At 41.3% G+C, this 72,089-nt stretch overlaps 2 protein-coding genes across 4 annotated transcripts in view; both read left to right on the top strand.

The window, feature by feature from the left end:
* Positions 1 to 3,064, top strand: part of LOC131251227 (uncharacterized) — a 13,792-nt gene extending 10,728 nt beyond the window's left edge. For all 3 annotated transcript variants that reach the window (XM_058251832.1, XM_058251831.1, XM_058251833.1), the window contains one exon: positions 1,783 to 3,064. In XM_058251832.1, the coding sequence (XP_058107815.1) occupies positions 1,783 to 2,143 (361 nt within the window). In that variant the 3' untranslated portion in view covers positions 2,144 to 3,064. The remainder of the gene's footprint in view (positions 1 to 1,782) is intronic.
* Positions 3,065 to 19,341: 16,277 nt separating this feature from the next.
* On the top strand, positions 19,342 to 45,218 carry LOC131251229 (protein STRICTOSIDINE SYNTHASE-LIKE 10-like). The gene is made up of 3 exons (XM_058251834.1): positions 19,342 to 19,645; positions 43,770 to 44,045; positions 44,563 to 45,218. The coding sequence occupies exons 1-3, from the start codon at positions 19,362 to 19,364 to the stop codon at positions 45,134 to 45,136; spliced, it is 1,134 nt and encodes a 377-aa protein (XP_058107817.1). The 5' UTR covers positions 19,342 to 19,361; the 3' UTR covers positions 45,137 to 45,218.
* The last annotated feature ends 26,871 nt before the right edge of the window (positions 45,219 to 72,089 follow it).

Here is a 72,089-nt window from a genome sequence, read left to right on the forward strand (position 1 = left end):
AAAAAGCAGTGGTGAGATTGATGCCTACCATTGAAACCTTCCTAAGGCTCACCGTGATTTTTATTTGAAATCCAGCCGATTCATATGTTAACACAGACATGAAAGAAGGGAATCAACAAATATCAGCTTGATCAAAAACTTTTGTGGCATATTTTAGTTTTTAATGGTGGGCGTCACTCTCCCCACTGTTTTCTGTGGTGAGGTCCCCTGTAGCTTTGGATTTGACTCATTCTTTGGATCTTTAACTAAAATTATATTTCCAAATGGATGGACGGCGTGGATACAAAACATACATCATGATGGGGCCCACATAACTTGGTGACGTAACTTCAGTAGCGAGTCTCGCTACTCAACCTGTCAGTATCCAATCCGCGTCCGCGGAAACAGATTGGCTACTCCCCTGCCACCAGCCAATGGCTGATGGTCGGTGCTATGTGGGCCCCACCATGATGTATGTGTTTCATCCATGCCGTCCATCTATGTTTCTAGATCATTTTATGGTATGAGACCAAAAATGGGGTATATCCCAATCTCAAGTGGACCACATTACAGGAAAACAGTGTTGAATGAACGTCAACCATTAAAAACCTTTTGGGGGCCATAAAAGTTTTGGATCAAGCTGATCTTTGTTTTTTTCCATTCATTTAGGTCTATATGACCTAATCAACAGATTGGATGTCAAATAAACAGTATATTGGGCCTTAGGAGAATTTTAATGGTGTATATCCAATCACTATTGTTTTCCTGTGGTATGGTCCACATGAGATTTATATTCCTCTTTGGTATCAAGCAATAAAATGATCTTTAAAAATGGATGAATGGAATGGATGAAACACATACATCATGGTGGGGCACATCAAGCAATAAAAGAAGTTTCACAGGTTAAAAGTTGATTTTATATAACTTGAGAAGGGGTAATTTTGGAAGCAAAAATTTTTGTCGAATGAAAAATTCACTGAGCACATTCTGCATTCACCATTAAGCCATACTCCTATCACAGAAAGAATTCAATGAAAAACCACTTAGTGCTTTCCTTCTTCGGTGTTAACGAAGCATTAACAAACACCACTAAACACGGAACATTTTTCCAATTCTGTGTTAAGTGCAAAAATTCAGGGTTAACAAACAGGCCCTTAGAAAAACTCGTCCCCCGCCCCCTACAAAAAAAATATAAAAATAAAAATAAACTGTAGATAAATCTTTAATGAGAATCCCCCCAACTAAAAGATTTTAGTTCAAATCAATCTAGTCTATGTTAGATGGCAACAAGCCTAATAATAGTAAAAGCAAAGGTAGGAAATAATCCTCACATTCTTCAATCACATCTTTAAATCAGCCACCATATCTTTCACAAATAGTAAATCACAGTTCTTGATATTTAGGCCGCAAATCTATAAATAAACAGTCTAAAATCAGCATGCTGGGTCCTATAGTGGGCAATGGGCCTGCATCACCTAACAGCTTGTGAGCTGAGGAGTCGGGCTCAGGCTCATGCTGGCTCACCTGCTCAAAATTCATCCCACCAATGTTAAATTGGGCCGGTCCTACTTGTTATCAGGCTTGAGGTAGAGATCCTGATCCACTCCAACTAGTTACTATTTCAAAAACACAAGGCCCAGGGTCTAACCCATGGGCTTCAAGGCCCGAACCCGAACCAGAACCAGCACAAAACAAAATTATTGCAACTCTAGTTACCCGGCTCCCACCACCAGTGTTTCTTAGCTTGTGATGGTTTTTCCTTGATCCTGTATTCAAATTGTATTAAGGCCATGGAAATTGCAGGTTTGGCAAGACTGTTATATGCTCTCAAGATTACCCTGGTTTTATCGTAAACCGGATCCTGATGCCCATGATCAATGAAGCATTTTACACACTCTATACAGGCGTGGCATCAAAGGAGGACATTGATACAGGGATGAAGCTGGGTACAAACCATCCAATGGGTCCTTTAGAGCTAGCAGATTTCATTGGACTGGATGTCTGTCTCTCGATAATGAAGGTTCTACACAATGGACTTGGTGACAGCAAGTACCGTCCCTGCCCACTCCTTGTGCAGTATGTCGATGCTGGACGCCTAGGTCGGAAACGAGGCATTGGCGTATACTCCTACTCCCACCCCAAATCACCTGGTGCTCGGCTTTGATCTCTTCCTGGCTGTGAGAACCATGACCTGTTAATTTGAAGATTCTTAAAAGCTGACATTTCAGTTTGAATAAGATCTAGAAACTTGAAAACCAGTGCAGAGAATCTCTTCAGCATGACATCCGGCCTAGTCAGGCCTCTCTGTGTGAGAGAGAGGTCTCTCAAGTCCAACTGTTGGACCACAGTTTATAGTTCAATCAGGGGATTACTTCCAACTTGTGAAGTGCTTGTGACATCCAATCCTCCTAACAGGTTGGCCCTACCATGAGGATCACCTAGCACAAAAATCAGCCCTATCCAATTTCTCAAGTGAATCACACTAGGGAAATCAGTGTATAGCCATTGATAAATAGAAAAATACAACTGTGGTCCAATCGATCAGTGGATGGGGCTGATTTTTGCACCAAATGTTCCTCATGGTGGGGCCAATCTGTTGAATGGGTTGGATGTCCCATGCACTCAGCAAGTTAGAAGTTATCCCCTGGGTAGACCATAACCTGTGGTTAAACTGGTTGGGCTAGAGACCACCCCACGTGCGCACACACTCTCACACTCACACAGGGTTACTCTGGACGGGGGAGAAATCACACAGACAGAGGATCACCCTGGAGTCTGGACGCTGTAGAAATCACAGTTTAATTGTGATTTTTAGGAAAAAGAAAAAGAAAAAGGACATACCCTCAGACCCTGTTTGGTAAATGCCTAAAAATAAGGTAATTTCATTTTAGTTAATCATAATCATGTAATGGAGATGATATTTCTCTCTCTCTCTCTTTTTCTGGCAAGGATTAAAAATAATCTTGATAACAAACAATCATCATCTCTTGAACTCATTTTTATTTTTAGTTTCTCAAATGAGGGTTGTTTATACATCAATGATGTGGCTTCTTTTCTTTGGAAATTCAATCAATTGTCACCACTACTTGGATCCATATATGCTCTTGATCAAAAGAAATAGGATACTTGACTTGAAGCTTGCTTTTATTTTAGGGATTTTTCCCTATGGCCCCCAACCTTTACTGCTATGGACTAAAAAGCTCCTGCGTTTAAACTATTTATCAAAACCCGCCTATAGTTATCACTGTTAGACTTTAAAACGCCTACTGGTGGGTACATGTACGAATAGGTTTTTGTATTTTGGTATTGACCTGACTATCCTCACTTTAATGCACTTGGCAATCTCCCCTGTTACCTAACCTTCGATAGTACATGGAGCCAACCTTTTTGTTTGTGAGAAATCCACCCTATCCATTTGTTTTTCCCGCTCATCTTAGGGCATGTGCCCAAAATGAGGCAGATCCAAAGTTCAGCGTGGGCCCATGATGGTCCCAAGAAGTTTCTACGGTAGGGGTTCAATCCCGACTGTTTCTAGTCGTTTTGCCCATCGGCGCTTGGCATCGGCCTCCGCTATAAAATGATCCGGAGAAACAGATGGATGGCCTGGATTGTCACAAACATCTTGTAGCCCTACGAACAGCGAGCTTCTATTCCTCACTGTTTCACGATGGTTTGGGCCACTTGAGCTTTTGGTTCATGACTTAAAATGATGTGGTAAAACAGATGGATTGAGTGGATTCGTCACAAACGCTCCACCTAAGTCGGGCAACGCTCAAACGTCTGGACTTAAATGTTCATCAAACCTCTGGGGGCATTAATTGATATTAATTGTCATGTTAGCCTAACCTAGACCACAGGTTGGGCCACTTTGATGATTTTCAGAAATCTACAACGTTCATATGTTTTTTCAGATCGTTTTATTGTATAGGCATAAAAATGAGGCAGATCCATGATCATAGTGGGCCCAGATGGCCCTAGGAGTTTTCAACGGTGGGAGTCCATCCCATTCTTTCCCGTCGTTTGGCCCACAGGAGCGTAGTATCAGCCTCATTACATGGCCCTTGCCAAAAAATGATATGGCAAAATAGATGGACAGTGGATTTATCACACATCCTGTGGTCACACGAATGTGTCAATGGCCGGCATTCAATTCCCACTGTTTCATGCTCGTTACGCCCACTTGAGCTTTAGATTGGCCTCATTTTTAGGCCATGCCCTAAATTAAGGTTGGCAGAATGAATGGACCGAGTGGATTTGTCACAAACGTCGTGGTGGGTCTCACCTACGGTCGAGCAACCCTTGCTCTCTGTACTAAAATATCCACTGAACCTCACGTTGGTTGCCATTGCTAACCTAACTCCAACAGTACATGGAGCCCACCTTGATTTTTGTGAGAAATCCATCCGGTCCATTTGTTTTTCCAACTCATTTTATTGAATGGACCCAAAAAACGAGGAAGCTCTGAAGCTCAAAATGGACACCACAATACCTTAATATGTTTCAACGGTGGGTGCTCAATCCCACTATTTCCTGTCATGTAGCCTACCTGAGCTTTGAATTTGCTTGATTTTCTTCTACCCATCGGTTAATGAAAAGGCACTTGTCTACTTTTGGAAGTAAACTAGGAGCTTCACGTGCTTACCATGCCTGTGGAGATGTTCGGTACTTTAAATCTGAATGTGTAATTTTTTTTAAAAAAAGGCCCAGTCTACCTCAGTCCCACACCAAAATATTAAATATTTCCTTACTGAAAAATTAACAGACTAATGGTGAAGCATCCTTAAAGAATATATACATTTGAATGAGAATTTGATTGGTATATCTTTTGAATGACCTAAGTTCTTTTTTGGAGGGCGGCAAACGTATTGAAGATTTTCAGGTTCGATAATGTCAGGGGGGTCCCTTTTTTTTTAAAGAAATCTTTGATGGAACATGCTTGCCCCTTACCGTGGAATGTAGAATTATTGGAATTGAAATAAGACCAGTATAGTGTATACTGGAATGTAGAACGTAACCAAATGCATAGACCAGTAAGCATTGGAATTGTGGGAAAGTAAATAGGACCCGTACATACTGGAGTTGTTAATAGGTTAGCAGGTTGGTGAGTCGGCAAGGACCAATATACACTGGAATACAAGATAGTAGCAGGAAAGAAAATGGACCAATTTATTGGAGCAAACAAATGGTATAAAATCTCCTAAAAATGAAAAACCTTGTGTTTTACGTCAGGCCTTGACTAGTGGATAGCAACTACCCAGTGGAGTCATCGAATTTGTGAATGGTGCCTGCGCACGAGATTCAGTGCGCTCTTGCTTCCTCGCCTTTTTTTTTTTTTGGTTGGTATAGTTTGGGGTGTGGTGTTGACTCAAATATGGTAATGCATTTGACTTGGACTCGCCACTAGGTAAATGAAGCTTTAGAATCTATAGTCGGCTAGAAAACGTAAAATCGCTTAAGGGTCGAGGAATTATAAGATTCTCCGATTCTCCGATTTAAGTGACTCCTGCGGTTAGGGGTGCACACGAACCGAGCTAGCTCGGTTAGCTCGCTCGACTCGACTTGAAAAAGCTCGATTCGACTCGGTTCAAAGTTGAGTTCGAGCCGAGTCGAGCTGATTTTTTGAGCTCAAAAATGAGTTTGAGCCGAGTTCGAGCAGGCCCCAGCTCGACTCGACTCGGATCGAATCCAGCTCGAATCGAACTCGGATCGAACCAGTTCAGTGACTCGGTTACTTTGCCATTGATGTTGCTCACCAAGTGTTTGATAAAATGACTCGATGAAGTGTTCGAGTCGAGTACCTGGGTTAGGCTGCTTCTGATGGAATGTTGTGTTCAAGTCGAGTACCTGGGTTGGGATGTACATCATCTGAGAATGGTTTCTACAATGGTGGCCCACCTGTGATGATGGTGGGTGTGGATCAATTAAGCTATTCAGATTCTTCAAACTCTGAAATCTGTATATATACCTGTTGCAATCTCTCTCTTTTTTCTTTTTTTTTCCCTTTTTTTTATATTTTTTTCTTCACATCAAAAATCTCATGTGGAAGTGTGCTCACTGCATTCAAGGATGCTACATTAGCACATGACATTCATCATTCTGACCTGTTGTAATCTCATATATACCTGAAATCTCTATATATACATGCTGTAATCTCATTTTTTTGTAGTGAAATGATAGTGAAGAAGTTGAGTATTGTTGTTTTTTATTGTGTTTAAGAGCTCTGCTTTAGCAACTCCGTTTTTTGCATTGTTTAGAAGGTGTAGTCCAGGGATTTTGAAGGTGCAGTGTAGGTGTTTGAGGAAATGCCTCAATGGCGAATTCGACTCAATCTTGGCTCGAACTCGGCCTGAGCTGGCCTAAGCTGCTGACCGAACCAAGCCAAGCTGGCCAGTCAGGCTCGAGGACCAAGCCGAACCGAGTTCAAGTTGAGGTCAGCCAGTGGTCGAGCCGAGTCGAGCTGAGGCCAGTTTGACTTGGTTCAACTCGATATACACCCCTACCTGCGGTTGGTTTACGATCGTAAATTCAAAGGAAGGACCTCAATGACAGAAAATGAAGATGTTAGACACCCTTTACTGCCCACACTTATGTGCGATATCTACTTTGAGGGATTTAATGATTTTTAGGGGATTTTAGTAGAACTTCATTAGTATTTACATCTAGCCTTACTTCACAGGATTTATTATCTAAGGAGGCAAATAGAAATTAAAAAGAGTATATAGATAGGAGAGAATAATTGTAGAAATAAATAAAAAAGTGAGTGTGTGTTGCTAGTGTTGTTGGAATGTGTGAAGTTGCATGCAGATTGATTTGAGATATGAGGAGCAAGGGGAGACCCAGTACCCTTTTCTACAAAAAAGGTTAGTATGATATCCCTGATTCCAACTCTACTTTTGTCTTTTGGTAGCTTCAATGTCTCTTGAGTTGGGCAGAGCTTTACTGCCATCAGAATCTCAGCTAGGCGCTTCATGTGCACCCTGCAGTCCTAAAACTCCAAAAACCCTTCCTGTCATTTTTCTTTCGGTAATATCTCCTCCTCTCGCTCTTGGTTAACTATCTCCACAGAATGGTCTCCATGATGGACTATATATAGGCGAAAACCAATGGCCTTTTATGGACCGTTGGTAAATAATAGGCTACCCTTATACTTGTCGGTGAGATAAAATGTCAAAGTGTGGGGCCTATGGGAGCAGTTTTTTCAGAAACCCAATAGTCATTAGATGACCATCGGTTAATTTTTTCTAATTTTGAGCCCCAGTTGTTGTGGAAGTAATTTTAAAACACCGACAGTCATTATATGATCTCATGTTGGATTTGTCAAGGTTTTTTAGAGTCAGGATGTGCAGCCTTGATTTTATCTTCATTGATTTTAGCATGGGTCAATCGGATCTAGTAATTGTCTTTGGGAGACGCCGAGATCCTTTCAAGTTGATTGGTTCGAATTTTTCCATTATTTGATTTTAGGGAATGTGGCTTGATCAAAGCCGTGCACGACTGAGATTTTCGGGTATTTAGGATGATAGATCGATATTTGATTTCATAGAGTTGTCAGCCCACCAATTCGGCCCGTTATCTATTTTTACATATGGCCAAAAGTTTATCCTATTCGGTTAGCATGGTTTTTCAATGGGTTCTGAGTCTCCCAAAGCCATCTTATCGAAGCCTAGTAAAAAGCCAAAAGAGCACTTTAATCTTGTTTTGGGTGGGGTGTTTATAGAGCCCAAAAATTACATAGATTGAAAACTCAAATGGACAATGTTATTGCTCAAATCTAGTCAATCCTGCACCACCTCCTATAAACCGCTAGGTACCTACACTTTAATGGAGAACAAGGTGACATTGGGGGGCGCCGGTTGTGGCCAGGGATCCTCTAATGCCTAAGTTAGGTAGATAAACCCTAGAGTAGGTGTGGTTAGAGTCGGGCTTGTTATGCATACCTTCCCTTTAGACGACTTACGTATCTAAGTGGATCAGTAAGATACACTAGAGGGGCCCATATTAGAGTTGAAATTTGTTCCCAAGTAATTTTTCGATTGGCATGATCTTTAGGATATTGTTAGGCAGTCCTACTTATATATGGCGCGAGATTCTCTCCGGATGTTTCAATTCTGAGCTCGAGGTCAGCATTCGAGGTTGAGGTAAATATCCGAGGTCGAGGTCTGTTGATGAGCCATATCTTCAAGTTGGGTTAACTGTTTCAGCTCGGTCACCGAGTTTGCTTGCTTAGCTCATCTTCTTTAAGCCTTTGATAGTTTAGAGGATCAACTCTGATGATCTTATTGCCATGTGTCTCACATGTTAGGTCAAATTAATTTTACCCATAATAGTTGCCCATACTTCTGAGTTCTATGTTTATGAGTTCGGAAAGTAAGCAGATTTGAGCTGATGTATGAGTGGGAGATTCTAAACTTCTAACCGTGGGAGGTCCAACTCATTTCAACCATGTTCCTCGATTTTATTGCCTAGTGATTAATGTGGGAATTGGAAAGGGACGACGCACGCCGTGGTGATCGAGGAAGATATTATGATAGTGGTTCCATACGAAGAGTCATGTACAGAGTGGTGAGCGTTGTTTCGCCTTCCAGACGACTCACAAATGGACACCTGTCCTTACTTATTAATACGGGTCCTGAGCGAACCCCATATCGCTACATGGCGGAGATCCTGCATAAAGGCATCCTTTCATATCCTTGCGCATTAAGTACCCTACTTTCATGATTCTTATAAATAGGGGTTTCCTCCTCATTTCGCCGCTCATCTATTTTACGAAGTTCGAGCTGTGCTGACCTTACTTTCTATTTTCTTTCTTCTAGTTCTTCTTCGTTCAGATCATCTGGTTACTTAGCCTTTTTTCGGTATGTGTTCTTCTACGCTCTTTCTTCTTCTTAACGTGCTTCCGTCTCCCCCTGTTGTCATGTCTTCTGAGGGTTCTCGAGATCTGTCTGTGTTGGGGGCTTTCCATGGGGAATCCATCCATGACAGTAGGGATTCTAGGCTAGCAGCGTCGTCAAGTGGGCCATCTTCAGTGATGACAGCTCAAGATGAAGAGGTCCTTCCTCCCCAAGCGAAGGTGACTTCTTCATCTGCCTAGGGGCAAACCCCATCGGCAGGTCCCTTTAGTTCTAAACTTCGGTCGGGGGATTTAATTGCCCTCCGGTTAGAGTTCAAGATACCTAACTCAGTGGGGCTACAACTACCGCTAATCAAGGAACTTTCGGGCAATCCTCCCGAGGGAGAGGTTGCCCTTTATTCAATTTTATTTTCTTGCGATCTGCGTCTCCCTTCATCTAGTGGTGAGGGAGGTGTTACACTGCCTGAGGCTTGCCTTAGGATAGCTTAACCCTAACATGTGGTGAGCTATTTTTGGGTGCTATATCTTTTGGCATCAGCTCAGCCATTCTGAGCTTATCGCAGACAAGCTTTTGTACTTATACAATGCCAAGAATAGCCTGGGCTCTCTCGGCTGGTATTATTTTTCTTCGTGGCCGAGCAAAGGCCACGCCGTTATCACCAGCAACCCCTCTTCCAATAAGGGCTAGAAGAATAGGTGGTTCGTTGCTACTGGAGAGTCGGAGGGCCCAACAACGGAGCCAGGCAGGTCACGGGCTTGAGTTCCCACCAAGTTTGCCACCCCCGATTGGAACTTGAGTTGTAGGTTTTGGTTGTTGTAGTTTATTTTCAATCTTTTTTAAAATATTGTAATTTATAACTAATTTGGTCATCTTTTTTGGCAGCTCTCACCTGACATCAACCCCACCTCTCTGCGGCCCTCCTTCGCTAGGTCGGGATCGCCCGAGAGTGTACCGCAGCCCAACAAGACTGGAGGAAGTTGATCACTCCGACTCTCTTAAAGTAGGTCAGCTTATCGGTGGCCAGGTCGGCATGTATGTTTGGTTTCAGTAGAATTTTGAAGGTTGTTAGTTTCTTTTCGCACCTTAATTATTTTATTATATTCTCTCTCTCTCTCTCTCTCTCTCTCTCTCTCTTTTGTAGAGATGATAGATGCCTCCAGCCAAAGAGGTTAAAGCTCCCCTCCACAGAAGAGCTAGAGCGGCTGAGGAGTGCTGTTAAGAAGGCGACTCCTTCTGCCCCTGCTCAGGGCGCACTTGGGGTCGAGATTGTGGAGATCACTGCAGAGAGGTCGGCGACAGGGCTTGTCCCCAAGGTTCCTTCCTTGGCTAAGTAGGCAGAGGCAGCCGTTGTCGCAGGGGTTGTCTTAGATGCTGTAACTGTGGTGCTCCAGGATGCTGGCCCAAATGGTTTAGCCCGGGAGGCTCTCGTTTTCAACTAAGTCGAACATGTCAGTGCGTGCTGAGTCTATCGTGATCTCCATTGGGACAACCGCTTATGCACCGAAGGCCAGAGAGAATGGGGTTTCTCTAGTTGTCGTACGGGCCATCGTTCGGTACGCCCACAAGACATGTGGAAGCTCATCGGTTTAGGCCCCTTTGAACTTTTCGAGTTTGGTTTTCAAGTGGTTCTTTATGATTTTGTTGACAACTTCCACTTGTCTGTTAGCCTGGGGGTGCCAAGGTGAAGATAAGGCATTGCGAATGCGAAGCCTTTCGTATAGTCCTCGGAAACGAGCGTTATCGAACTTCCTACCATTGTCCGTGACGATGGTGTGAGGAATGTCATACCTGCAAATGATGTTCTTCCAAATGAAGTCAGTAGTTTTATGCTCGGTAATCTTAGATAAGGGCTCAACCTCAGCCCATTTGGTAAAGTAGTTGACAATGATTATGATGAATCTGGTCTGTCCCTTGCCCATTGGCAGAGGTCCTATGATGTCGACCCCCCACTGTGCAAAGGGCCAGGGGCCACTCATCGGAGTCAGCTGCTCGGGCGGTTGTTGCAGTGTTATGGCAAAACGTTAGCACTTGTCACATCTCCTTGTGTATTGCTTTGCATCTTCATGGATGGTCGTCCAATAGTACCCATGTCGAATTAGCTTATGAGTTATGACTCTTTCGCCTGAATCATTGCCACAGATGCCGTCATGAATTTCTTTCAGGACATATTCGGCCTTGTCAGGTCGTAAGCATCTTAAGTATGGCAACAAAAAACCCCTTTTGTACAAAACATCTTCTGAGGTTGTATACTGAGCTGATATGTTTTTTATTTTGTGGGCCTCGAGCTTATCGCCAGGCAGCTCGCCCTGCCGAAAGTAGGGCATGATCAGGTCTATCTGATCGATTTATCGAGAGGGTCTCCTTTTGGTTGGGCTGACTGATACTAGGCCTAGACAAGAACTTGATCGGTACGGTCCTGTCGAGGTCGTCATTGACTGATGCATCTACCTTGGCTAGAGTGTCTACCTTGGAATTTTTTGATCTGGGAACCAGGATGGCCTTGTACTTGTGGATCTCCTTGAGCAAGTCCTGTGCTTTTTGTAGGTAGGCGATCATTCTTTATCCTCTGGCTTGGTATTCCGTGGTGACGTGGTTGACTATGAGCTGAGAATCGTTGTGGATCTTCAAGGCTCGGGCTCCTATTACTTTGGCTAGCCTAAACCCACCGAGGAGCACCTCGTATTTTGCTTCATTGTTGGAGGTCGGGAACCCGAACCTTAAGGTATACTCCACATTAGTCTAGTCAGGTGCAATGAGGATCAGTCCTGTCCCACTTCCCTTTGAGTTTGATGACCTATCTACGTAGAGGGTCCATTTTTGCGGGTCGACTTCCTGTTCACTCTCTATTTCTTACGTGGGAATGGGGTAGGTGAACTTAATGATGAAGCTGACAACAACTTGGCCTTTAATCACAACTATGGGTCGGTATATGACGTCGAATTCATCAAGCTCAATTGCCCACTTCACTAGTTGTCTCGATGTCTCGGGCTTTTGCAGCACTTGGCGGAGTGGTCGGTCAGTTGAAACAATAATGGTATGAGCCTGAAAATATGGTCAGAGGCACCGAGATGATATAACAACACCAGTGCCAGTTTTGCTATGTCAGGGTATCGCGTCTAAGCTTGAACCATAACTTTGCTGACTTAATAAACTGGGAGCTATTTGTTCCTGACTTCACATATTAAAGCCAAGCTGACAGTCGTAGTCGACACCGCCAGGTACAACAATAATGGCTCTCCTGGCTGGGGCTTGGTGAGTATCGGGGAAAATCTCAGATACTCCTCGAGTTGCTGGAATGCTTGTTCACAGTCGTTTGTCCAGGTCGGCTTCACGTTCCCTTTTAGTTACTTGAAGAACAGTAGGCATTTATCTATAAATCCAGAGATGAACCTATTTAGAGTTGCTATCCTGCCAGTGAGGCATCGGATTTCTTTTGTGGTTCTTAGGGAGCTCATCTCTAGAAGGGCTTGGATCTTATCGGGGTTTGCCTCTATCCCTCTCTGGTTGACCAAGAACCTAAGAAATTTTCTCAAGTTGACGTTAAAGGCGCACTTATTCAGTTCAATTTCATTCGGTACTTTTTTAGGATCACGAACATTTCCATTAGTATGCCATGTGATTTGTCGCTTCAGCGCTCTTGACGAGGATGTCGTCGATGTAGACTTCCATCGTGTTGCTGATCTTTTGACAAACATCTTATTAATGAGGCGCTGGTAGGTTGCACCACCGTTCTTCAGTATAAAAGGCATTACTCTATAACAATAAAGTCCTTCGTCGGTGACGAAAGTTGTTTTCTGTTTGTCGTACTTGTGCATGGCGAGTTGATTGTATCCTGAGTAGGCATCCATAAAGTTGATGAGCTTATGCCCGTTAGTGTTATCGACCAACTGGTCGATCCTTGGGAGGTAAAAGTTATCTTTTGGACTTGCCTTATTCAGATTGGTATAATCGACACACACTCGACATTTCCTGCTAGCCTTTTTCACTAGCACAACGTTCTCTAGCCAGTTGGGGTAGTAGATCTCCTCAATGAACCTGGCCTCTAGGAGTTTTTCATTTTCTTCATCGATGGTTGCATACTTTTCAGGGTCGAATGCTCGCCGCTTTTGCCTTACTGGTTTGTAGTCGGGGTCCACATTTAGTCAATGGACCATCACTTTCGGATCTATGCCGGGCATGTTATGGTGGGACCAACCAAAGACGTTGGCGTGTTGTCTCAGCAAGTTGACAATTTTCACCTAGTGCCCTGGATCGAACAAGGATTCGACCTGGACAGTGCGGGTCAGGTCGGTCTCAGAGAGTGGTATAGACACAAGGTCTTCCAATGGCAATCCTCTTTCAATAGATTCCTCCCATGGATCCATGGAGGTAATGTGCATTACCTGATGTCGCTACGCTTTCACTCGGAGCGCTATCGAGTAGCACTGTCGAGCTTTATGTTGCTCGCCTCTAACTTGGCTAGCCCCGTGCTTGGTCAGATATTTCATGGCGATGTGATAAGTGGATACCACAACCCTCATGTTGTTTAAGGGGATGGTCCACCCAAAATCACATTGTAAACTAATCGACAGTCTACCACGAGGAAATCTACCATGGTGGTGGTTTGGTTAACACCTTCGCCTATAATTACACGTAGTAGTATGCTTCCTTTAGAGGTCACCTTCTCCCCCGCAAAGCAGAGTAGGTGTGTCTGGACTGGTCCCAGTCTGGATCTTTCGACCCCCGTCTTGTTAAATGAATATGAGAATAGAAAGTTGACTAAGCTACCAGTGTTGACCAGTATGCGGTGCACCTTATGGTTGGTCATAGTCATGGTGACCAATAAGGTGTCGTCGTGTGGATGGTAGATCCCTCGGGTGTCGTCTTCTATGAAGGTCAGGCTCTATGAGTTCAACCTAGGTTCCTTCATAGATCTGCTAGCGAAGTAGCCATGGTGCTTTGTCTCATTGTTAGTTGCATTTCGAGCATGTGCTTAACGTGCCTGGTTTGAGTCTCCACCACTGGCTAGTCCTTTGAATATAGTGCGTATCTCACCTGTCACTTCGTTGTTATTTTGGTTGTCGTGTCACTCTTCTTGTCTAGTTGGTTGGTCATCCCTTTCTTTGTCGACAAATTCTCGTAGGTGTCCCTTTCAGATAAGGGATTCGATCACTTCTTTCAGGTCAAAACATTCTGCCGTGTTATGACTGTGGTCTTGTGGAAAATTATAATATTTCCTCTTGTCTCTCTTCTCAGTGTCGACCTTCATCTTGTTCGCCCATTTCAAGATGCTTTTGTCCCGTACTTCTATAAGCACCTGCTCTGTCATGGTGTTTATGGGAGTGTACGTGTGGAAGCGGCTTTCTAGACATCAATTGGATCGTTGGCTTCTGCTCTAGTCATCTTCCTTTTTCCTCTTGGTGTTGGCAACAGAAGGCTCCCCCTGTTCCTTTTCACTTTCTGTCTATTGTCAAGCTGTTTCCATAACGGGTAGCCTTTCACAAACTGAAGAGTTTTTCCGTGTTCGAATATCTTTTAGCTCGGTTGAGCAGGTCGATGAGAGTAGTTAGGGGATTATTATCGATCGAGAAGAGGAATTTTCTCTGTTTAAGGTTGGTCATCATGGCGATAAGAGCTATCTGGCCGGAATAACTATTGACCTGAATTGCTTTAGCATTGAAGTGGATGGTGTAGTCTCTTAGAAGCTCATCCTCTCTCAGTGTAATTGTGAGGGGGTGAGTTGTACGCTTTTTTCTGTCTTTCCCGCCGATAAACTGAGTAATGAAGGCATTGTTGAGCTGGGCGAATGAACTGATGGACTTGGGCTTCAGTTGTCTGTACTATTTTCATGCGGCTCCTGATAAAGTCAAGGAGAATGCCCTGCACATCATGGGTTTAAAAGTTTCCATTCACGCTCGAAAGGATTCTAGGTACTCGGCCGGATCCCTTGACCCTGTGTAGGGAGTTTTTTGAGGCATGCAGAACCTAAATGGTAGTTGGAAATTCATGATGTCATCCGTGAATGGGGGCTCGACTTCCTCAAGCACAGCGTCCATCGATAGAGGCGAGGGCCTTAGCTCATCACGGTTGTTGGATGTCCCGAAGCTGATCTCGAACTTCCTTCAGATATGACTCCTATGGGACTTCGCTCTTTGCTATGACTTTAGGAGTTTTCCCTCACCTTTGCTTTTCCAGAGTGTGTCGTCGATTTGCATAGGTACATACTTGCTTCACGCTGGCCAATCTTTGGCTACATATGAGTCGGGAGGTGCAAGCGGAGGTCAAGATTGCTCGGTCGCCGCCCTCGTTTCCACGCCTTTTGGTTTTCGGGAAGGGGATGTTTCTTTCTAATATCCGCATAATGTGTTTAATGTTACCGGTCAAATCCTTAACTTGATTTTCCAAAGAAACTAGTCGACTTCTCCTGTTCTGGGATATTTGTACGACCACTGGAGAAGGGGGTCAAGCTGAGGGTTTGACTGTGGAACTTGAGGGTTTTCAGGCTGTTTTTCTAGCATTGGCTCAACGATGATAGCCAAAGCCCTTTTTTTTTTTTCCTTTAGCCACCAAAAGGGAAGTAGAAAGGTGAATACACTGGTTGATGTAGCGTGAAATCCTTAATAGCTTTGTTGTCGTTTTCCATGGACGACGCCAAACTATTATCACTCAAATGTCAATCCCGCACCACCTCCTATAAGCTGCTAGGTACCTGCACTTTAATGAAGAATATGGTAACACTAGGGGCATCGGTTGTGGCCGAGGATCCTTCGATGCCTAAGTTAGGTAAATAAACCCTAGAGTAGGTGTGGTTAGAGTTGGGATTATTGTGCGTACCTTCTCTTTGGGGGGTGATGTATTTATAGGTGTTATTAGACAACTTACATATCTGAGCGGATTTATAAGATAAGTTGGAGTCGCCCATATTAGAGTTGGAATATGTTCCTGAGTATATATTTGATTATGCCTCGATTGACGTGATCTTTAGCTAGGATCTTGTTGGGCAGTCCTGTTTATATATGACGCGAGATTCTCTCTGGATGTTTCTATTTGGATGTCGAGGTTGGCATTCGTGGTCGAGGTAAACATCCGAGGTCAAAGTAAACATCCGAGGTCAAGGTCAGTTTTCAAGGTTGAGGTTTGCCGATGAGCCATATCTTTAAGCCAGGTTAACTATTTTAGCTCGGTCACTGAATTTCCTTGCTCAGCTCATCTTCTTTAGGCTTTTGATAGTTTAGAGGATATGCTCTAATGATCTTATTACGACGTGTTTCATACGTCAGGTAAGCTCGATTTTATCCATCACAGACCACACTATAGTAAAAGTGGGGATTGAAAGCCCACCGTTAAAAACTTCTTACAGAATTATACATTAAAACACCATCCTCAGCTTGAGCTTTAAGAAGTGATTGTTTGACATGATATCAAAGACAAAGAGGAAGGTCTTGTGTTGGAATCCCATTCTTTTCTGCTGTGTGGTGCGACCTTGTATCTAAAACACGTACTTGCGCCATGCAGTGCCCTGGGATATACGTATAGCAGATGCTACAGGCAATCCACTTCCGTTGCCCTGGGATATACGTATAGTAGATGCTACAGGCAATCCACTTCCGTATAAGGTGGGGCATGCACGTATACAACCATTCACGTGACGAGGACAGACGACAACTCGTTGTAATAATGGATGGAGCCCTCCTCAACAGATCACGACAGTGGATTCACTCCAGCGAACGGTGAGAATCCCTGAATTCTTGAAAGATAAGATTCATTTCCTGCAGTGACTCGAATAATCATTAATATATGTGTACTCGTTCCCATACCCTTGGTTTAAAATTGGTTTGTCCAAAAGTTAGTACAGTACCATCCCATGCCGGATTGGTTGCTACCCCCTACGGGACCTAGCTAGAGATGGACGGTCCTGTCAGTGTCTATGGGGCCCACGGTGATATGTGTATTTTATCCAAGCCGTTCGTCTATTTTGAAAGATCATTTTAGGACATGAGCCCAAAAATGACGCAGATTGAATGCTTGAGTGGATCACACCGTGGGAAAGAGTGGTGACAATAACCCTCACTGTCAAAATATTCCTAGGGCCACCGACAATATTTACTTGCCATCCAACCTGTTAATAAGGTCACATAAACCCGGATGAAGGGAAAACAAAAATATCAGCTTCATCCAACACTTCTGTGGCTCCTAAGAGATTTTCAGCTGTAGGCCTTCAATGCTCACTGTAGTTGAGAATTCTATCTCCCTCATTCTGTGATTCATCACCTAAAATAATTTTTTTCAAAATGGATGAAAGGTGGGAATAAAACGAATACACCGTCTAGGTCCGGTGGTGGTAGTACCCCATCCCAACCCTTCAATTTGTACAAGTAGGGCCGACGGTCCAGTCATCCAAACCATTAATACCATTGCTCTTACCTTGGATTGCCCATGCAATAAAAATCACCCGAATTTAAAAAGTCATCACCCTTCAATACGTGACCCAACAAATAGACAGCTCATAATGAAAATACAGACTACATATAGTAAAGAAAATACAGCAACAGCTCATGGTAAAAACAGAAACAAAAAACTAGGGTGGATTTTGAATGCAGAATTCCTGCTGTACTCCGACTTTACTACGTGTTGCCTGCAAGATCCGACATTCTGCAGTGCCTTGTCAAATTGCAAATTGCATCACTTCCCTCTTTCTTATTTATTTACAGAGGGAGAGTTGAGAAATCTGGGCCCACGTAGCATGTGCCAAACGATAGCGTACTAGGTCTTACCAGCGTAACACCTTACCTTTACAGTGGGGCCCACCTTGATGATATGTTGAATATTCACATGGTCCACCATTTTTACGGCTCATTTTAGGATGTTATACCAAATTTTAAGGAGACCCAAATCTCAGGTGGACCACACCATAGGAAAGAACGGTGATTGAATGCCTACCATTAAAAGCTTTCCAAGGCCCACCGAAAGCAGATTTATTATGTTTATTTGCCATCTAACCCGTTGGTAAGGTCAACCAGACTTTGATTAAGGTACATTACAAAGATCTGCATGATACAAAACTGTTGTGAGCTACAAAAAGTTTTTAATGGTCATTCACCACTTTCCAGTGGTGTGGTCCATTGGATATTTGGATCTACTTAATTTTTAAGATGACGTCTTAAATTGAGCTGAGAAAACCGATGAACTGAGTGGATATACAGAACATTCATAAAGGTGGGTCCTGCATGGTGAAGGTAGCACTGGTACACGGGTAACATCTAATCCGCTCCGACGGACGCGGGTTTCTGCGAAACCTCAGGGTAGCTAGGTCGGGCTGGGTAGTTAGGTGGGGAAGCGGATTGGCCGGTGTACCACACACCAGCTATATAGCTGCTGTAGGTACGTGTCGTGCGAAGACGAGCACTGACGCTCCTCGAGCTCAATGTTGTACGAACGGTTCAAAGGAGATCAAAGTTACATGGCCCCCACGATGATGTATTTATTATATCCACACCGTTCAAACATTTTTCAAGATCATTTTAGAGCATTATGCAAAAAATGAATCATATGTAAAGATCAAATGAACCACACCACAAATAGCAGTGGAGATAATGATTTTCACCGTTAAAAAATTACTAGGGCTACCATTATTTTCCATCCAATCTGTTCATAAGGTTACAGACCTGGATGAAGAGGAAAAACAAATTTCATATTGATCCAAAACTTCTGTGACCCCAAAAGAGTTTCAATGGTAGATGTTCAATCCCCCACTGCTTTTTGGGGTGTGGTCCACTTGATGGTTAGATGTGTCTTATTTTTCGTCTGAAGTCTTAATACAAGCTCGCAGAATGGATAAACGGTTTGGATATAACACATACCTCGTGATGGGACCCACATAACTTGCTGACGTCAATACACCAGTTATATAGCTGATGTGTGGTACACCAGCCAATCCGCTTCCTGGGTGGGGCGACCGTGATGTTTGTTAGAAATTCACACCGTCCATCATTTTTTTCAGCTTATTTCAAGGACATGTGAGTATTTCCAAAACTCAATGAGGCCATGCAACAGGGAAAGCTGGGAAAGAAATGACTACTATTGAAACCTTCCACAGCTTGTTTGAAAACACAAAAACCTAACTTGATACAAATCATTTGTGGTTATATTAAAGTTTCAACTGTGGTCGTCCAATCCGCACTTTTCCTCACGTGTGGCTTACTTGAGTTTTCGATCTGCCTCAGTTTTAGTCACATGTCATAAAATGATCTCGCAAAATGCTTGTGATTTTTAATGGTCCTGGCGTTATTTGGTGTAATATCCTGTCCTGAGGAATTTTACCTTACAAATACTGGATGAAAAAACCAGAAGCATCAATGGTGCATCCAATCTTTTGGATTCAGAAAGTGGGCCCCACTTGTAAAATCCATCAGACCCAGTAATTACATGATAATAACTCTTTTTTAACTGTGGTCCCAAACGAGACTTTCCTTCCTAACAATAATATAAGTGGGACAAACGCATATCCAAACCATTTCCATTTTTCTCTGCACAAGCAAGCAAGCAAAAGCCATGAAGTTGAAGCTTGTCTTTGTTACAATTGCAATTGCATTCATCTCTATCTTTCTAGTCCTCCATCCTTTCCATTATCTTTTCAGTACTCCCATTCTAGCTGGAGCTTCCAACAAGCTCCAGAGCTCAGAAGTAATCAGTGTCGTTGGTGCAGTGGGCCCCGAGAGCCTCGCTTTCGATCCTAACGGAGGAGGGCCCTACACCGGCATATCAGACGGTCGCATTCTCAAGTGGCAAGGGAAAGATGTTGGATGGACTGAATTTGCAGTCACTTCTCCCCATTAGTAAGTCTTTTCTTTCTTTTTCTAGTACTAGTAAGGAATTTATACAAAATATTCATAGCCTCAGTAGGAAGTCGGTTATTGCATTTGCTTCTCTATACACGGCTTGCTTTCCATTCTGCATTTACTACACGAGGTCAGTTCCTCTACAGCAGGAGAGAAATAAGCTTATTCTACAACTCCATTCGTAGGACATGCAGTAATCTTGGCCTGTCTCTACTCTGTCCGTAAGATTCACGCCTTTATGTTCGCACAGTATCGAAAAAGTCTAGCCTTTTCAGTTTTCATTCCACAGGCAGAGCATCCCGGAGGGAGCAGTTGGGTTGGAGATACTCAAGATTAAAGAATTCCGTGTTGTAAGTGGGGCCCACTGTGTATTTTAAATGCCATCCAATCTTATCATAAAGTGTGTCCTATTGTCAGACGTCTTCAATATGTGCCTGAAATAGGGTTCCATCGATCAATTAAGAGCACCCTAGATTATACAGATTCGATCTCTGAATAGTTTTGGACAGTGTACAGCAATCGATTAAATTGTTGGGTCATTCGATATGCAATATTTGGAAATACTTGTAATCTCTTTAGACACTTTTGAGCATGTTCAAGCAATCGAATATGTGGGATTCAATTGCTCGAGCATCGCTCGATCGATACTTAAATCAACAGCACGTGCAATTTTACGTAATTGTGCGATTTGTTTACTATTCCAAGTCTCTTACTAAAAATATAGGAGTAATAGCGGGATTATGGTATACCTATTGGGGCTTAAATATTTCTAGAATTTTAAGAGGAGAAAAATAAGGTTTCTGAATTGTAAGTCCTTTTATCTCTTGTACTTATCGATTTCATCGTGGCCGTTATCGCTTATATTGTGGTTTTTTTTCTGTGAGGGTTTCTTCACATAAAATCCATGTGTACATGTGCATGCTTTGTTTGTGTTTACGTATTGTTGCTTGATTCAAATTTGGAATTTGCTTCCGCGATCCCCCAACAAGTGGTATTAGAGCGAATATTGGGGATTCAAGTTTAGATTTGAAACATAATAATTAAGGGATCAAACATAAAGTATGAAACAAAGAATTTCACCAAAAAAAAATAACTTTAAATTATGAAAGCTGAAGATGAGAGACCTTCTACTTCATCAAGGGTGGCAACACACACTCCTTATGTAGCATCCAATGTCTGTGAACGATGAAGAGTACGAAAAATTAAATGAAATGGCAAAAACCTTGGTCCAACTATGTTTCATGGATAACGTCATATACAATATCTTTAATCAAAAGGCCATCACAAGTCTTTGGAAAAAATTTGATAGCTTGCATATGAAGAAATCATTATCGAATAGTATGTATCTGAAAAGTAATTCTATAATTAAAGATGGCAGAAAAATCGAATCTTAATGATCACATCAGCACATTTAAGCAAATACTTTGTAAATTGATGAGTGTGAAAATGAAGATTAGCTAGGAAGATCAAGCCCTAATTCTATTGAACTCACTTCCAGAGTCTTACGATAGCTTCATAAATACTATGTTCCATCGTAAGGAGACCATTGATGTCAAGATTTTCATCTCAGCCATTCAATCGAGGATGTTGAGAAAGAAGGACAACAGCATAGGGTCTTCTACGGATGCGTTGGTAGTTAGGGGAATGAATTCTGAGCAGGAGAAGAAAACTCATAATCACGATCCAAGTCTAAGAGCAAGGGAAAGATGAAGTATTGAAATTATGGGAAACAAAGGCTTATGAAGAAGGATTCTTGAAATTCTAAAGCCGAAAGGGGGAAAATGATATGAAGTACTTAAGAATGCCAATATGGTAGAATCTAACAAAGAGGTGGATGGTGGTGACATCTTAACCGCATTCAAATTCGACTATCTTGACGATGAGTTGATTTTGGATTCGAGGTTTTTATATTATATGACTTTTCAGTGAGATTGGTTTACTAGCTATAGTCAGTGCGATGGTTGACAATTGTTTATGGGAAAAGACATTGCCTTTAATGTTGTTGGAATTGGAACGGTGTGTGTTAAGATGTTTGACGTAATGTAGCGCATCCTGATGGATATGAGGTGCATTCTTAAGCTGAGGAATAATGTATAATATCCCTAAGAGCTTCCGATGCACTTGGGTGTAAGTTCACCGGGTTTGATCATGTTTTAAAAGTTTCAAAATGGGCAATAATTGTAATGAAAGCACAGTGGAGTGGTAACCTTTACAAGTTAATCAGGAATATTGTCTCGGTGGAGCTGCAACGTTTGTAGCGGAGTCTATGTCGACACGTTTGTGGCATACTCGTTAGCCATATGAGAGAGCGCGGTATGAAGTTACTTTCTAATCAACACTTATTCCTATTTTTAAAAAGTGTTGATTTAAATATATGTGAGCATTTTTATATGGAAAACAATCACAGTTATCTTTTAAGTCAGGAAAATATGTTAGTAAAATGGTGCTTGATTATGTGTATTATGATGTATGAGGGCTGTCTCTCATAGTTTTTTAAGGGGGTCATCGTTCTTTGTATTACTCATAAATGACAACTCAAATGATAACTCTAAAAAGGTGTAGGTATACTTCATGAAGTATAAATAAGACATTTTCGCCACCTTCAAAGTGTGGAAGGAAATAGTAGAAAAACAGTCAGTGTGAAATTTGAAAGTGTAAGGACAAATTATGGTGGAGAATTCACTTCAAATGAATTTAACTAGTTTTATAAAGAAGAGGGGATCTTATAACATAACATAGTCGGACACATACTAAAGCAGAACAATTAGTGGAATGAATTAATCTAACTCTCTTGGAGAGAGTATGAAGCATGTTAGCAATGTTGGGTTACATAAGGAGCTATGAACTGAGGCCGTTAACACAGTTAATTACATCGTGAATCAGTTTCCGTTTACGCTAATCGGTTGTAAAATTCTAAAAGAGGTGTGGAGTGGTCATGAAGTTGATTACTCAGGGCTGCGAGTATTTATTTGTGATGCTTACTCTCATATAATGTCAGTTGAGAGAGAAAAGATAGACTGAATGGTGAAGAAGAGCACATTTGTGAGGCTACGGTGATGGTGTGAAGGGATATATGTTATGTGATCAGGTCATACAGAAGATTACAATTATCCATGATGTTAAATTTAATGAGGATTTCTTGTTCCATAAGGCTGAACACAAGGAAACAGAAAAGTTATCGGCAAATCACGATTATCGATGACGTCAGATTTAATGAGGATTCCTTGTTCCGTAAGGCTGAACACAAGGAAACGGAAAAGTTATCAGCAATTAACTTTGAAATAGAAAAATGTGAGACATAAGTAGAGATCAAGTAGGAGGAAGAGGTACAGGAGCAGGTGGAGCAACCACCTGTGAAGTGAAATCCAATTAGAGATCGAAGATTTCTGACTAGATACAGAGATGACTCGAATATTGTACTCACCCTCATTACAGATGGGGGAGATCATTCTACCTTCCAGGAAACACTACATGAACGAGATGCTAAGAAGTGGACGACAACGATACAAGACAAGATAGAACCTCTATACAAGAATGAGACGTGAGAGCTGTGAAATTCCATATGGTGGGCCCACAGGTAATGTGCAGAAGCTTGGCGGAACTATAGAAATAAAGAATATGTCCTAGAGGGGGGTTATTAAGACTAAATAAAAATTTCACATTTTAAACATAATTGGTTACTTAAATTATATGCAAATTAAAGTAAGCAAGGTAATTTACTATAAGGCTTCCAAGCCAATAGAGGGTCCAATCACATAGACTACAAATGAAATGTTATACAACCAACTAGTTTATAAATGATAATGTGTATGTATATGTAGGATGTGCAACTTATCAACTCCTAGCATTCATCTGATTATATATACATATAATTAAACATTCATCACATAAGCATAATTTAAAAAGTGCTCAAAGATAATCTCAAACACAAACATATATAGTGGTTCGATTTCCCTACTCTGTATAGTGGATTTCACTATCGGGGGTTTTAAATCAGATTCACCTTTAACATTTCCAACCTTATACAAGGACTTTAGCGTAGACTCCTGCCAGAGGCTCCCATAAGAGACTTGAGTTGGTTTCCTATTGACTAACCAACAACCTCTATCGTAGTCCAATGACCTACGTTTACTCCCGTCGGAGGCTCCCTCGGAGGCTAACACATACACACCCGTGTCTGTTAGCCTACACAAGGACTTGATTTAGGTCCTACATAAGAACATAATCCAGTTTGGTAATTCAAATTCTGCACTCAATTTTACACAAGGAATGAGTGTACATGGACTCTTACAAATGACAACTTGTCAAATTGATTTCCTTTTGTTACGCCTTCTTGGGTTACTTGATCGATGCTCTCACATGCTTCAATCGGCTCCCCTTCACTCCCCTAATCATGATGTTGATGTGTCACTAATGCTTTAACTCCAACTCCAAGATCAAATACCTTGCATGCGACGATCCTTTCGGTGACTAAGGTGATGGGAGGTTGGTGAATTCTCCTACAACTAGTATGATATTTGTAATCATAAAGGATTCACCTAGATGGGTCTTATAGGTGTCACGCCCCAAACCCGAAAATCGGATTCACAGGAATTCGAATCACCAAATCCGGTGCCGACAACCTTTGTAGTACCCCATTTTCGGCTTCTAGCGCCCATATGTCAGGTTCTAATCCTGGGATCTTATAAGGAGGATTTTCAACATGAATTTATCTCATAAGAAGTATAACCACAAGTATACCCAAATCATAAGAACAACATCATCACCACATTTCCACTAATATAATCATTTGAGTACAATACTGAAAAGGAAATACATGCATATAATAAAATCTTCAGAAGCTCTGCCGCACGCTCCTGCCCCAGCTCGACTGTGTCCTATCGTTACCTGCATGCATCTATCGTGCAAAAGCTTATAGAAAGCTTAGAGGGTGGTGTAAGTGTATGTATAAGATAAGTGTCAAGTATGCAATGTCAGAGAAATCAGATAAGTAGAAGTACTGACAAATCAGAGTAAGTGAAAATACTGGCAATCCATAAATCGTACAATATCAGGGTAATGCAGAAACATGCTGGTAAGTCCATAAATACCATCAGCCTTATTCAGGCTATGTAATGCAAAAACATAATAAACTAATATCATATACTGAGGGAGTAATGTAGATCGGCTATGCAATGCGGAAATATAGTAAGCCAAATATCAGATACGGAGTCCACGAATACTGTCAACTTTAATTAGGTTATGCAATACAGAAGGACAGTAAACCAAATGCCATGTGCTAAGGATGCAATGCAATATACGATGCGAATGAAATGACCAAGTTGGAGTGTGAAGTCGGGATGATAGTACGTAGTATCGCAGGCTACGGGGTCCACCACAAGGACTTCTATCTAAACCAGTCTCATACCTAAATTTGGATAGTCAGATTCAATGTGGTAAACTTCTGATCTCAGGTTAATCGCACGCCCTAACCGAAATCCTGGCCCTTGCGAATGTACACATAATAAATAATTGCGCACCACCAGTTCGAGTGGATAGTGAATGAATGAATGAATGAGTATGCAACTCCTTCTCAATAAGTCCACATATCAGTACGGTTCCTCTCTGGGGAATCACCGGGGTCTATTACACTCCAAACAAAATTACTGCCCCATCGCGCGCAACAAGGTGAGTGGAAGAGACCTCACTATCCACCCAAAAAATAGTCAGCCTCGAGCTGGTCAGACTCAGCCTAGCATTGCCCCCTCCTCTCAGGCAAGTAAGGCCGTACCCCCTTCCAACCGACCACGACATAGTGGGAGACGCGGCCTAACGGTATACGGCCCTCATGTGCTCATGCATTCATTCGGTCTAGACGTTGGAGCAACCTCTGGAACCAAGAGGGTTTAGAGACTTTCACCAGGGATATCTATAACACCCCATGTAGAACAGATTTTCAATATTTCACCTGGCCATCCACGAAATACCTGTGGAGGCTACAGCCCTGGTGTCGCTAGGGCGTACAATAATCACAGTACACAATGCAAGATGCATGAGTCATATAATCCAGTCATGCATCAATCCTGCGCATACCGTGAGCTCATATGAGACAATCTCCGCCTATCAGGGAATCTCATAACAACCGGCACTATGGCATATGCAATGATCAATCATATCTCATAACAAACATATAGATGATGTGTATGGGCATATATCATGATGCTATGTTGTCACATAATTATAATCGGTATCCATAACCGGTATCGACAATCGACCTTGACAATGTGGACATTTAACCAACATTGCCCCCAAGGAATGACTCATATAGAGCCTAACATACAGTGGACCCATGGCCTCACACAAGGGTCAAATATACAACATCATGGGCCTCACTCAAGAGCTTAATACACTTCACAATGGGCCTTTCACATGGGCCTAACATACATCATAATGGGCTTCATCGCCTGGCTCTCAAATGCATCACAATGGGTCTCATCACATTAGGCCTTAAACAAGGGCTAAATACACATCACAACGGGCCTCAAATACGGGCCACATGTACATCACATTGGGCCTTGACAATCGGCCACGACAATCGACCACGATCCAATCTTATCATAAAGTGTGTCCTATTGTCAGATGTCTTCAATATGTGCCTGAAATAGGGTTCCATCGATCAATTAAGAGCACCCTAGATTATACAGATTGGGTAGTTTTGGACAGTGTCAATAGATTAAATTGTTGGGTCATTCCATATGCAATATTTGAAAATACTTGTTATCTCTTTATACACTTTTGAGCATATTCAAACAATCAAATATGTGGGATTCAATTGCTCGAGCACCGCTCAATCGATACTTAAATCAACAGCACGCGCAATTTTACGTAATTGTGTGATTTGTTTCCTATTTCAGGTGTTGGGATGCCTTGCACAAAACCTTAGGATCTAACCTCCCGAAACAAACTAGAATTATGGATAATAAGGCAATGAAATAAATCAAAGCATAAATCACACACCACACAAGAGATTTTTACGTGGAAAACCCTCAAAGAGGTAAAAACCACGGGACCTCGTCCAGACCAACAATCCACTATGAAGTAGAATGTTACAACCTTCTTTATTCACGCAGGAGTGGATAAATAATAAGAGAAACAAAAAAAACGGAGAGATCTAACCGATTACAAGGACATAGAAGCGCTGAGATATAGATTGCACAGTAGATAACCTCCACGAGCATAACCTCCCTTCTATAAGCTTCCTCTCTCTCTTTCTCTCTCTCTCAACTTTGATAGCCCTAAACCCTTTAGCAAATCTCTTGTAAAGCTTTAGGAAACCCTCTTGTCATTCCTAGAAAGCCCTAGGTACTTCTTATTTAAAGTTTTAGGAAACTCATTTTCCGTATCTTAGTTGCGAAAGGACTAGCGACACAAAATCCGCGCAAAATCGCGGAATGAATTTGCGTAACCTCGACTGGTCGTACCAAGTCCATGACCGCTCGAGAGCCACCTACGACCAGTCGAGCATTCCGGAGAATAATTACTCAAAGTCGTTGGACTTTGAGTCGTGGCAGGACTCGAACCCATGACTGGTCGAGCGTCATCCACGACCGGTCGTGCATCACCCACGACTGGTCGAGCAGCGCGGTGAACCACTCCAGATTTTACACTCGCTGCTCCATCTCTCCTCTGATCTGAGGAGGAAAAATTCCATCAAATCTCCTCATTTCCAACTCAGGAGGGATTCACCTTCTTCAAGCCAGCTAGGTTTCTACAAACCTCAAACTTGCCTTTGAGCAAAGCCTTGATTATTATGTCTGACCCATTATCGTCCATGTGGACCTTCTCAAGCTGTAACGTCTTCTGTTCCAAAGTATCCCTGATCCAATGATACCGAATCTTTATGTGCTTCAACTTAGAATGCTAACTTGGATTCTTACTCAAGTGTATAGTACTTTGACTATCACAATCGACCACGTGCTCCTCCTGCTTCAGGCTAAGTTCATGTAGGAACTTCTTCATCCAAAGCATCTCTTTACATACCTCTGTGACTGTAATGTACTCGGCCTCTGTCGTCGACAATGCTACGACCTTCTGTAGCTTGCTCTGCTAAAAAACCACTCTCCCTGCAAACGTGAACATGAACCCCGATGTAGACTTCCTGGAGTCTATGTCACATGTCATATCTGCATCTGTGTAGCCCTCTAACATAGGTTTACCATCACCATAGCATAGGCTCAACCTAGATGACCCTCTTAGATACCGCAGTATCCATTTCACCGCTGCCAATGTTCTTTGCCAGGATTGGCAAGATACCGACTGACAATACCAACCGCATATGCTATGTCTGGGCGTGTACACACCATAGCATATATCAAACTTCCTACAGCTGACGCGTAAGGTATCTTTTGCATCTCTTCCACCTTTACCTTCGTCTTGGGACACTGCCTATCGCTCAATCTGAAGTGCCCATTCAGTGGGGTATTGACCGGCTTCGCTGCATTTATATTGAACTGCTTTAGGACTTTCTCAATATACCGCTCTTGTGACAACCAGAGCTTCCTGCTGCTTCTTTCACTGGTTATCTCCATTCCTAAGATCTGTCTAGCCGGGCCCAAGTCTTTCATCACAAAAGACTTGCCCAACTCCTGTTTCAGCCTGTCGATCTTCTTGATGTCTTTTCCCATGATGAGCATGTTATCAACGTATAACAGTAGAACTAAGAAATCACCATCTAAGAACTTACGCGTGAACACACAGTGGTCCAACTCCGTTCTATCATATCCATGGTTCAACATAAACGAGTCGAACTTCTTGTACCATTTCTATGGAGCTTGTTTTAGCCCATACAAGCTCTTCCTCAGCCTACACACCATATGCTCTTTGCCCTTGACTTTGAACCCCTCTGGTCGGTGCATGTAAATCTCTTCTTCCAGGTCACCATGGAGGAAGGCAGTTTTAACATCTAATTACTCTATCTCTAGATCCATGCTAGCCGCCAACCCAAGCAACACACGTATAGATGTCATCTTCACCACTGGTGAGAATATCTCCTCGAAGTTTATACCTTTCCTCTGACCAAACCCTTTCACTACAAGTCTGGCCTTGAACCTTGTCTGTGAATTCTTCTGCTCAACCTTCTTTCTGAATACCCACTTGTTGCTCAAAGCTTTCTTGCCTTTAGGCAATTTCACCATATCATAGGTGTGGTTCTTATGTAAGGATTCTATTTCCTCTTGCATAGATTTCAACCACTCTCCCTTATGCTCGTCGACTAGGGCCTCAGAATAAGTTTCTGGCTCCCCCATCAGTCAGCATAATGTACTCATGCGGCGAGTACCTTTTGGACGACTGTCTGTCCCTAGATGACCTCCTCACCTGTGGCTCAACAGGTGGATCAAGTGGGGGCTACTCCCCTGGTCCATCTTCTGAAGGAACTCCCTTGTTCTCTGCACTTTGCTGTACTCCCCCGTTATCAGGCACCACGGGAGGAATAACCGGATCCATGTCCTCTAGTTCACCTGAACTAGGCTGGTTCTTTTCTGGCTTACCAATGTCTTTTATACACTGATCTTCAAAGAAAACGACATCTCTGCTCCTGACGAGCTTCCTCTCGGTCGGATCTCACAATCTGTAACTAAACTTTTCATCACCGTACCCCAAGAACACACACTGATTGATCTTCATATCGAGCTTGGACCTCTCGTCATTTGGTACGTGAATGGATACCTTAAATCCAAATACCCTGAGATGACTGTATGATGGATCCTGTCCAGTCCACGCCTTCTCAGGTACTTCTCCATTCAACGGGGATGATGGAGACCTGTTTATCAGATACACCGCCGTGTGTATTGCTTCTCCCCAGAACGTCTTGGGCAATTTAGCATGGGATAACATGCATCTGATTCTCTCTACAATGATGCGATTCATTCGCTCAGGCACACCATTATGTTGGGGGGTCTTGAGAACTGTCTGTTCATGCCGTATACCCAGGGACTTACAATACTCATGAAAGTCGCCAATATATTCACCACCATTATCAGTACAGATGCACTTTAATGATCTACCTGTCTCTCTCTCTCGACCATAGCATGAAACAATTTAAACACACCAAAGACCTTGTCCTTGGATTTCAAAGTATAAACCCAAACCCTCCTAGATGCATCATCAATAAAAGTAACAAAATAAAATACCTCACCCAAGGTTTTAGTCCTCATAGGACCACAAACATCAGAATAAACCAAATCTAATGCATGCACTTTATTAACATGAGAAGCAGATTTAATGAATGAAACTCTGTGCTGTTTCCCTGATAAACAATCAAGACAGGTTTTGAGAGGTATACCTATCACGTCTGGAAGGAGCCGCTTCTTTACTAATACCTGAAGTCATTTTTCACTCATGTGGCCTAGATGCCTGTGCCACATGTCAATAGCTGAATCTTCCGCTGCATTCAACCCACCCTTGCACATACTGACACTTGCCTTATAAAGGGTGCAACACTTCTTTCCTCTGGCCACGATCAACGAACCCTTGATGAGCTTTCATCGCCCACCAGCAAACCGGCTTTCATAGCCATCATCATCCAACCTTCTCGTCGACATCAAGTTGAGGCGAAAGTCTAGGATATGCCTCACATCCCTGAGAACTAATGTGCAACCCACATCGGTCTTTAAACAAATATCACCGACTCCCACGATTTTCGATACACCAGAATTTTCCATCTTCACGGTTCCATAATCACCTGACTTGTAGCTTGTGAAGGAGTCCCTGAGTGGAGTCGCATGAAAAGAGGCTCCCAAGTCTATCACCCAGTCGATGTCCTGACTCGTAGTTGTGAGACATATATCGTGATCTGCTGAAAGAATAACTACAACGTCGTCATCTGAAGTGACCGCAGTAGAATCTAATTCATCTTTCTTCTCCTTTCCTTTTCCTTTCTTATCGTTCTTCTTACCACGACATTCATACTTATAGTGGCCATTCTTGCCACAATTCCAGCAATCAACATCTTTTCTGTTACTCAACTTGTCCCTTGATTTATCTCGGGCCTTCCCGCCCTTCCTGTTCTTTCCTCTTCCCCGTTCCTGTGTCACAAGGGCCTCTTGTTAAGTAGACCCCTAAGACTTCCTCTTTGTCTCTTCATTGAAAAGACAACTAGTTACCTGTTCCATGGATATCTTTCCGTCTGGCACGGAGTTACTTAGAGACACCACCAATGTCTCCCAACTGTCAGGCAATGAACTAAGCAAAAGTAAAGCCTGCAATTCATCATCCAGGACCAACTTCATAGAAGAGAGTTGGTTCACTATATTGCTGACCTCATTCATGTGCTCGGCCACAGAGCCACTATCCTTGAACTTGAGATTCACAAGTCGCATTATCAAAATTTTTTTATTACCGGCTGTCTTCCTCTCATACAGCCTTTCTAATTTCAGCCATAGGCTAGTGGCTGAGGTTTCTGTAGACACATGGTGGAATACAGAATCATCCAACCATTGTCTAATAAATTCTACCGCCTTTCGGTCCATCTTCTTCCAATAATCATCAGACATATCCTTGGATTTTGCTGATATGCCTAAAATTGGAGAATATAGGTCTTTGCAATAAATCAAGTCCTCCATCTTAGCCTTCCATATGGTCCAATTAGAACTATTGAGGCTGATCATCCTTGATGAGCCACCTTCCATAATTCAAAAAATTGATCCTACTTGTTCAATGAACCTGTCTCTGATACCACTTTATTGGGATGCCTTGCACAAAACCTTAGAATCTAGCCTCCCGAAACAAACCAGAATTATGGATATTAAAGCAATGAAATAAATCAAAGCATAAACCACACACCACACAAGAGATTTTTACGTGGAAAACCCTCAAAGAGGTAAAAACCACAGGACCTCGTCTAGATCAACAATCCACTATGAAGTAGAATGTTACAACCTTCTTCACTCACACAGGAGTGGATAAATAAAAAGAGAAACAAGAAAACGGAGAGATCTAACCGATTACGAGGACATAGAAGTGCTGAGATATATATTGCACAGTAGATAACCTCCACGAGCATAACCTCCCTTCTATAAGCTTCCTCTCTCTCTCTCTTTCTCTCTCTCTCTCAACTTTGATAGTCATAAACCCTTTAGCAAATCCCTTGTAAAGCTTTAGGAAATCCTCTTGTCATCCCTAGAAAGCCCCTAGGTACCTCCTATTTAAAGTTTTAGGAAACTCCTTTTCCGCATCCCAGTTGTAAAGGGACTTACGACACAAAATCTGCGCAAAATCGCGGAACGAATCTGCGTAACCTCAATGGTCGTACCGAGTCCATGACCGGTCAAGAGCCACGTACAACCAGTCGTGGACCACCTACGACCAGTCGTGGACCACCTATGACTGGTCGAGCACCCCGGAGAATAATTACTCAAAGTCGCTGGACTTTGAGTTGTGGCAGGACTCGAACCCACGACCGGTCGAGCAGTACCCACGACCGGTCGTGCACCATCCACGACCGATCGTGCACCACCCACGACCGGTTGAGCAGCGCGGTGAACCACTCTGGATTTTGCACCCACTGCTCCATCTCTCTTCTGATCTGAGGAGGAAAAACCTCATCACCAGGTCTCTTACTAAAAATATAGGTGTAATAGCGGGATTATGATATACCTATCGGGGCTTAAATATTTCTAGAATTTTAAGAGGAGAAAAATAAGGTTTCTGAATTGTAAGTCCTTTTATCTCTTATACTTATCATTTTCATCGTGATCGTTATCACTTATATTGTAGTTTTTTTTCTGCGAGGGTTTCTTCACATAAAATCCATGTGTACATGTGCATGCTTTGTTTGTGTTTACTTATTGTCATTTGATTCAAATTTGGGATTTGCTTCCGCGGTCCCCCAACAAGTGGTATTAGAACGAATATTGGGGATTTAAGTTTAGATTTGAAACATAATAATTAATGGATCAAACATAAAGTATGAAATAAAGAAGTTTCCCGAAAAAAATAACTTTGAACTATGAAAGCTGAAGATGAGAGGCCTTCTAGTTCATCAAGGGTGGCAACACACACTCCTTATGTAGCATCCAATATCTATGAACGATGAAGAGTAAGAAAAATTAAATGAAATGGCAAAAACCTCGGTCCAACTATGTTTCTTGGATGACGTCATATACAATATCTTTGATCAAAAGACCACCACAAGTCTTTAGAAAAAATTTGATAGCTTTTATATGAAGAAAACATTATCGAATAGTATGTATCTGAAAAGTAATTCTACAATCTAAAGATGGTAGAAAGATCAGATCTTAATGATCACATCATCGCATTTAAGCAAATACTTTGTAAATTGATGAGTGTGAAAATGAAGATTAACAAGAAAGATCAAGCCCTAATTCTGTTGAACTCACTTTCAGAGTCTAATGATAGCTTCATAGATACTATGTTCCATCGTAAGGAGACCATTGATATCAAGATTATCATCTCAGCCATTCAATTAAAGATGTTGATAAAGAAGGACAGCGACACAGGGTCATCTACGGATGCATTGGTAACTAGGGGAAGGAATTCTGAGCAGGAGAAGTAAAACTCATAATCACGGTCCAAGTCTAAGGGCAAGGGAAAGATGAAGTGTTGAAATTGTGGGAAATAAGGGCTTATGAAGAATGATTCTTGAAATTCTAAAGCCGAAAGGGGGGAAATGATACGAAGTACTTAAGAATGCCAATATGGTAGAATCTAGCAAAGAGGTGGATGGTGGTGACATCTTGACCGCATTCAAATCCGACTATCTTGGCGATGAGTTGATTTTGGATTCGAGGGTTTCATACTATATGACTTTCAGTGAGATTGGTTTACTAGTTACAGTCAGTGCGATGGTTGACAATTGTCTATGGGCAAAGACATTGCCTTTAATACTGTTAGAATTGGAACGATGTGCATTAAGATGTTTGACGTAATGGAGCGCATCCTGATGGATATGAGGTGCATTCTTGAGCTGAGGAAGAATCTAATATCCCTAAGTGTTCCCGATGCACTTGGGTGCAAGTTCATCGGGTTTGATCATGTTTTAAAAGTTTCAAAATGGGCAATAATTGTGATGAAAGCACAGTGGAGTGGTAACTTTTACAAGTTGATCAGGAATATTATCTTGGTGGAGCTACAACATTTGTAGCGGAGTCCACGTTAACACGTTTGTGGCATACTCATTAGGCCACATGAGAGAGCGCGGTATGAAGGTACTTTCTAATCAACGCTTAATCCCTCTTTTTTAAAAGCGTTGATTTAAATATATGTGAGCATTTTTTATATGGAAAACAATCACGGTTATCTTTTAAGTTAGGAAAATATGTTAGTAAAATGGTGTTTGATTATGTGTATTTTGATGTATATATAGGGGCTGTCTCTCATAGTTTTTGAAGGGGGTCATCATTCTTTGTATTACTCATAAATGACAACTCTAAAAAGGTGTAGGTATACTTCATGAAGTATAAATCAGACATTTTCGCCACCTTCAAAGTGTGGAAGGCAATAGTAAAAAAATAGTCAGTGTGAAATTTGAAAGTGTAAAGACAGACTACGGTGGAGAATTCACTTCAAATGAATTTAACCAGTTTTATATAGATGAGGGGATCCTATGACATAATATAGTCGGACACACACTAAAGCAAAACGATTGGTGGAATGAATTAATCAAACTCTCTTAGAGAGAGCATGAAGCATGTTAAGCAATGTTGGGTTATGCAAGGAGCTATGAACTGAGGCCATTAACACGGCTAGTTACATCGTGAATCAGTTTCCGTTTACGCTAATCGGTTGTAAAATTCTAGAAGAGGTGTGGAGTGGTCATGAAGTTGATTACTCAAGGCTGCAAGTATTTATTTGTGATGCTTACTCTTATATAATGTCAGTTGAGAGAGAAAAGCTAGACCGAAGGGTGAAGAAGAGCACATTTGTGAGGCTATGGTGATGGTGTGAAGGGATACATGTTGTGTGATCGGGTCAGACGGAAGATTACAATAATCCATGATGTTAAATTTAATGAGGATTTCTTGTTCCACAAGTCTGAACACAAGGAAACGGAAAAATTATCAGCAAATCACGATTATCAATGACGTCAGATTTAATGAGGATTCCTTGTTCCGTAAGGCTGAACACAAGGAAACGAAAAAGTTATCAGCAATTAATGTTGAAATAGAAAAATGTGAGACATAAGTAGAGATTGAGCAGGAGGAAAAGGTACAGGAGCAGGTGGAGCAACCATCTGTGAAGTGAAATCTAATTAGAGATCGAAGATTTCTAACTAGATATAGAGATGACTCGAATATTGCACTCGCCCTCATTACAGATGAGGGAGATCATTCTACCTTCCAGGAAGCACTACATGAACGAGATGCTAAGAAGTGGATGACAACGATACAAGACGAGATAGAACCTCTGTACAAGAATGAGACATGAGAGCTGTGAAATTCCATATGGTGGGCCCACGGGTTATGCGCGGAAGCTTGGCAGAGCTATAGAAATAAAGGATATGTCCTAGAGGGGGGTGATTAAGACTAAATAAAAATTTCACATTTTAAACATAATTGGTTACTTAAATTATATACAAATTAAAGTAAGCAAGATAATTTACTTTAAGGCTTCCAAGCCAATAGATGGTCCAATCACATAGACTACAAATGAAATGTTATGCAACCAACTAGTTTATAAATGATAATGTGTATGTATGTGTAGGATATGCAACCTATCAACTCCTAGCATTTATCTGATCATATATACATATAATTAAACATTCATCATATAAGCATAATTTAAAAAGTGCTGAAAGATAATCTCAAACACAAGCATATATAGTGGTTCGATTTTCCCACTCTGTATACTGGATTTCACTATCAGGGGTTTTAAATCAGATTCACCTTTAACATTTACAACCCTATACAAGGACTTTAGCGTAGACTCTTGTCAGAGGCTCCTATAAGATACTTGAGTTGGTTTCCTATTAACTAACCAACAACCTCTATCATAGTCCAATGACCTACGTTTACTCCCGTCGGAGGCTCCCTCGGAGGCTAACACATACACACCCGTATCCGTTAGCCTACACAAGGACTAGATTTATGTCCTACACAAGAACATAATCCAGTTTGGTAATTAAAACTCTGCACTCAATTTTACACAAGGAATGAGTGTACATGAACTCTTACAAATGACAACTTGTCAAATTGATCTCCTTTTGTAACGCCTTCTTGGGTTACTTGATCGATGCTCTCAAATGCTTCAATCAGCTCCCCTTTACTCCCCTAATCATGATATTGATGCGTTACTAATGTTTCAACTCCAACTCCAAGATCAAACACCTTGCATGCGACGATCCTTTCGGTGACCAAGTTGATGAGAGGTTGGTAAATTCTCCTACAACTAGTTTGATATTTGTAATCCTAGGGGATTCATCTAGATGGGTCTTCTAGAGGATTTAGACAATGATATACATACAGAGTTTAGTATAGAGTCTAGAAAATGGTGGAGTTCAAGTACATCTTCAAGGTCGAGGTTAGAATCCTCATTAAAGTGTTAATCTCAGGGACGACAACTTAGAACTCATTAGTTTAGAGGCTTAGGATGAGTGATATGATCATAAAATTACATATGCTTCTATTGTACCAAACACCCATCAAAATGCATACGAATCGAATGCCCTATATATGAAGTTCGAGCACCAACGGTAAAAAAAATGGATAGAAAACAACTGTCTATGTCATTGAACATGCCTTCGATGGTATCGAAAAAATCAAATTTTTAGCTGAAATGTTACCAAACAATTTACACATTACTACCCAATGTTATTGAGTGGTCTTTGACGTCATCGAGGAACTCAGGTAAAAAATTAGTAGCTGGTGGATAGATTTGAGTTACCTACTCGAATCCATCAAGGGGATCTTTGATGTCATCGAAGACCGTTCGAGGCCTACTCGATGAGATCAAGTACCACTCGAAAGACTGTTTTGTTGGGCATACAAATTTATAACAGCTTTACACCTTTTCTAACATAACTTATCATATTCCAATTAAGCTTCTAAGGGTAATGGATGATCAATAAGGTTTACCTATAAGGTCAAGGATCCTCTAGAAGTTTAAGCGGTTGTTTTGGGCCAAGAGTTAGGGTCACCGAGAAACCTCATTTACTTGTTCTCTGCTTCTTGATGCCATGTCTTATTGTGTCCTCACTCTTCAGCCTTTAAGGGCTAAACCAACTACATGAAACATAGACTCACGTGATTGACAAGCAACATAGAAATTCAGTGCACTAATAAGCTGGTGGAGTTTCCCGTTGGGCATAAAGTAATTGAGTCCAAGTAAATTTATCAGAAGAAATGTGATAAATACAAGGTCAGATTGATATGAAAGGGATATGCTCAGAAAGAATGTGTCAATTTTAATGAGATATTCACACCGGTTGTCAAGTCGATATCTATCATGTTTGTTTTGGCACAGGTTGCCCAATACAACCTTCAACTAGAACAGATTGATTTTAAGACTACTTTCCTATATGGGTAATTGGAAAGTAACCAGAAGAGTTCGAATAAATGGGATCAGAGAATAAGGTTTGTAAGTTAAGGAGGTTGTTGTACAACATGAAATAGTCGCCTAGATAATGGTACAAAAAGTTTGATACTTTCATGGTGAGTCTGCGGTTTACTAGGAGTGAATATAATCATTGTATATGCTTCAAGAACTAAGTGATGGAGGATTCAATCTATTGGTATTGTATGTTGATGATATGCTTATTGTAAGTCAAAGCATGTCCGAATTAACATATAAAAGCAGCAGTTACCAGAGACATTCGAAATGAAAGATCTAAAAGCTGTAAAGAGGATTCTCAACATAGACATACATAGAGATAGGGAGAGGAGTAAGTTACAATTGTCTTAGGCAGAGTACCTTGAGACGGTATTGGTAAAGTTTGGGATGAACAAGGCTAAGCGAATTAGCACATCTCATGCTTCTCACTTTAAACTTTCTTTAGAGCAATGTCTCATTATAGATAAAGAAAAGTGGAATATGTCTTGTGTCCCCTATTCGAGCACAGTTGATAGTTTGATGTATTCCATAGTCTCTACGAGATCGGATATTTCACATATAGTCGGCGTTGTGAGTACATACATGTCAAACTCCGGCAAGCAACATTGGGAGGCAATGAAATAGCTACTTTGTTATTTACAAGGTACAACGGACTACATCTTGACATTTTGAAAATTAGAAGGAAAGTTGGTAGGTTATGTGAATTCTAATTATGGAAGGAATGTGGATAATAGAAGGTCAATTTTCAGTTACTCATTTATACTAGTGGGTGGAGCGATCAGTTGGATGTCGAAGCTTCATTATGTGGTTTCTTTTTTCATAACTGAAGCTGAGTATATAGCGGTGATGGAGGCTTTCAAAAAGGGTGTTTGATTGAGTGGAATGATAAAAGAACTCGGGCTTCAACAGAAGGTCATGCTAATTAATTGTGACAACGCAAGCAGGATCAATTTGGCGAATAATTCGGTTTATCATTTTAGGACTAAACATATTGATGTTCATTATCATTTTATCCAATAAGTGCTTGAGGAAGGCAATATCACTCTCGAGAATAACCACATGAGTGTGAGTCTAACAGATATGCTTACTAAGGTGGTTCCCACAAAGAAGTTCTGATTCTATACGACTTTTCTCTAGCGAAAGGTTAACGAAGATGAAATATGCATGAAAAACCATGGCGATAGTAAAGTTATGATGGAGGTGATTTGAGATGGAGTAATGGTTCATGCTGATTGAAGCCATGGTAGAAATTGTTGTCGAATGTCTTCAATTTATACATTAAATAGGGGTTTGATCGATCGACTACCCTAAACCATCAATCAAGAGCACCATAAATTATACAAATTGGTCTTTGGATAATTTTGGACAGTCTCGATCAATCGAACTATTGGATCGATCGATCGACAATTTTCAGAATTACTTGTAATATCTCTTGACACTTTTAAGCATGTTCGAGCGATTGAACATGTGCAGTTCGATCAATCAAGGACTTCTCAATTGATGTTGATCGATCGATGCTTAAATTGACAGCATACATAATTTTTTTTGTAATTGTACGATTTGTTTCCCATTCCGGGTCTCTTACTATACATATGGGTGTAATTGTGAGATTATGGTATATAAATCAAGACTTAAATGTTTCTCGAGTTTTGAGAGGAGAAAACGAGAGTTTTTTTGAATTGTAAATTCTTCTATCTCATGTACTTATCGCCTCTCATTCTGTGCCTTGGTTTTTTTTCCTTTTCCACAGATTTATTATTTTTTTAACGTAAAATTCACATATACTTGTGCATGCTTTGTTTGCATTTACTTATTGTCGTGTGATCCGAATTCGATGTTAGGTTCCATAGTCCCAACACGCCCACAAGAATGGATGGATACCTAAAAGATTAAGTTATTCTAACGCTCAAGTGGGCCATCCAAGGCACACGATTTGGCTGATGATGCCAACATCAACCAGCTATATGGTATCAAAGCTTTGTGGGTCCCACCATAATGTATGTATTTTATTGAAGTTGTCCATTTATTTCGCCTGTTCATTTTAGCGCATAAACCCAAAAATGAGAGAAATCCAAAGATGAAGTGCAAACAAAAATATCATATTGATCCAAAGCTTCTATGGCCCACAGAAGTTTTCAACTGTAAGCATTCAATTATCAGAGTTTCCTATGGGGTGGCACATTTGAGCGTTGAAGTTATCTCTTTTTTTTTTTTCGGTTATTGCGCTAAAATGAGCTGGCGAAATGGATGGACGGAGTGGATGAAACACATGCATCACGGTGGGTCCCACAAAGCTTTGACACCCGTTAGCACCAGCCAAACTGCGTCACCTTGTGACCAGCCTGAATTTTAAATCGCACGTTTTTCAGCCCTTTAAGGGGACCATGAGCGATCGCACGTGATTGACAGAGTCGATGTCATACAATGTTGGCCGCGGCGGACGTGGGTGTAAGGATTAGCTTATTCCACTGGGAGCGGATTAGGTGGAAGCGGATTAGATACTGACAATCCAGCTGGATACTGAAATGACGTCACCAAGCTCAGTGGACCCCACCATGATGCATTAGTTGTATCCATACGGTACAACCATCACCATGATGCATGTGTTGTATCCGTATGGTCCAACCATTTTTAGAGATCGTTTTATGATATTATAAAAAGAATGAGATAGGTCTAAAGTTCAAGTAGACCCGCATGAGCAGTCACATCCACCGTTGAAACATTTATAGGGACCTTGATATATTTTTAAGATTCAACCTATTCATGAGTTAATATAGTGATAAATGAAGTGAAAAATAAAATATATCAACTTGATTAGGAAACTACTTTGGCCTTTAAGAAGTTTTGAACGGTGGATGTCACTATCCCCACTGTTTTCTATGGTGGGGTCCAACTGAACTTTAGATCTACCTCATTCCTTTTGTAATGGCATAAAATTATCTCTCCAAATGGTTAGACGGTATGGTTACAATACATGCATTATGGTAGGGTCTACGTAGCTCGGTGAGGTCACTTCAATAGGGATTTGGCCACTGACCTTGTCAGTATCCAACCCGCGGCCGGATTAGGTGCGGCCCGAGCCTCAGTGCCTCGGAAGCGGATTGGCTGGTGTACCACACACCAGCTATATAGCTGCTGTAGATACGTGTCGTGCGAAGACGAGCACCGGCGCCCCTCCACCTCCGGGTTGTACGAACGGTTCAAAGGAGATCAAAGTTACATGCCCCACAATGATTTATTTATTATATCCACACCATTAATCCATTTTTCGAGATCATTTTATAGCATTACACAAGAAGGTAAATCTTATCCCAAGCTCAAATGGACCACACCAAAAATAGTAGTGAGGATAATGATTTCACGGTTAAAAAATTTGTAGGGCCCACCATAATGTTTATTTTCCATCCAATCTATTAATAAGGTCACAGATACATTGATGAAAAGGAAAAGCAAATTTCATATTGATTCGAAACTACCCTTAAAAGGGTATCAATGGTAGACGTACAACCTTCCACTTTTTCTTTTTTTTCTATGCAGTACAATTGATCTTTAGATCTGTCTTATTTTCTGGCTCAATCCTTTAAGACCAGCTTGCCAAATGGTTGGATCGTTGGGATATAAAACATACCTCATGATAGGACCCACAAAACTTGTTGATATCAATACACTATAGCTAGTGTATGATGCACCAGCCAATCCGCTTCCAGTGCCTCACCTAATTACCGTGGGCTCACCTTGATGTATTATTGTGTCTCTACTATATCTATTTATTTTTCTCGACTATTTTAGAGAATGAGCCCAAAAATGAAGCCTGCTCAATTCTCACATGGACCATGCCATGAGAAACGGTGGTGATTGATGGGCCACATAAGTTTTGGATCAAGCTATTACATGCTTTTATCCTTCATCTAGATTTATGTAACCTTATAAATATTACATAAGCATTACCGTGGGCCTCGACAAGGTTTTTATAATATGGTTCACTTAAGATTTGGATCATTTTTATTTATTTTTTTTCTCGTGCTTTAAAATGACACGGCGAGACAGATAGACAGCAAGTATATAGAAGCATATATCAAAAGGTGGGCATAGTATGGCTGCCTTGAGGAGCCCGGCGGGGAATGGCTTGTATCCCTCTAGGACCTAGCTAGAAATGGACGGTCTTGGCATGGGCTCTGTAACGCCCACCATGATGTAAGTATTTTATCCTTCCTGTCTATTCATCTTGAAAGATTATTTTAGGGCATGAGACTAATAAGGAGGCGGATTAAAGCATAAGAGGACCACAACACATTGAGTAGCGGTGACAATAACTCCCTCCTTTAAAACCTTCCAAGGGCCACCGTAATGTTTACTTGCTGTCCAATCTATTCAAAAGGTCTATAGACCTGGATGATGCGAAAACATATATATTGGCTTGATCCAAAACTTCTGTGGCCCTTAAGTGGTTTTCAACGGTGGGTGTTCCATCCACACTACTTCTGTGGTGTGGCCCATTTGAGCTTTAGATATGCCTCATTATTGGGCTCATGCTTTAAACTGATCCGCCTAAATGAATGCACGGCGTGGATAAAACATATAGATCAAGGTGGGCACGAATGGCCCCTTCCAGGCGTGCGTTCTCTAGCCAGGTCCTGTGAGGGTAGTACACTGTCCGCGTCTGTGAAGCACCTACCCTGCGGGTTACCCCGGTAACACACAACACCCTTACTGTGGGGCTCACCTTGATAATTTTTTGTATATGCATGCCGTTCATCCGTTTCCCCAGCTCATTTTAGGAAAGAATCCCAAAACTTATGTATATAAAAATCTCAGGTGGACCACACTACAGGAAAGAGTGGTGATTGAGTGCTTTACCATTAAAAATTCTAAAAGGGCCATCCTAAGGCTTTTGTAATGTTATTTGCAATCCAATGATAATATCAAGAAGATCCAGGTGAAACCAAAATACAAATATCATTCATCACCTTTCTAGTGGTATGGTTCCTGAGATTTGAATCCTCTTAATGTTTTAGATTACGGCCTAAAATGAGACCAAGAATAGATGAACTGTGTACATATATAATAAATACATCAAGGTAAGCCCCACACAGTTAAGATAACACCCACTAAGGTATTACTCCCATAATAGCTAAGCCGCATATTATAAGGATTTTCAACACCCGGTCAAGGGTTCGTGTATCCATTGGTGGTGATCATGCTTTTATCATTTTGGGGAGTGGATTAGGTGTAGTCCTGACCATACTATGAGAAAGGCCTACCATTAAAAACTTCCTAATGTGCATCATAATGTTTCCATAAATTTTATTTTCCATCTAACCTATTAATAAGGTCACATAAACTAGATGAAGATAATTATAATATTAAAATAAAATAATAATAAAAAAAAACAAATATCAATTTGATCCAAAACTTTTGTAGCTCATTGATGGATAATTACCACTGTTTCTTATGGCATAGTCCACTTGAGAACCGGACCTACTTCACTTTTAGGGTCATTCTCCGAAATATTATGGAAAAACAGATGGATGGCATGGATATAGAATACATACATCTAGGTGGGCCTCACCATCTTGAGGGAGGTCAGGGTTGTATGTAATCCCCTCCCATCTTCCTTGTGCCGTACTCCCACGTGCCTCCTAGACTCAGTCTAGGTCCGAATTTCCTGTCTATTGCAGTATGTTTGAGCTAATATAGACCAATCACAATGCAAGAAAACAGAAAATCCCTGTGTAACACACGTTGGTAATGTGTGCTATTGGAGAAGCTATATGCGCCCCACCAGGATACGTGTTTTATCCGCAATGTCTATCATTTTTTTAATCATTATAGTGTGCATGAGCAAAAATAAAAATTAAAATGAGGCAGATCAAAATCTCACTTGGAAAACACTTTAGTAAACAGTGGTGATAGACTGTTGACCAATAAAAACTTTTTGGGGGCTTCCTGATGAAGCTTGTATTGGTGTTTTGATTCATCAGGGGTCTGTGTGACAGGTTGGATGACAAATAAACATTACAACAGGCACTAGAAAGTTTTTAATGGTGGGCATTCAATCACCACTGTTTTTGATCTAGAGTGTGGCTCATCAGAGATTTTTGCTCTCGTGTCCTAAGATAAGCTGAAAAAAGTGGACGGACGGCAAGGATAAAATACATTCATCACGGTGAGAGTCACGGAGAATTTCCCTAGTAAGTGCTACACCATGCAATCCGAGTCCCATGAGTTCACCCCCAATTTATAACCGGATGCACACGTACGTGAGCCATTGACCGTCACTCCAAGCCGTTTAAAGCATGGGCCGTTTAGCTGATGGGACATATATTGAAAATCGGATTTGTTTAGTTAACCTAAGCCTTTGATTTCTGGAAACCAAACTTAAGGTCAGAAACAAATAATCAATGGAATCAATGGTTAAATTGCCTAGTAGTTATTATTTCTTGGCTATGGGTCCCATAATTCAGACACTATAGATAAAAGCATGTGAGACAATAGTCTGATAACCTCATACACATGAGTTCTTATCATTATTAAGATCTTAGCTGATTTTATTTATTTATTTATTTATTTTGATTAGCTTGGCGAAGAGGAAGGAATGTGAGGGTTCACAAAACCCGGGATTGGAGCATGTGTGTGGACGTCCCTTGGGACTGCGGTTCGATGGGAAGACTGGCAATCTCTACATAGCCGATGCTTACTATGGGCTACTTATGGTGGGCCCCAGTGGTGGATCAGCCGTACAACTGGCAACTCATGCCAATGGCATCCCTTTCCGTTTTACCAATGATTTGGAAATAGATAACGAGAGTGGAGCCGTTTATTTTACTGACAGCAGCGCACGCTTTCACAGGAGGTACGAAGATATTTCCACAATCTTATTACAGTCTAAGCAATCATTATTCGAATATGGCGTGACATGTGTACGAGATCAGAGTCTTTCATTCGTATATATATATATATATATATTTCTTATCTAGATGGGAATCACCTTATAGACTACGGGTTGGACGGCATATAAACATCACAGTGGGCCCTAAGAAGGCTTCACGAGCGTGCATGTCCATCCCCACGATTTCATTCGTGGTCCACTTGGGTTTTGAGCAAAAAGTTATTTTCGTGATAACATCCTGAAATGATCGAGTGAAACAGATGAAGATGAATGGAGTAGATGTCACAAAGACATTGTGGTGGGCCCCACAGAGCTTAGGGTTATAAAGGATTATTGTAACACTCGGTTACAGTAATTTGCATATTCGGTTCTGATAAAAATAAATGAATAACCGTGATTTTTTATTTTATTTTTTATTTTTGTGCTATAGATTCACATATTCCCACTCTATCAATGCTAGTATTAACAAAGATTTTTACAGGCATTTCTTGTCAACGGTAATTAGCGGGGATAAAACGGGGAGGCTGATGAAATACAGTCTGGAAACAAAACAAGTAACAGTTCTTCTACATGGCTTGTCCTTCCCAAACGGCATTACGCTTAGTAAAGATGGCTCCTTCCTCCTAATCTCAGAGACCACTGCTTGCCGAATTCTAAGGTTTTGGCTTCGAACTTCAAAGGCCGGAACCATCCAGGTATTTTCCCAGCTCCCTGGATTCCCAGACAACATCAGGAGGAGCCCGAGCGGAGACTTTTGGGTGGCATTACATTCGAAAAGAGGAAAGATCTTGGAATGGATTCTTTCAATTCCGTTGGTAGGTGATGCATTAGTTAGACTACTTCCCATTAACATCGAGCAATTCTATTCATATCTGGTTAGATGGCGTGGGAGTGATGCGATGGCACTGAGGTTGAGTGAGGAAGGTGAGGTTTTGGAGGTGTTGGAAGATAGAGGTGGGAAAGTTTTGAGGTTTGTTAGTGAAGTTGAGGAGATCAATGGGAGTTTATGGATTGGATCTGTTGTCATGCCTTTTGTTGGTTTCTTTAAGCTCTAGAGCATTAAGATTAGGGGGCTGTTTGAAATATCTAGTAACAAGAATTTATTTGCTTATTCTAAAAACATAAATTATTTGGTAATGGTTTATTTTACATTTATTTATTTTAGACATAAGGGATTTTACTTCTTAATTATTTACACCCCATATGGCACCATGGATTTGGTGGTAAATGGGTGTATTTCAAATCCAAATAGTTATTTTTTGCGTTTGGTAGCTTTGGATTGGTAGGTAAATGGATTCAGAGGTATTTTAAATCTACATTTCTTTGTGTTATGAAATCTCAGTAAAATGCCAAGATTCCAGCATAATCCAAAAGAAATACCTTTTTTGTGTTATTTTCAAGGACCGGAGAGTCACACATGTAACAAAAGTGTCTCTAGGCTATTAATCCAGTCGTCATATGGCATGATACTCCAAACAATTTAATTATTGAATGCAACACTAAAATCATATCAATAAAATGATATGAACCATCCAAATGTTGGACATCTACATGGATTGTTAAGAAACATCGGTGAGCTGCTTGTTTGTGATTATTGCATATGTGGCCCATCCAAGGTTTGAAATTTCCTCTTTTTTACCAAAGTATATGTTTAAATGGGCGTATTACAATCATTTTATCAAATATCACAAATATATACTAATTTGGGACATGAAAGTTAATTTAGTTAATCAAATCTAATTCCTATAAATATACCGAAGAATTTCAATGCTCTCCAAATACAAGCTTCCAAAACGAAAATTTTAAAAATTATTATATTTCAACTAAACACAAATGAGGATTCAAAATCACCTTGATTCCAATGTATTGTGATTTGGATTCCAATGCATTTCAAATCCAAGCTCCCAAAAGGGCAAGGATTAGAGAGTTTACTTTTTTTTTTTTTTTTTTATGAGCTCATTTTGCTAAAATGGGTAGACATTTATGTTGGACGTAGGCCAGAGGGCCCACTGGTGAGCAATCACTAGTGGGTGGGTCCCATATGTTTAGGCTTCTTCCGGCATTTTCCTTTCTATTGAAATTTCAAATTCAATTTTGAATTTGATTTTTGATAAGAGATAGGGAGAAGACCAGATAATCTGGTCTCATCCCATCTCCTCCATTTCCTATAAAAAGAGATGAGTTATTCTCTCGAAAAATGCAGTCAATCATAAGAAATACTGAGAGTATATAAAAAGATATAGTGTGCACAGTAATCTGTCCATTTTGGCTTGTCCTTGGGATGATCTAATCCATAAATCGTGATTTGGGGCCATCTATACCATAGGATCAGAGGTGTGAATAGATCCATCTGATCCAGTAGTAGATAGGCGGGCCGTTGGAGCGTTAATCTTCTACTTTGTGAGGGTTCCAAAACTCGTGTAGGCTGTCAGATCTTGAGGGTAATGGGAAGAAGAAGCAGAAAAAGACAAATATAGTCTGCTTTGTCTGTGAAAATTCTGGTCATTATGTATTCACTCCCCAAGTATAGGGTTGTGATGTAGTAATAAACTCCGTAAGACCGAGGTCGAATCCCAAGGGATTGATACTTGTATGTTATCTGAAATTAAATAAAACTAGAACTAGAATGAGATGAAATCTAAATCGAGTGTAAGTTGAGGAATAATGATGAAATAATTATCTAAAACTTAAAGAATTCAGGGAAAGGAAACTAGGGTGCCAAGGATCCACTTGTAGAGATCAGAGAGATCTTATGCCTGCGTCAAGAACTTAACTGGACTTAGAGTCCCATCTTCATCCAGTTGAAGAATGTAACCATAGAAATCAAAACTGAACTTCCTTTGATATAGTTTTCAAGAGATGAAAGGTATATGAATTAGAATGGATTCCATCACCAAACCATGCCCAGGAGACAAAGTAAACAACAGAATTAAACTAATTACCAACCAATCAACAATGTATAAAGGTTAGGAAGGGTACCGTCATCCAACCATGCACAGGAGACGATGGTGAACAACAGGGCTTCCTGACGTCATAAACATAAAAAGGAAAGGAACATGCTCAAAGCCATCGCAGACCCATTGTAATTTTAGTCACAACAGACAATTAAAAACTAAAAACATTCCCTTAATTAAACTAAAATCAACATCAGTTAAGTCTAAACAAAAGGCACAAGCACAGAGTCTCCCATCATGTTACAAGCTTCACCTCTTAGCCCTAGCTAAGAGATCTAGCCACTGATAGATATGATGAGGCTACATTTCACAAAATACTAATAATGAATAAATAAACAAATAAAAATTCTAAAAATACTCTCTCAATCTTTCTCTCTTACTGACGTCTCACCCTTTGGTCCCTGTAATTGAATAATTTTCTCTCTCACTTTCTCTTCTTTTTATAACTGTGAAGGTCGGCTGGAGGGTCCTCACGCACAAGAGGCGGTGCGTGCTGAAGTCGGTGGAGAACCGACTCTCTTTACGCAGTGCTACAGGTTTCGCAGCCGGAACGCGCAATAAAAGATATCACTTTCCTTTCTTCCTTTCCAAAAAGATAACATCACCTGGGATGTTTTTGGATGATCTACACATGAACGGGTTGGATCTTCCCATTGGCCAGCCATGTTGGCTCACCTGGATCGTCAGATCCCTGCGCAGAACAAGGCTTGCGAACAAGGCTGCGCTGGTGATTTGTGGGGCCATGATCAGGATTCTTTGAGAAATCCAGTCCGTCCATCGAATGAGGCTCGAAAAACTGGTTGAGGAATACGTGTTGCAACTCAGGTTCGGTGTAGCTCACGAAAGCTTTCCTTGCATTGTCTATCTTTCGTTTGGACAATTGGAAATCGTTCTCCTCTGCCTTCTGGAATTCTGTCACCTAGGCCATGTTTATAAGGAGCATGGGCTTCTTATGGACGGTCCAGATCCGACTAATGAATCACGGTGGTGGCCCACAAGATTTCTCTGTAGCTTCTGACGCGAAACAGAGCTTCCGCGTCGGAATAAAAGATGTTTAATGGACCCCACAGTGATGTGTTTGATAAAATCCACCACGTCCATTGAATTCCTGGCGAAAAACCAGTCATGAATGGACGATTTTGGAGTGTAGTTGGCGTGGTCCACTGAACTTTGTTCGCTGCCATCTATCCTGCAATTTATAGTTAGGATCTTCTGATAGCTTGCATGAGGACAAATTGACACCTAAGAGCAACTTTTTGCCCTCCTATGAACACAATAAACGGTATTGATCATCCATTTGGATGATGTGTGGGTCTCACTAGCCAAAAAAATGGTCGGACAGCGTTGGACGCTGTCTCCATGAGGAAAAAAGCGCGGGTCAACCCGGCTTTGACTGGGCTGACCGTCCAGTGCGGCGCGAGCGCTATACCTCATGTACTTGTGCTGTACATGCGGAGTCCACTGTGATGTTCATGAGAAATCCGCTCCATCCATCCGTTTTAACACACAGTTTAAGGGGTTGAGACCAAAATTGAAGTATATCCAGATATCAGGCGGGCCCCACTTAAGGATTCAAGGAGCTGATCTGTCCGTTGGGCTACTTCCGGAGGGATCTGAGGGTTGAAATTCGATGTGTAGGGTTAATTTGTAGGCCCTTGGCCATGTATGAAGTTTTGAGCTGAACGGATGGTAGGAACCCCGTGATCTTGCATTCTGGATGATTTTCGAGTCACTTGAGCTTCAATTTCTCGATTTTCGCGGATCCCTAGTGTGTAATTCCATCGATCTTGGTCCCCTAGAGTCCGTTCCTTGCCTTTGGTATCATTAAAGCGTTAAATCCATGCTTTAAGCACCATTTTTCAGTCCATGCTTATAAATCCACATTGTAACATAAACACGATTAAAACAGGCCATTAAATAGTATTACGTTCATAAATCCAGGCAATAAATGGGGTTTGATATGCAATATTTGACCCTCAATATAACCCCCAACCAGCATTTTGCTAGTCTCGAGCAAAGTATGCGAAAAATAAGTTGAGAATTACATGACAATTTGTATAAACTCGACGAATTTCGCAAAATAATCCAGATACGAGAATTCTAAGATTCATGAATATTGGGTATTACTTCCTCCTAAACTCAGGCGCATGATAAACTTCATAATTAAGATAAAAGTATTAACACTTTTAATTAGAAAAATTCTAAACATTGAGTTCCATGGGTGTATAGTGCAACCTCAACTCATCACAATTAAAGAGATCCAATTGTCAATTTCCATGATATATTGATGATTAAATGAGCATTCAGGACAACCAAACCTAAACCAGAACTTGCCTTACCACTTTTCTTTTTATTTTTCCAGCTTTTGATTTTTCCATCGATGAGTAGGGGAATCGAATCCTCTCCTATAAGGAGCAAACCTATGGTGAAGACCGTACACCCAACCTATCCCGAATATCAATCTTGTGGACTTGAGTCCGCATCTATAGGGAGCAAACCCATAGTGATGACCATTCGCCCAATCCTTCTTTTTTTTTTTTAACATAATAGACAAATTCCTCAGATTAGTTCCTTCCATGCTTAATAGTCACCAAGTTATCCCTTCAATATCGAACCGAAACCTTAATGTGCAAGCGAGATGTGTCTTGTGAAATCATGACTCAATCAATGTTTACAAGTTCTAATTCTGGATTAACAATTCAAACTTAATTGTGAAATCTGACAGATACTGAATCCAAAAGTCATAAGTTACCAACATCACGTATCTTGAATTTCTAAGTGCCCTAAATGGCCGTCAAAATTACTGCAATTTCACAAGCAATTCCAGAAAAATTAAAAAAACTCACAAATTTTGCTCAAGACCAAGAAAACACTAATTAGGAAACCTAATCTCCCACCCCCAACCTAAAATCTACATTGTCCTCAATGTGAAAGATGTAAGCATGTAATGCACATGGGACAACTAAAGTAATTAAATGAGAAGTGATGGGAAGATAGTACCTGGATAACGAATCGAGAGAGACTTTTCCATAGAGATCGCAGCATGAGAGCGGGTCAGCACGAGAGTGAAGACACGAAAGCAAACTATCCTAAAACAACGTATCAAGCAAACTAACCTAACGGCAAAAAACCATCTAACCTAGAACAACATAAAGCAAACTACCCTAGTCCTATGAAAGCATGGAAAAACTACTCAATCATGCTGCAAGGTTCCTCTTCTGGCCAATATCTTGATAAGTTTCTCAGTAAGTTCCTCAATAGGATCATCCCAAAGCCCTTTTTTGTAATAAGCTTGGATGCCCTGGAGCATGACTTTTCAGAGAAACTTATGTACCTCATAAGAAATTTTTCGTTGAATTACTTGAGGTATCCAGAGTATATACGATTCACCTATGACAGAAGAAGTTTCAACGTTAGTATCCCATGGTGAATCAGAGACTACAAGTAGATAAAGTTTAAAAAACTTCGCAAGAAGTGATGTAGTCTCAACACATTCCGAAGTGTCAAACTTTAGTTCAATTTTTAGCTCCCCTTCCTTTAATGGTAGACGTTTAGGATCAGGGAAAGATAGGGCTTCGAAATAATGGTTCTCTTGGTCAGTGATGACTACTAAGATGTTTTCTTGCAAGGCATCCACTTTATCTTTTGACATGGGATCATTTGAATCTGCAAAGTGTGCCAAGCAATCATCCCAAGAGTTGGGAAGTTCAGCTGAGTGTGACTTATTTTCCACATTGGAGCTCGTGATGATCTGCCCAAGGAATCCATCATCCTTAAAAGTGGACGGATGTACGCTCTCTTGCTCCAGTCCTGCACAGACAGATTGAAAATCAATAGGGGAAGCATCGATGTAATCACTTTGTTCATTGAAACTACTTAATCGAGGTGTTGAATTGTCGAACGTGTATAGCTCAGATGGTGGCCTCAATTGAGTGGTTTCAAACTCCAGGGTCATAACGAGCAACTCGTCCTTCTCCTGAATCACATCTTTATTCGATTCGGAGGAGTGGTCCAAACATGTTTCACAAGAGTTAGAAGGGTCGGTTGTAAGGTGAGAGGAGTGGCTCATTTTGACCGACCACTTCGTGCACGTCTTGATCATTGACCTGGACCAAACTTGAGATTGATTCTAGGGGAATTTGGGCTGCACGTTCATAATAGTCATCCCAATCGCATCATTGTCTAATTCCGTGTAGTGCACACTTCGGATGTGATCGCTTTCCTCACATTCTATTCCTAGATTGGGTTGAGGTTCGCATAAACTAATCTCTACCTCATCATTGATATCCTGTGTGTCATGTAAGGAAGGTGTGTCATCATCACTATATTTGAAAGACACCCATGTATCTCCACCATTCTTTTGAACAGTCATTGAGATCGACTCATCGGAAATTGAACTATATGCTCATTAATGGAATCCAACTCCTCATTTCAAATTCCAGATTTCTTCAAAAGCGAGTGAGGATCACTTTCCTCGCATTGTATTTCTGGATTGGATTGTAGTTTGGATGAGCGAACTTCTTTTTAGCCCTAGCTAAGAGGTCTAGCCACTGATAGACATGATAAGGCTACATCTCACAAAATACTAATAATGAATAAATTAACAAATAAAAATTCTAAAAATACTCTCTCAATCTTTCTCTCTCTTACTGACATCTCACCCTTTGGTCCCTGTAATTGAATAATTTTCTCTCTCACTCTCTCTTCTTTTTATAACTGTGAAGGTCGGCTGGAGGGTCCTCACGCACAAGAGGCGGTGCGTGCTAAAGTCAGTGGAGAACCGACTCTCTTTATGCAGTGCTACAGGTTTTGCAGCCGAAACGCGCAATAAAAGATACCACTTTCCTTGCTTCTTTTCCAAAAAGATAACATCACCTGGGGTGTTTTTAGACGATCTACACAATGGACGGGTTGGATCTTCTCATTGGCCAGCCGTGTTGGCCCACCTGGATCGTCAGATCCCTGCGCAGAACAGGGCTTGCGCACAAGGCTGCGCTGGTGATTTGTGGCGCCATGATCAGGATTCTTTGAGAAATCCAGTCCGTCCATCGAATGAGGCTCGAAAAACTGGTTGGGGAATACGTGTTGCAACTCAGGTTCGGTGTGGCCCATGTAAGCTTTCCTTGCACCATCTATCTTTCGTTTGGACGATTGGAAATCGTTCTCCTCTGCCTTCTGGAATTCTGTCACCTAGGCCATGTTTATAGGGAGCATGGGCTTCTTATGGACGGTCCAGATCCGACTGGGGAATCACGGTGGTGGCCCACAAGATTTCTCCGTAGCTTCTAACGCGAAACAGAGCTTCCGCGTCGGAATAAAAGATGTTTGCTGGACCCCACAGTGATGTGTTTGATAAAATCCACCACGTCCATTGAATTCTTGGCAAAAAACCAGTCATGAATGGATGATTTTGGAGTGTAGTTGGCGTGGTCCACTGAACTTTGTTCGCTACCGTCCATCCTGCGATTTATAGTTAGGATCTTCTGATAGCTTGCATGAGGACAAATTGACACCTAGGAGAGGCTTTTTGCCCCCCTATAGACACAATAGACGGTACTGATCATCCATTTGGATGATGTGTGGGTCCCACTAGCCAAAAAATGGTCGGATAGCTTTGGACGTTGTCTCCATGAGGAAGAAGGCGCGGGTCAGCTGTTATGCCCCAAACCCAGAAATCGGATTCACAGGAATCACGATCGCCGAGTCCGGTACCGACAGCCTCCGTAGTACCCCATTCTCGGCTCATAGCGTCCATACGCCAGATTTCGATCCTGAGATCCTACAAGGAGGTTTTTTTGTATATTTAACTCATAATAAGCATAACCACAAGATTACCCAATTCACAAAGGTAACATCATCATCACATATCCACTAATATAATCATTTGAGTAGAATGCTGAAAGGGAAATACATAAATCAAAATCAAAGCTCCAGAAGACAACCGCACGCTCCAAGCTCAACGCTGCTGCAACCTAACGCCACCTGCACGCATCTATCGTGCATAAGCTTACAAAAGCTTAGAGGGTGGTGAAAGTATGTACACAAGATAAGTGCCAAGTATGCAATATCAGAGTAATCAGAGTAAGCGAAAATATACTGGTAAGTCCATGAGTCATATAATATCAGAATATACAATGCGGATCAGCTATACAAATGCAGAATCATAGAGAATTAAATATCAGATGCCGATGATGCAAATGCAATATGCAAATTCTGAAGAACCATGAATACCATCAACCTCATCTAGGTCATACATCAAACCTGCGCATATCGCTCGATCATGTGGGGATAACTCCGTCTCACAAGGAGTCCCATAATCATCTCAGCCCAATGACATCTGCTATAATCAATCATCCATCACAATATGCATATGAATGATGGGGGTCCACAGAAGCCAAATATCAGATACCAATGCAAGATGTAAATCCTGCTAAGTCCGTCTAGGACATATAAATGCAGAAACATAGTAACCCGAAATGCTAAGTACTGCGGATGCAATGTAATATACGGTGTGAATGTAATAACCATGCTGGAGTGTGAAGTCAGGATGATGGTACGTAGTATCGCAGACTACGGGGTCCACCACAAAGGACTTCTATCCAAACCAGTCCCATACCTAAATTTGGATAGTCAGACTCAATGTGGTAAACTCCTAATCTCAGGTTAGTCGCGTGCCCAAACGAAATCCTGGTCATGCAAAGGTACACGTACCAAATAGTTACGTACCACCAGCCCGAGTGGATAGTGAAGGAATGAATGAATGAATATGCAATTCCTGCTCAATAAGTCCACATATCAGTACGGTTACTCTCTAGGATCATCACCGGGGTCTATTACACTCCAAATCAGATTGCCACCCCATCGCGCGCAATAAGGTGAGTGGAAGAGACCTCACTATTCGCCTACCAATATTGGGCCCGGCTTGTCGATAGCGGACCCATTCCTCGAGCTGGTCAGACTCAGCCTAGCATTGCCCCCTCCTCTCGGGCAGGTAAGGCCGCACCCCCTTCCAATCAACCACGACACAGTGGGAGACGCGGCCTAATGGTATACGGCCCTCATGCACTCATGCATCCACTCGGTCTAGACGTTGGAGCAACCTCTGGAACTAAGAGGGTTTAGGGACTTTCACCTAGGGATATCTATAGCACCCCATGTAGAACAAATTTTCGGTGTCACATCTGGCCATCCACGATATGCCTGTGGAGGCTATAACCCTGATGTCGCTAGGGCGTATAGTAATCATAATGCAAGATGCATGAGTCATACAATCCAGTTATGCATCAATCTTGCACATACCGTGCGCTCATGTGAGATAACCTCCGCCTATCAGGGAGTCTCATAACAACATGCTCAATGACATATATAAAGATCAACCACACCTCATAACAAACATGCAGATGATGCGCATGGGTAGATATCATGATGCTATGCTGTCACATACTCATAATTGGTATCAATAACCGGCATCGATAATCAACCTCGACAATGTGGACATTTAACCAATATTGCCCCCGGGGAATGATGCTCATAGATCCTAACATATAGTGAACCCATGACCTCACATGAGGGCCAAATATACAACACCATAGGCCTCACTCAAGAGCTTAATAACATTACGATGGGCCTTTCACATGGGCCTAACATACATCACAGTGGGCTCCATCGCCTGACCCTCAAATGCATCACAATGAGCCCTATCACATAGACCTCATATACATCATATCAGGCTTAAAACACAAGTCGAATATACATCGCAATGGCCCTCAACTACGAGTCGCATATACACCATATAGGTCTCGGCAATCGGGATCAATCGATAATCAGAATCGGTAAATCGGTCACGACAATCTGGATTGATTGATAATCAGAGTCGACAAATCGGTCACGTCAATCGACAAATTGGCCACGACAATCGGGTTCGATCGATAATCAGAATCGGTAAATCGGTCTCGACAATCGGGTTCGACATGAATGGGCTTAACAAGGCCTAAGGGAAGGTCACAATGAGGACATCTAACCGTCATTGCCCATTAATGTGGCCATCTAACCAACATTGCTCCCAAGGAGTGGCCTACATAAGGAATTCATAAACAACGTAACAGCCACACATACATCACATTGGGCATCATTCATGGGCCACGACCAATGGGCCTTGGATACACAATAGGTGGGCCCTACACATGGGCCTCAAATATATACAATAGGTGGGCCTCAATGGACGGGACACAAATACATCAAGATGAGCCTTACACAAGGGTCTCATATATCACAATGGACCTCATATCTGGGCCTCAAATACATCATAATGGGCCTTACATACATCACATCAAGGCGGGCCCTGCACATATCAAATGGGCCCCAACGGATGGACAATGTACTTGTTGTTCACACATTAAGGTGGGCCGCATGAGTGGACGGTATAGATGAAACACATACAACATGGTGGGTCCTGCAATTACACAACAGAAGGGCCCACCGTTCAACAAGCTAGATGGTGCAGAATTATACAACACATACATAGCGGTGGCCCCACGTCTCTCGTGGCCGGACGAAATAGATATTACACATACATCACGTCGAGCCCACGTCCCATGGACGGTGCAGATAAAACATGTACATCATATTGGGCCCATATGTACATCACATTGGGCCATATTTCATGGGCCCCAAACACATCCAGTGGGCCGCATCAATGGGCTGCATCACTTGGCCCTTAAATATACAACATGTGGGCCCTACACCTGGGCCTCAAATACATCACGTAGGCCACGCGTCATGAACCTAATACACGTCACAATGGGTCGCACGATAAGGGCCTAATACACACATAATGGGCCTCGTGTACTTCAAGTCGGGCCTCATCATATGGGCCTCATATACGCCAAGTGGGCCGCATCAATGGGCCTGATACTTTCCAAAAATGAATCATATCGAAAGATCATCTAAACCACACTCTAAATACGGGTGGAGATGATGATTGGAAAATCATCTGAACCATACCACAAATAGCAGTGGTGATAATGTTTTCCGCAGCTTCAAATTTTCAAGGCCCACCATGGAGATTATTTTCTATCCAATCTGTTCATAAGGTCACAAGGGTCTGAACTAAGAAGAAAAACAAATTTTATATAAATCCAACACTTCTGCATTCCTAAAAGGGTTTCAAATGGTGGGTGTTCAACCTTCTATTGTTTGCAGCGTGGTCCACCTGATGGAAAGCATGGATATAGAATAAATACATCAATGGTGGTGGTGGGGTCCATGTACATGGCCTACAAGTGTAAGACGAGCTCGTTAAATGAATGGGCTGTTCAGATATAACACTGGCGTCATGGTGCAGCCAGCATCGTCCTAATGCATGGACGGTGTGAATGTACAAAACATCAAGGTGGGCTACACGTCCAACCTGATGGACGGTGTGAAAGCCACACGAGCAGGGCCCACTGTTCCAATGCACGGACGGTGTGATTACAACACTAGATCATGGTGGGCCCCACCTGCCAAGTGGATGGACGTTTTGAATATAACAAATACCTCATGGTCAAACCACTACTAACGTCAATACAACAGCTATTAGCTGGTTGAGAGATACATCAGCCCATCTGCTTCCATCTCCCATTCAGATGGACAGCTGGATATACAAGGCATATCTCAAGGTGGGCCCCACCCCCACACGTGCAGCACATGTGGGGTGGGTCCCACACCTAAAAAGGGACAGGCGGCGTAGAGAAAAACACATATATCATGGTGGCGTTCCACACGGCACCGTCCAAATGGACGATGCAGAATTAAAATAGATATATCAAGGTGGGCCTCATAGATGGACGGCAAGGGGGAAACAGGTGGGTTCAACTAAAGGCCCACCATCAGGTATATATTATAAAATATAATATATAATATATATCTATATAATATACAATATAATATATATTTAATATATGATATATATATATATATATATATATATATATATATGTATGTGTGTGTGTACACGTACACACATAATGGTGCAGCCACACACGCAGGGTGGGTCCCACCGTCCAATGCAATGGACGGTGCGGATAGGACACATAAAGGTGGGTTGCCACCGTCCACTATCAGTGGACGGTGCAAAAGAAACACATACATCAGTGTGGGTCCCACGTGGGGCCCACCATAATGTTTATCTTCCATCCAACCCATTCATAAGGTCACCCGTACCTGGATGAAAGGGAAAAGCAAATTTGATTTTGATCCAAAACTCCTGTGGACCCAACAAGGGTTTCAATGGCAGACGGTTCAATTCACACTGTTTCCTGTGATGTGGGCCATCTGAGCTTTGGATGGGCCTGAGTTTTGGAAGGGGCCCACGTCAAGCAGGGACCCACCTCATGAACGGCTTAGATGTCATACAAACATCATGGTGGGGCCCACGGCTAGAGCCGTGGGTACTGCTGCCATCAGTCCGCCCGCCAGTGTGTAGGCAGCACTGCTGCCTTCTGACAGCGGCAGCGTCAGTTGCTGCTGCATTTGTTTTTATTATTATTTTATTTGCAGTACTTCACATGTGGAGCCCGCATTTGATGAATCCACTCCATCCATTAGTTTCTACTAATCAAGATGGACCAAACGAGTCCAATATTGGATATACTTCAGTGTATAGAACCATCAGGGTGGGTTTTCAACGGTGAAACCCACAGTTTTCCAAGGGACGGCCAACCAGAAAGTTGTATTGGCCCCATTTTTCGGCTCAACGCCTAAAATGATCTAAGGAATGGAATGGACGGCTTGGATGGGCTCAATGCATCAACGTGGGGCCTATATGGGCGGTCCACCTAAAAGCTAAAAAAAGAAACAAAGTACACATTTTTTTTATACACCCACTGTCTGCTCACACTACACAGACCACGTCCAGCGTCTCTGGACGCTGGACGTTTAAATATAGTATATTATTTAAGGTGAGCCCCACTTACAGATGTGTTGCCTAGGTGGGCCACCACAAGGTTGGATAATGTGGGTAAGACATATATCAATGTGGGGTCCATCTAAGTGGGCCACATGATCACACCATCACAAAGAGATAAGGAAAGAGAGAGTGGGAGAAAGAAGCACCCACCTTCCTTATTCCTCCTTGATGCTCCAAAGCTCCAATGGGGCTCCTTCAATGGTGGAGATGAGCTTTTTGATGGCAGGATATGGGGGATCTAAGGTGGGAAAGGGCTAGGAATTTGGAGAGCTTAGGACGTCCAAGGTCTTGCTACCATGGTGGAAAAGTGGAGAATGAAAAAAGGAAGAGAGAGATGAAGGAGAGAGAGTAATGATGATAGCTCTCTCTCTCTCTTAGCTAGGTAATAAGTGTTTTGGGAAAAAGGTAGTAAGTATGGGCTAGGGTCATTATTGCTTTGACTAGAATTTATGGATGGCTTAGGGTGATGTCACCCTAGCCTTGGGAAAAGTGCCAATGTGATAGGTGGGCCCCACCAAAACACAATCAATGGTCCAAATAGAGCGCGACCTATATCCTTTGATGTACAACTCGGATTGCCGTATGAGATGCGGCGTTGGAACCGCAGCGACGATGCGGTCGCAATGACATAGGTCTTAGGTCAAGCCGACTCGAAATTATAGGATGACACTCAAGGTCGCGCGTAAATACTGGTTAATGGTCGAATGTTGCCGAAATTTGATCGAAAAAATCGCGGAAGTCTACGGAACGGTACGGGTTGGGATACGGGTCTTACATCAGCCTGGCTTTGACTTGGCTGACCGTCCGGTGCGGCGCGGGCGCTGTACCTCATGTACATGCGCTGTACATGCGCTGTACATGCGGAGTCCACTGTGATGTTCGTGAGAAATTCGCTTCGTCCATCCGTTTTGACACACAGTTTAAGTGGTTGAGACCAAAATTGAAGTATATCCAGATATTAGGCGGGCCCCACTTAAGGATTCAAGGGGCTAATCTATCCGTTGGGCCACTTTCGGAGAGATCTGAGGGTTGAAATTCGATGTGTACGGTTAATTTGTGGGCCCTTGTCTACGTATGAAGTTTCGAGTTGAACGGATGGTGAGAACCCCGTGATCTTGTATTCTGGATGATTTTCAAGCCACTTGAGCTTCAATTTCTCGATTTTCGCGGATCCCTAGTGTGTAATTCCATTGATCTTAGTCCCCTAGAGTCCGTTCCTTACCTTTGGTGTCATCAGAGCGTTAAATCCATACTTTAAGCACCATTTTTCAATCCATGCTTATAAATCCACCTTGCAACATAAACACGATTAAAACAGGCCATTAAACAGTATTACGTTCATAAATCCAGGCAATCAATGGGGTCTGATATGCAATATTTGACCCTCAACATTATGCTTGGTAGTGTGACCATAAAAAGACGGTAATTCCTAAGTCACTAGATACTTTTTATATAGGCGTTTGTTCTTAAATCCTTTCCGTTGATACTAACCTCGCGTGCCATTTTTGAGATTCAGATACTATAGTTTCATTCGACGTAGCAGATAAAGCAAGATGTGTATTATCAATATCTACGTCTAGAATAAATAAATCTAAAAATAAATTTACCAATACAAAGATAATATTTTTTAGTCTCAAAGAAACTCTTGTCTCAAAAAATCGAATATAAAAATCATCAAATAATAACCTAGAAATAGAAATTAAATTCTGACGCATCCCTGGTGCATAAAGAGTATCACGGAGGATTATTGTTCATCCTATGCGCGTATGGAGATGGAAAACGCTAATCCCTATTACGTCTTCGATGGTATTATTTTCCATATACACCTTGTAACTTCCTTTGGCTCCAGGCCGAAATTCTTCGAGTCCTCGACGACTCCATGTCATGTGCTTCTTTGCACCTAAATCCAAAATCGTATAACAAGACTAGTACGTTCCGGTCTATTAGACTCCTTATCAAAAGTTGATTTGACATTTTGTGAACATTGTTTATTCGGAAAGACTTTAAAGAAACCATTTCCTAAAGCGGCTAGCTCCAAGGGCACATTAGAGATAATCCATTCAGATATTTGCGGACCCTTCAATGTACATGCCAGAAATAGATGTCAATACTTTGTCACTTTCATTGACAATTACTCGCGCTATGGATATGTGTATCTCATCTCACACAAATCTGAGGCTTTTGATTGTTTTCTTAAATATAAAGCTGACATAAAAAATTAGCTTAAGAAAAAGATTAAAATCCTTCGATCTGATAGAGGTGGCGAGTATACATCTGAAACGTTTAAATCATATTGTGAAAATATTGGAATTATTCAGCAGTACACAATGGCTTACACTCCACAATAAAATGGTGTTGCAGAGAGAAAGAATAAGATACTATTGGACATGGTTAGATTGATGATGGCACAAGCCAATCTCTCTACCACATTCTGGGGAGACGCACTCTTAGCAGCCATCTATGTCCTTAATAGAGTCCCATCCAAATCCATTCCTAAGACCCCATATAAGATGTGGTCTGGGAGAATTCCTTCTCTAGCCAACCTATGCCCTTAGTGATCTTTGGGATATGTTTTACTACCTACTCTGCATAGAGGTAAACTTGATAGTAAAACCATTGAATGCGTGCTCATAAGGTACCCTATACATTTAAAGGGATACATTCTAGTTTATGAGGACCATGGACGATGGATTGAGATAGAATCCCAGGACGTGACTTTCGTTGAAGATAGATACCCGAGCCGAATGCAGCAAAACCCGATGTATCTCAGGAGAGTGGGAGTTCTACTTTTCAAAATGATAATGCTCATATAGTTCGTTAAGACAATGGGAGGACACTCAGTAGGCTCCTGAGTTACGTCGAAGCGAAAGAGGATTGATTCCCTGAAGATACTTCGATATTAAGGGGGAAACATTTTCTTGCATTGCAGTTGATGATGATAAACCTGATTCATATCAGGATGCATTATCGTTTACTAACTCGGCCAATTGGGTGAATGCTATAGATGAAGAGATCGCTTCCATGGAAAAGAATAAAGTTTGGGAACTTGCTGATCTGTCTTCCAATCGCAAAATAATAGGTAATAAATGGGTACTAAAAATTAAAAGAAAGGCAGATGGTACAGTGGACAAGTATAAAACATGATTAGTTGCTAAAGGTTTTACACAAAACGAAGGTAATAATTACGAGGAGACCTTTTCACCTGTTGCACAGTTCTCCTCAATCCGCATGATGTTGTCCATTGTTGCAAGTTTAAATTTAGAGTTATATCACATGGATGTAAAGACCACATTCTTAAATGGTGACTTGGATGAAGAAATATATATGCAACAGCCTATGGGTTATGTGGACAAAAAGCATCCAAAGAAAGTCTGCAAGTTATTGAAATCTATCTATGGGCTGAAGCAATCTTCAAGACAGTGGTACATGAGGTTCCACTTAACCATCACCACTTTTAGATTCAAGATGAGTGAAGAAGATCATTGTGTATACATGAAATGGTCTAGAAGATTTTTTCTGATATTATCTCTATATGTAGACGATATCCTGCTAGCTGGTAATGACATGCAATTGTTGATATTGACTAAGGATTGGCTATTCTCGAACTTTGATATAAAAGACCTCGGTGAAGCCAACTTTATTCTTGGGGTAAAAATCATCAGGGATCGCCCTAAGAAATTTTTAGGCTTGTCTCAAGCCACCTATATACAAAAGATCTTAGAGCGGTTCAGGATAGAAAATTCAAAAGTTGTTGAAACCCCTATGGATAAAACTACTAAGCTAGACAGAAAATCGTGTCTCCAGACTGAAGCTGAGAAATTGGTTATGTCCTTAGTACCTTACACAAGCGCAGTAGGGAGCTTGATGTATGTTATGCTTTGCACTAGACCAGATATTAGTTATCTAGTTGGCATAGTCAGTTGTTATCAGAGTAACCCAGGATAGTCTCATTGGCAAGCCGTCAAACGTATATTTCACTTTCTCAGAGGAACAAAAGACCTAATGTTGTGTTATGAAGGCATAAGCCTCGAGCTCAAAGAATATTCTGATGCTGCTTGGGGTAATGACACCGACAAGGGAAAGTCTACTTCAGGATAAGTATTCTTACTCGGAGGAGGAGCTATCTCATAGTCGAATAAGAAACAGACATCCACAGCTCTTTCATCTATGGAGGCTGAGTACATTGCATGTTGTGTTGCAGTTCAGGAGTGTGTATAGGTTCGCAGATTTCTATTGGGTCTGGATGTTGTACCTAGTGTTCGTCAGCCTATATCGCTGAATATAGATAGTACTTCTACCATTGACTTGGCAAATGACCCTAAACACCACCAAAAATCCAAGTACATTGAGATCAAGTATCCTTACGTCCATGATCAAGTGAGAGATAAGAATGTCATCCTCAGTTACATTCTTACTAAGGAGATGATGGCTGATCCCATGACGAAACCTATAGCTAGAGATCTATTTCAGGTTCACGTCAGACAGATGGGATTGAGGAAAGCTTGAGTGATGTACTTGTTTTGTAGTACTTTTGATCTTTCATTAATGAATGACATATTCTATTTATACAGTATTGAACACTAATATAAACTAAATAAGTAGATCATCAGCATTTACCTTGAAATCATGTAGGATTTCTATTTTTTGTTGACAGGCTGGTCACCCACTCGCACAGGTTGACTAACCTCGAATGTACAAGAGAGGTACATTTGGGGCCGTGTTCATACATTGAGGCATGAACTTCTCTTTATTTTGAATAATAAAGGATGATGATATGAGTGAGTCGTATCTGCCAACAATCTTTTAAGATTGAAGATGAGACTAATAAAGTCGAATAACATAATCACACCATTTTTTTTTCATGCGATTAATGTTATGGCTTAAATTTAAAGCCAGGTTATGAGGTTATAAGATGATTCGTACCTCATATAGAATGACTTGCGTATTATAGACTCGGCATTAGATTGAGTGTCGCTACTTTAGTGTACTATGACGAAAGGTCCTTGATTGGCCAGACTCGATTACACTAGGAAAGCAGCTTGATTAATTCCAAATTACACATCTGCATAGGGAAGATCCCGTGACCGCTACACCAAGTTTCTAGAACTATAAATATGCACTTGAAGACTTATCCGTCAGCAGTATCGAGTTATTTTTTAATAGACTTTTGCATACAATTTTTTTTTCTTAAAAGCATATATATAAGTATTGCTTTAAATCGATTTTAGTCGAGGTTTGTAAAAAATCAAGTTTTCAGAATAACTCGATAAGTTGGATAAGTGCATATGTTGGCCGAGTACTCCAGATTGGGAGTTAACTCCATCTAGTGTGATCATGTGGACTAGGACAAGTATTGCAAAGCTTGGGTTATTGAGTACTAGTTAGGTGGTCACTTAATACTTAAGCACCTATGAGAAGATTACGGTGATCCGGCTGCTCTCACGCCTCTGATTATTTTGATCGCAATTTTTGGTCTTTGATTGTTATTAGGTGAGTTAGATGGACAAATTTTTGTGCCTATCCCACAATGTGATTGAGTGGTAGATGTTGGATATAGGCCAGGGGGCCCACTGGTGAGCAATCACTAGTGGGTGGGTCTCATATGTTTAGGCTTCTTCCGACTTTTTTCCTTTTTGTTGAAATTTCAAATTCAATTATGAATTTGATTTTGGATAAGAGGTAGGGAGAAGACTGGATAATTTGGTCTCATCCCATCTCCTTCCTTTCTTATATAATGGGATAGTTTTTCTCTCGTAAAAGGCAATCAATCATAAGAAATGCCGAGAGTATACAGAAAGATATAGTGTCCACAGTAATCTATCCATTTTGGCTTATCCTTGGGATGATCTAATCCATAAATCGTGATCCGGGGCCGCCTATACCATAGGATCAGAGGTGTGAATAGATTCATCTGCTCCAGTAGTAGATAGGCAGGCCATTGGAGCATTAATCGTCTGCTTTGTGAGGGTTCCAAAACTCGTGTAGACCGTCAGAACTTGAGGGCTCACCTTCCGCGTCTCCAACCAGGTTAAATCAATGCTGGGATCATCTAGTAACCAGGGTCATGATAGTGGGTGATGTGGTTGGTATGTTTTCCACGTGCACAATGCATGCAGACATTGTAGTCTAGCCTTAGAAAAGATGAGGGAGAACATATGTACCTTTGGATAGTTTGGATACAACTTATGCCATGTGATCAGACCCACATGAGTGGCTGACATCAATATAGCTAGTGTGATGAACATCAGCCAATCGGTTTGTTTAATACAGCAGCTATATTTTAGTGGTGTATTTCAATACAACAGCTATATTGTTGGTATGATGCACATCAGCCAATCCGCCTCTCACATTCACAGTAGCTATATTTTAGTGGTGTATTTCAATACAACAGCTATATTGCTGGTATGATGCACATCAGCCAATCCGCCTCTCAGATTCATAGTAGCTATATAGCTTGTGTGATGTACACGCATAGGGTATATAGCTGTTGCGATGTACTCGCGACAATAAGTGGCGAAAACAAAATCATTCAGCTCGTAATGTCCTTATTAGCATTACGCATAAAGAACTCATACTTACGTATGAAGTGCATGACACCGCTAAGGAAATTTGGGAAGCACTGACAAATGCTTATGCGCAGAAGTCAGACGAGAGAGTTTGGGTAATGGAATTAGAATTTCAGGAGTATAGGATGTCAGTCGGCTGCCCCATCAAAGATCATATCTGTAAGATGGAGCAGATGATAGGTGCCCTTAGGAATGTTGGTGTAAATTGACTGAAAATCAAAAAATAATAGCAATGCACCGTTCCTTGTCTGAATCTTGGGCCCCAATCAAAAGAACTCTGAACGATACTAATTATATCATTACGTTCAGAGACTTTTGTGGCCACTTAGTACGTGAGGTTGAAATGAATGCAATTCAGTCAGGATCGGCTAAGGCCTTTGTAGCAGAGACCCATAAGCGAAAAGCTAACAAGAAACGGTTCAAAGCTCGTAAGAAAGCAAAAAAGAATAACCAAGAGCAGAAGACCACAACACCTCCACAAAATCTCAATAAGGGGAATGGAAAGAAGAAGCAGAAAAAGACAAATATAGTCTGCTTTACTTGCGAAAATTCTGGCCATTATGTTCAGCAGTATGCCCATAAAAAGACGGTAATTTCTCAGTCACAAGATACTTTGTATGTAGGCGTTTGTTCCGAAATTCTTTCCGTTAATACTATATCTAACGAGTGGATTTTAGATTCAGGCGCAACAAAGTACGTGACATGGAGTCATCGAGGACTTGAGGAATTTCGGCCTATAGTCAAGGGAAGTTACAAGGTGTATATGGAAAATAATGTTGTCAAAGACGTACTAGGGATTGGTGTTTCCCATCACCGTACGCGCATAGGGCAAACAATAATCCTCCGTGATACTCTTTATCTATTGGAGATATGTCGGAATTTAATTTTTGTTTCTAGGTTATTATATGATGGTTTTGATATTCAATTTTTCAGGGCAAAAGTTTCTTTGAGACTAAATAACCACATCTTTGCATGAAAAAAATTAATCTCAAATTTATTTATTCTGGACGTAGATAATGATAATGCACCTCTTGCTTTATCTGCTATGGCAAATGAAATTGTAGTATCTGAATCTCAAAAATTGCACGCGAGGTTAGGTCACATTGGAAAGGATCGTATTACAAAACTAGTACGTTTTGGTCTGTTAGACTCCTTATCTAAAGTTGATTTGTCATTTGTGAACATTGTGTGTTCGGGAAGACTTCGAAGAAACTATTTTCTAAAGCGGCTAGGTCCAAGGGCACAGTAAAGATAATCCATTCAGATATCTGTGGACCCTTCAATGTACTTGTCAGAAATGGATGTCAATACTTTGTCACTTTCATTGACGATTACTCGCACTATGGATACGTGTATCTTATCTCACACAAATCTAAGGCTTTTGATTGTTTTCTTAAATATAAAGCTGAAGTGAAAAATCAGCTTGAGAAAAATATTAAAATCTTTCGACTTAATAGAGGTAGCGAGTATACATCTAAAACATTTAAATTATATTATAAAAATAATGACATTGCTTGGCAATACACAATGGCTTACACACCACAACAAATTGGTGTTGTAGAGAGAAGGAATAGGACACCATTGGATATGGTTAGATCAATGATGGAACAAACCAATCTCTCTACCACATTCTGGGAAGACGCACTCTTAACAGTCGTCTACGTCCTTAAGAGAGTCCCTTCCAAATCCATTCCTAAGACCCCATATGAGATGTGATTTGGGAGGATTCCTTCTCTAGCCAACCTATGCCCTTAGGGATCTTTGGGATATATTTTGCTACCTATTCCATATAGAGGTAAACTTGATAGTAAAACCATTGAATGCATGTTTAAAAGGTACCCTATACATTCAAAGGAATACATTCTAGTTTATGAGGACCATGGATAATGGATTGAGATAGAATCCTGGGACGTGACCTTCGTTGAAGATAGATACCCGAGCCAAATGAAGCAAAATGTTTCAATAGAACTTTTTAAAATACCCGATATATCTCATGAGAGTGAGAGTTCTGCTTCTCAAGATGATGATGCTCCTATAATTCGTTAGGACAGTGGGAGGACATCTCAGTAGGGTCCTGAGTTACGTCGAAGCGAAAGAGGATTGATTCTCCGAAGATACTTCGATATTGAGGGGGCAAATATTCTCTTACGTTGCGGTTGATGATGATGAACTTGATACGTATCAGGATGCATTGTTATCTTCTAACTCAACTGATTTGGTGACTGTTATAAATGAAGAGATCGCTTCCATGGAAAAGAATAAAGTCTGGGAACTTATTAATTTGTCTTCCAATCGCAGAGCGATAGGTAACAAATGGGTACTAAAGATCAAAAGAAAGGCAAATGGTACAGTGGATAAGTATAAAGCACGATTAGTTGCTAAAAGTTTTATACAAAAAGAAAAGCATTGATTACAGGAGACCTTTTCACCTATTGCAAAGTTCTCCACAATTTACATGATCTTGTCCATTGTCGCAAGTTTAAACTTAGAGTTATATCAAATGGATGTAAAGACCACATTCTTAAATGTCAACTTAGATGAAGAGATATACATGCAATAGCCCATGGGTTATGTGGGCAAAAAGCATCCAAATTTTTTTTACAAGTTGTTAAAATCTTTCTATGGGTTGAAGCAATCTTCAAGAAAATAGTACATGAGGTTCCACTTAGCCATCACCACTTTTGGATTCAGGATGAGTGAAGAAGATTATTGTGTATACATGAATAGTCTGGAAGATCTTTTCTGGTACTATCTCTATATATAAATGATATCCTGCTAACTGGTAATGACATATAATTGTTGATATTGACTAAAGATTGGCTATTCTCGAACTTTGATATGAAAGACCTCGGTGAAGCCAACTTATTCTTGGGGTAAAAATCATTTAGGATCACCCTAAGAAATTTTTAGGCTTGTCTCAAGCCACCTATATACAAAAGATCTTACAGCGGTTCAAGATGAAAAATTCAAAAGCTGTTGAAACCCCTATCGATAAAGCTACCAAGCTAGACAGAAAATCGTGTCCCCAGACTAAAGCCGAGAAATTGGCTATGTCCTTACTACCTTATGCAAGCACAATAGGGAGCTTAATGTATGTTATGCTTTGCACTAGACCGGATATTAGCTATGTAGTTGGCATAGTCAGCTGTTATCAGAGTACCTTGGGACAGTCTCATTCCGTCAAACATATATTCTGCTATCTCAAAGGAACAAAAGACCTAATGTTGTGTTATGAAGGCACAAGCCTCGAGCTCAAAGAATATTCTGATGTTGCTTGGGGTAATGATGCCGACGAGAGAAAGTTTATTTTATGATATGTATTCTTACTTAGAGGAGGACCTATCTCATGGTCAAGTAAGAAACAGACATCCACAGCTCTTTCATCTATGGAGGCCGAGTACATTGCATGTTGTGCTGCAATTCAGGAGTGTACATGGGTTCGCAGATTTCTATTGAGTCTAGATATTAAACCGAGTGTTCGTCAGCTTATATCGCTGAAGATAGACAATACTTATGCCATTGACTTGGCAAAGGACCCTAAAAGCCACCAGAAATCCAAGCACATTGAGATCAAGTATCATTACGTCCGTGATCAAGTGAGAGATAAGAAGGTTGCCCTCAGCTACATTCATACTAAGGAGATGATAGCTGATCCCATGATGAAACCTATAGCTAGAGATCTATCTCAGGTTCACGTCAGGTAGATGGGATTAAGGAAAGCTTGAGTGATGTACTCGTTTTGTAGTACCTTTGATCTTTTATTAATGAATAAAATATTTCATTTATTCAGTATTAAACACTAATATAAACTAGGTAAGTAGATCATCAGCATTTACCTTGAAATCATGTAGGATTTCTATTTTTGTCAGTAGGTCGGTCACTCACTCGTACAGGTTGACCAACCTTAAATGTACAAGAGAGGTACATTTGGGGTCATATTTATACATTGAGGTATGAACTTCTCTTTCTTGTGAATAATAAAGGATGAGGATATGAGTAAGTTGTATCCGCCTATAATCTATTAAGATCGAAGATGAGATTAATAAAGTCGAATAACATAATCGCACCATTCATTTTTCATGCGATCAATGTTATGGCCTGAATTTATAACAAGGTTATGAAGTTATGAGATGAGTTGTACCTAATGTAGAATGACCTGTGTATTGTAGACCCAATATTCACCTAGTATTATCTACTTTATGACGTGAATTGTAACCACGTGATAGGACCTTTTTACCTACAGATTGCTTTAATTTGATCCAATCATTGCAACGTGCGAGTAGCCAGTCCCGTAGGTGACTCTTTGTGTCCTTAGTTACCTTCATCTTGTGTATATGAGGATGAGATTGAGTGTCGCTACTTTAGTATACTATGACGAAAGGTCCTTGATTGGCCAGACTCAGTTACGCTAGGAAAGCGGCTTGATTAATTCCAAATTGCACATCTGCATGGGGAAGATCCCGTGACAGCTGCACCAAGTTTCTAGAACTACAAATACACACTTGAAGACTTATCTGTCGGTATTATCGAGTTGTTTTTTAATAGACTTTTGCAAACAATATTTTTTTTCTTAAAAGCATATATATAAGTATTGCTTTAAATCGATTTTAGTTGAGGTTTGTGAAAAATCAAGTTTTCAGAATAACTCGATAAGTTGGATAAGTGCGTATGTTAGCTGAGTACTCTAGATCGGAAGTTAACTCCATCCAGTGTAGTCATGCGGACTAGGACAGACATTGCAAAGCTTGAGTTATTGAGTACTAGTTAGGTGGTCACTTAGTACTTAAGCACCTGTAAGAAGATTATGGTGATCCAGCTGGTCCCACGCCTCTGATTCTTTTGATCGCGATGTTTGGTCTTTGATTGTTATTATGTTATATGGATAAATTTTTGTGCCTATCCCACAATGTGATTGAGTGGGAGATGTTGGACGTAGGCCATGGGGCCCACTAGTGAGCAATCACTAGTAAGTGGGTCCCATATGTTTAAGCTTCCTCCTGCCTTTTCCTTTCTGCTGAAATTTCAAATTCAATTATGAATTTGATTTTGGATAGGAGATAGAGAGAAGACCGGATAATCTGATCTCATCCCATCTCCTTTCTTTCCTATAAAAAGGGATGAGCTTTTCTCTCAAAAAAGGCAATTAATCATAAGAAATACCAAGAGTATACAAAAAGATATAGTGTGCACAGTAATTTGTCCATTTTGGCTTGTCCTTGGGACGATCTAATCCATAGATCGTAATCTGGGGCCATCTATACCGTAGGATCAGAGGTGTGAATAGATCCATTTGCTCCAGTAGTAGATAGGTAGACCGTTGAAGCGTTAATCTTATGTTTTGTGAGGGTTCCAAAACTCGTGTAGACTGTTAGATCTTGAGGGCTCACCTTCCACTCTTCCCAACAATTTATAGGTAGACTTTGGAACAAGTTTGTCCCTAAAATTTTCAGTAATTTCCATCTTGCCCCTTTATCTTCTATTTATAATCTCTCACACATGTGGGCCCACATGATGAATGGCCCATATTGAAGGTGGGGCCCACATGATAAATGGTTGACATCAAGGCGGCCCACATAATACATAAGTAACATTAAAGGCAGGCCCCATATGATGTGTGGTCCACATCAAAGTGTGCCCCTGCACGATGAACTATCCACATCAAGTGGGCTCCATCTAATGGATAGTCTACATCAAAGGTAGGACTTACATGATGGATAATTAACATTGAAGGTGGGCCCACATGACGGACAATTGGATTTGACATGATGGATGGCCCATATGCAAAGTTGCACAACATGGTGGATGATCCATATAAAAAGTGTGTTATACACTTCAGATGGTGGACATAAAAAAATGGGCCCCACATGATGGATGGCCCACAGCAAAGAGTGTCCCCACATGATGGATGACCCACATCAAGTGGGCCTCACCTTATGGATGACCCACATAATGGACAATCCACATCAACAGTCAGCCCCTAATGATGGATGACCCACATCCAAGGTGGACCTTACATGATGGAAAGTTGTAACACCCGAATTTTTCAATACTGAGTATTGAAAGTTCTCGAGTGTTATCATGAAATTTAACTTAGCATGCACATGTATACGATACTAATCTAGCTATTCTTATCTTACATCTATCTCTTAACACAAACCTGACAGTTAGGGATGACCTCTATGCAATAGACCAAGTCATCCGACCATTGATTTAAAAAAAAAAAAACCATCCATTGCATGGTTTGACATATGAACCTTCCCTTAGCTAAATTAGCAAATAACTATCCAGCAGTAATGATTTAGATGTAAGTTCATTTATAGGAATTGTTTAGAAATGTACCTACAACCATGTAGAACCCTTAGATTTCATAAAATTCATAGATTAGCAATAATTACAAAATTACCACTAACCTACACCCCTGAATTCTAAATCACACGGTTTCCATGATCTGGTTGGTGTGAAACTTTATACTTAATGTATGAATCATAAATTAACCATGCAAGTAAAATTTCATCCCTTAGATCATTGTAAAAATGACCCAATGGACAGATCAACCATTAACCATGGATTTTGGGGCCACCTGATCTTTGGACATGTTTCAAATTTGGGTTCAACCCCTTAAATTAGATGGGAAAACAAAGGGATCGTGTAGATTTCTTAGATACATCACTGTGGGCCCCACAGCCCGTCGAGAGTGTACACAGTGTGTACACCAGCGGGGCACTGGACCAGAGGCCTAGCTCAAACGGGCACTGACCCGATAATTTCCACAAGAAGAGGAGTCTCTCTCCTTCCCGTATTTCCAGCCGCAAGAGATTTAAACGGAAGGCCGATTGGCCCTGGCTGTGGCCCACCATCATAGCCCGCGTAGATGATCCAGACCGTCCATCAAGTTCAGGACCCACTCCCGTTCTAACCATAGGTATCCTCATGTGAGACTAAGCACGTGTGGGCGCACAATTCCCAGCAACATAAGGACCTCGGCACTGCTACGTTAACGGACGGAGTCCGTTTGGGTGACGGGGTGGCCCACTGTCGAGATCATATCGAATGATCTGAACCGTCCACCTTGCAACCAGATCAAATCCGAGTGGCTCTTCGGTTAGATCATGTGAGGACGGACTCACACGTGGGCACGAATCCAGTCACGAATGGACTGCGCCCGAAAAAGGAGGTCTTCTTCTTCCTTTCTCGCTCCCGCGTTCGGGAAAGTTGAAACCGACCGCAACTAAGGGCACAGTGGGACCCATCACCACGAAAAGATGGGCGGATCTGAACCATCCATCAGATACTAACCCCACCTTCGACCAAGGCCTAGCAGACGGTTGGATACGATGCACACCGGGATCAACAGCGGGACCCACCAGAACATTGTTTGAACTCCAAACTTGGAGCCATGACTAAGGGACTCGCTACCAAACTGATGAACGTTCCAGATCGGGCAAAAACTAACAGAGGAAAGAAGAAGAAACCTTCGAACCGGACGGTGCACACAAACTGCGCAGTCCGATCACACCCAGCCTACCCTGCGTACACAGAA

The sequence above is a fragment of the Magnolia sinica genome, chromosome 7 (assembly GCF_029962835.1).
Source record: "Magnolia sinica isolate HGM2019 chromosome 7, MsV1, whole genome shotgun sequence".
Taxonomy (NCBI): Eukaryota; Viridiplantae; Streptophyta; class Magnoliopsida; order Magnoliales; family Magnoliaceae; genus Magnolia; species Magnolia sinica.

Coding starts and splice junctions, on each gene's coding strand:
- LOC131251229 (XM_058251834.1), top strand. CDS start 19,362: ATGAAGTTGAAGCTTGTCTTTGTTACAATTGCAATTGCATTCATCTCT. Junction 19,646..43,769: donor GCAGTCACTTCTCCCCATTA/GTAAGTCTTTTC, acceptor TATTTTGATTAG/CTTGGCGAAGAGGAAGGAAT. Junction 44,046..44,562: donor AGCGCACGCTTTCACAGGAG/GTACGAAGATAT, acceptor AGATTTTTACAG/GCATTTCTTGTCAACGGTAA.